Genomic DNA, 72,089 nt, shown 5'->3' with positions numbered 1-72,089 from the left:
TGGTCCATTGAGGAAAGTGCAGTGTTGAAGTCACCCACAATTATTGTGTTAGGTGCAATGTGTGCTTTGAGTTTTAGTAAAGTTTCTTTTACGAAAGAAGGTGCCCTTGCATTTGGAGCATAGATGCTCAGGATTGAGAGTTCTTTTTGTTGTATTTTTCCTTTGACAAGCAAGAAGTCTCCCTCAGAGTCTCTTTTGATGACTTTGGGTTAAAAGTCAATTTTATCTGATATTAAAATGGCTACTCCAGCTTGTTTCCTGAGACCATTTGCTTGTAAAATAGTCTTCCAGATTTTTACTCTAAGATAGTGTTTGTCTTTGACCCTAAGGTGTGTTTCCTGTAAGCAAAAAAATGTAGGGTCCTGTTTACATATCCAGTCAGTTAGTCTATGTCTTTTTATTGGGTCATTGAGTCCATTGATGTTAAGAGATATTAAGGAATAGTGATTGTTACTTCCTGTCATTTTTGACGTTATTTTTTAAATTTGATTGGTTAACTTCTTTTGGGTTTGATGAAAGATTGCTATCTTGCTTTTTCCAGGGTGAAGTTTCCCTCCTTGTATTGGTATTTTCCTCCTATTATCCTTTGTAGGGCTGGTTTTGTGGATAGATATTGGGAAAACTTGGTTTTGTCATGGAATATCTTAGTTTCTCCATCTATGGTGACTGAGAGTTTTGGTGGATATAGTAGTTTCCTCTGGAATTTGTGTTCTCTTAGAGTCTGCATGAGATCTGCCCAGGATCTTCTAACCTTCATAGTCTCAGGTGAAAAGTCTGCTGTGATTCTGATAGGTCTTCCTTTATATGTTACTTGGCCTTTTACTCTTACTGCCTTTAATATTCTTTTTTTTTTGTTTAGTACATTTGTGGTTTTGATTATTATGTGATGGGAAGTATTTCTGTTCTGGTCCAGTCTGCTTGGAGTTCTGTAGGCTTCTTGTATATTCATGGACATCTCTCTCTTTAGGTTAGGGAAATCTTCCATAATTATATTGAAGATATTTGCTGGCCCTTTAAGTTGTAAATCTTCACTCTCATCTATGCCTATAATCCTTAGGTTTGGTCTTCTCATTGTGTCCTGGATTTCCTGGATATTTTGGGTTACAAGTTTTTTCCATTTTGCATTTTCATTAACTGTTGAGTCCACGGTTTCTATGGTATCTTCAGCATCTGAGATTCTTTCTTCTATCTCTTGTATTCTGTTGTTGATATCTGCATCTATGCCCCCTGATTTCTTCCCAAGGCTTTCTAACTCCAAAGTTGTCTCCCTTTGAGTTTTCTTAGTTGTTTCTACTTCTGATTTTAGATCCTGGATGGTTTTGCTTAGCTCTTTCACTTGCTTGTTTTTGCTTTCCTGTAATTCTTTAAGAGATTTTTGTGTTTCCTCTTTCATGACCTCAGCCTGTTGACCAAAGTTCTCCTGTATTTCTTTAAGTGTTTTTTGTGTTTCCTCATTATTGGCTTTTGTATTCTTCTGGATTTCTTCAGTGATTTTTGTGTTTGCCTTGCAAGGGCTTCTAACTTTTGATCCATTTTCTCCTGAATTTCTTCTAGTATGTCCTTCATGTGTTCCTGTACTAGCATCATGACCAGTAATTTTAAATCCAAATCTTGTTTTACTGGTGTGATGGGGTATCCAGGACATGCTGGTAAAGGAGAATTGGGTTCAGATGTTGCCATATTGCCTTGATTTCTGTTAGTGACATTCCTGTGTTTGCCTTTTGCCATCTAGGTCTCACTGGTGTTAGTTGGTCTTGTCAATGCTGGACTCACCAGTGCAAGCTGCCCCTTCCCAGTTGGCCTCTGGTGCACAGCTTACCTCCTGCACTGCCTGGAGACAGGGTGCTGTTGCCTAGGCTGTTCAGATCCTGAAGCAGACACCTGAAGGCTCCTGCTAGGGCCTGCTGGATTCACCGGAGCACACCGACTTCTCCCTGCTGGCCGCCCGGAAGCCCCTCTTGCCTCTTGCAGGACCTGGAGATGTGGTGTTGCTGCCCAGGCTGATCTGGATCCGGAAACAGAGAGATCTAAGGGCTTCTGACGGAGGCCTCAGGACTCTAACCTAAGCTCCCTGCCACAGGAGCAAGCCTTGCTGTGAGCTCCCAGACTGCCTCTGGGTGCACACCAGGTCTCCCGCACTTCCTGGAGACCGAGTGCCTTGGCCCAGGCTGTTCAGTTCCCAAAGCAGGCAACTGAAGGCTCCTGCTGGGGCCCGCTGGATTCACCAGAGCACACGGACTTCTCCCTGCTGGAAACACAGAATCCCCTCTTGCCTCTTTGAGGACCTGGAGATGTGGTGTTGCCGCCCAGGCTGATCACAAGTTTTCTTAAAAAACAAATTATAAATATTATTTCTGATAAAATTGAAGATTTGTGTGGAAAAAATTGGTATTCTATGTCTGTTTATTGGGGAATTGTGTCCATTCATGTTAAGAGGTTTTAAGGAATGATAGTTGGCTCCTCTTACTTTTGATGTAATTTCTGTATTTGTGTGGTTAATCTTCTGTATGCTTTGTTGGAAGATTGCTTTCTTGCTTTTTCTTGGGTATAGTTTCCTTCTTTGTGTTGGCATTTCCCTCCTATTATGATTTGTATTGCTGGACTATTGGAAAGTAAATTGTGTAAATTTTGTTTTATCATGGAATATCTTGGTTTCTCAGTCTGTGGTGATTGAGACTTTTTCTGGGTATAGTAATTTAGGCTGGCATTTGTGGTATCTCTGTGTCTGTATGATTTCTTGCGAGGAACATTGAGCTTCCATAGATTCTTGAGAGAATGCTGAGGTAATACTGATAAATCTGAATTTATATGTTACTTGATCATTTTCGGTTACTGCTCTTAATATTTCTTTGTTTACTGCATTTGATGTTTTGATTATTTTGTGCCAGGAATACATTCTGTACTGGTCCAGTATGTTTGAAGTATATTCATTGTCATCTCTCTCTTTAGGTTAGGGCAGTTTCCGTCTTTAATTTTGTTGAAGGTATTTCCTGTCCAAATAAGGTGTAAATCATCATTCTTTTCTACACCTATAATCTGTAGGTTTGGAATTTTCATTGTATCCTGGATTTGCTGGTTCTTTTGGCTTACAAACTTTTCACATTTTGCATTTTTTGACTGTTGTGACAATGCTTTCTATATATCTTCAACAACTCAGATTCTTTCTTCTATCACTTGTATTCAATTGCTGATGTTTGCATCTATGACTCCTGATTTCTTTCCAAGGGTTTCTATCTCCAATCGTTTTCTCCCTTTCAGTTTGCTTAGTTTTATGTACTGCTGTTTGTAGATCCTCGATGGTTTTGTTCACTTTCTTCCCTTATTTCTGTATTCATGTAATAATTTAACCGGTTTTTTTTTTCATTGCTGTTTGCTGTGTAAGGGCTTCTGCATGTTGACTCATGTTCTCCTGTATTTCTATGAGGGATTATTGGGTTTCCACTTAAAGGGCTTCTACCTGTTGACATATGTTCTCCTGTATTTCTTTAAGTGATTTTGTTTTTCCTCTTTAAGGAATGCTACCTGTTGACCCATGTTGTCCTGTAATAATATAAGGGATTCATATTTGTTTTCTCCTTAAGTGCTTCTTCCTATTGACCCATGTTCTACTTTACTTTTTAATGTGAATTTTGTGTTTCCTTTTTACAGGCTTGTAACTGTTGACTCAGGTTTTCCTGTACTTCTTTAAGGGAGTGATTCATGTACTTATTGAAATCTTCTATCAGCATAATGACATGTGATTGTATATTCAGATCTTGCTTTTTTGGTGTGTTGGGGAATCGAGGACTTGATGTTGTTGGAGAACTTGGTTCAGATAATGGTATGTTTCCTTGTTTTCTGTTGGTAATGTACTTGCATTTGCTCTTTGCCATCTGTTTTTCTCTGGTGTTAACTGGTATTGCTGTCTCTGACTGTGGCTGATGTATCATGTTTCCTCTGTATTATTGCTCTTCAGAACCCTGTTCTCTCTGTGTATACAGGTATTTATATATTCTTGCTACATCAGCTTTCTTGTGGTTGTATTTCTCTATGTAATTCTGTGGACAATCAGGTCTGTGTGCAGATGGAAATGGGAACTCCCCTGGCCAAGGCTGTTCCTAGCTTCTTATATCCTCAGGGCTTCAGTCTATTTTCTCTGATTAGTGGAAGTGATCCTGCCTGTTTTATCAGTCCTCTCTGCCCTCATGAGTGGTTTAATACAACTTTGTACCACTTGGATATGACCCACTTTGGCAAAGGATGTTTCAAAGACAGAGAGAGAAAGAAGAAGCGATGGATCTTGTTTTAAAGGTCTGAAATTGTTAGCCACCAAATAAATTCTCATGCTTCCATACACTGAAATACAATCTTAAGTTGCTGCTGTTTACTGTGTTAAACACAATTTATTTTCCCTCCAGTTTACCCCACCCAATTTCATGTCATATTTCATGGTTGGTAATTTACTAAGGTCAATTCATGCTGCCCATGTGATCTTGGATATGAGTCTATACACTAGAATAGAGAAAAGCTGCTCATTAGTTAGAACAGCCCTCCGAACAGCTTCCAACTGACACTTTATCCTCCTAAGAAGTAGAGCATGAAGAACACATCCCCTTAATTATTTGCATAATTCTGAATGCCTTGTCTTACATGGATAACTACATAAACACAGGTGGTATATGTTCATGACCTAAGTGCCCATATTTGTGTACTGAAGTGTGCATTTCAGAGCAATGCTCATTTTGTGTCCCTTACACTGTACTTCTCTTTTCCATTTTTATCCTGATACTTAGGATTTGCATGGTGGAGACGTGTCATTATTGTATACTTTTGTATTTCACTTTCACTGTCACTTAATCTCTAAACACTGAAAAGGTATACACCTCAAAAGAAACTTTTGGACTAAGGTTCCTAGCAATCTATGTATATAAACATAAACATAAAAGGAAATGCTACACCATCCCCATGATCAAAATTATAGTAGGCTCTATGCTATAACCTATGAACTTCCTATCCAGAAGCCTTTACATCCAATTTCAGTACCAGCTGTTAAAATCCCTCATGTTAACCAGGCCTCAAACCCAGTAAGAGAGTGATGTTTACATCCTATTGGTTGTATAACCATGGCAACATTGGAGTAGCTCATGACTATAAAGGCTTTCTCAGAGCATGCTATTTTCATCAGTGTAAGAACATGGTTAAGATTTTTTCCTCTAAAGCCTAGAAGTAGTCTCCTCTGACTATGGAAATGCTAGCCAGATGGAACAATTTTTTTTATTAACTTTTAGATTGAGTTTTTTTTTTTTTTTTTTTTTTTTTTTTGTCTTTAGTTAAACGGTGTGGTGCTTTTATAATTAGTGTTTTCCATGTGGGTGAGTTAGTTAACCAAGGACAATGGCCAAGTTGTTTATTTTTAGACTACCTGGAACATTAAGGTAAGGTATCTTCTTCTTAACATTGTAACATTCATTAAATACCCCATGGTTCTGTGGGTTCAAGTATTTATTCCTTCCTATTAATACAGTATAGATTTTAAACTATGCGTTTTTTCTTTTTCTTTATACAAAGGAAGTAAAAATCTTTTTATCGTAAAATTGAAGATTTACATTGAAAATATTTCCAGTAATTTTGAAGAGATATATAGAAAAACATGTCCATTGTGAAAATATTTTTAGAGTATTAGTGAGAAAAATGGTAGACAAAAAATCATTGTTTAATTGATTTTAAAAAGAAGTAGCAATATGTTTTGACAAGACTGAAGAATTACATGATAAATACATTTAATACAATTGTAGAAAAATATAGAATAACTTGATAAACTTGAAGATAATCATGGAAAATTTAACAGATTATCTGGTAGGCATAAAAATGTTTCTCTCTTTCTACTAAAATTGATGTTTGCTTGGGAAGTATTTCTGATAAAATTCAGGAATATGAAGAAAAGCATGTTAAATTTGACTATATCATAGAAAAGTATACAAATAGATTGATAGGCATAAACTATTGCCATATTGAGTAAAAGTATAATTACAAACATTTCTGATGTAGATATCTGTCTCTGAATATGGCTAATCAATCATATAACCTCTCTGTCTTTGATCCTGGTAGCCCTGTTCTCTCCATGTAGACAGGTAAGTGCATACACTTGCTAGACCAGATCTGTGGTTTTTCTATTTGCCTATGTAGTTCTATGGCCCTATCAGGTCTGGGTACAGATGGAAATGGTAAGTCTCCTGTCTCAGGCTGCTCCAAGAATGTAATGACCTCAGGGATTCATTCTGTTTCACTGAGTAGTATGGGTGCTAATACATGTTTCATATGGCCTCTCTGCACTCCTGATTGGTTAGCTGCCTCTGTGCACCACTTGGATATGGCCAACTCTGAAAGAGGATATTAACAAGCCAGAGACAGAAAGAAGAAGCAATAGTTCAGGGTTTAAATGATTTAAATTTGCTAGCTCCCATATAAATATTCATGCCTCCATACACTGAAATAAAATCTTAACATACAACTATTTACTCTGTTAAACACCATTTATTTTCGCTTTATTATGCCCCTCCGAATTTCATGTCATCTTTCATATGTGATAATTCCCTAAGGTCAATTACTGCTGCCCATGTGAACTTGGATATGAGTCTATCACCTAGAACACAGAAAAGCTGCTCATTAGTTAAAACACAACAACTTCCAACTGCTACATTATCGTCTTAAGAGGAGAAGAATGGAGAACACATCCCAATATGTATTTGCAAAATTCTAGCAGTCTTGTCCTATATGAATATCTATATAATCAGAGTGGCTGTGAGTTCATGAACTAAGTGCTCATATTCTTGTATGGAAGTAAGCATTTCACACCATTGCTCATTTAGCATCCCTTACATTGTTCTTCCCTTGTCCTCTTTGTGCTTATCTCTATGATTTGGACGGTGTGACAAGTGGCATTGTGGTTTTTTTGGGATTTCACTTTCACTGTCATTGAATCTTGAAACACTTTAAAGTTGATGGTCTTTCCAAAGATTGATGCACCCTTCAAAAGAGACATTTTGTAATAAGTTTCCTAACATTCTTTGTGTATATAAATATAGAAGGAAATGTTGCACCATGTCCATGAGCAAAATAATAGTGGGTTCTGTTCTATAACCTATTATCACCATATCCACGTGACTTTAACAACAATTTCATGATCATACATTAAAATTCCTCATGTTAATCAGGTATCAAACCCACTAAGAGAGTGCATGTTTACCTCATAATAGTTGTACAAGCATGGCAACAGCAGAGAAGCTCTTGAATGTAAAGGCTGTGTCATAGAATGCTCTTTCCATCATAGAATGCATGTTTTCCATGTAAGAACATGTATAAGTTTTTTATTCTATTCTGACTATATAAAAGCTAGTCAGATGAAACATAATTTCTAGAAACTTTGAGATTGAGTTTTCTGTGTCTTTAGTTAAAGGGTGTGGTGCCTTTGTCATTAGGGATTTCAGTGAGGTTGAGTTTCTTAAACAAGGACAATGACCAAGTTGTGTTATTTTGGAAACTACTTGGAAATTCAAAGTGTGGTATCATATTCTTAGCTATGTGATTTTCATTTAATAACACTTGGTTCTGAAGCATGCTTGATAATTCAAAACACACTTTAAACTTTGGGTTTTTTAAACTTCCTTTTCATTATTTCCTTTGAAAAGGGAAGTGAAATATTTTTTGATGAAATTGAAGATTTGCATATGTAATATTTCTGAAAATATTGAACAAATATATAGAAAAACACATCAAATTTGAAAATATTTAATATTTCGAATATTAAAGAGAAAATGGTAGATAAATAATCATTGCTAAATTGATTTAAGAAAGAAGCAAAATGTGTTATGACAGGATTGAAGATTTACATGATATATATTTACAATAAAATTGTAGAAAAATATATAATAACATGACAAACATGAAGATTATCATGGAAAATATACAGTTGAAATGGTAGGCATGAAATAATTCTTTGTTCAATGATGGTGGTAATATATTTTCTGATAAAATTGATGGTTTTAATGGAAAATAATTCTAATAAAAACTCAAGAAATATGTAGAAAAACACGTTTCATTTGACTTTATCTAAGAAAATTATAGACATAGTTTCATAGGAATAAACTATTTCCAAATGACTGAAAGTGGAATATCAAATATTTTTGATATTAAAGTTGAAGATTCTTTTGGAAATTTTACTGACAAATTTCAAAAACTATATAAAAAATCATGTTAAAATGACTATTTCTTGTAAAATTCTACAGATAAAATGTTAGGCTTAAATATTTCCAATTTGATTGAAAGTAAAATTGCAAATATATTTTGATAAATTTGAATATTCTCATGGAAAATTATTCTGATAAAAGTGAAGAAACATGAAGACAACATGTTAAAAGTGAACATTATCATGGAAAATTGTAAGGATAAAGTGGTAGACAAAGAGGTGAGACAGCTTACGGGAATTTAGGGGGGTGGGGCTGGAAAGCCAGCAATAGGGACAACATTAGAAAGGTGAATGAAGAACATATCTAATAAAAAAGAGCACAAAAACACTTTGACATATAATACATTACAAGTTTTCTTAAAAATCAAATTATAAACATTATTTCTGATAAAACCGAAGATTTATCTGGAAAAAAATTTGGTATTCTATGTCTGTTTATTGGGGAATTGTGTCTATTCACATTAAGAGGTTTTAAGTAATGATTGATGGCTCCTCTTACTTTTGATGTAATTTCTACATTTGTGTGTTTAATCTTCTGTTTGCTTTGTTGGAAGATTACTTTCTTGCTTTTTCTTGGGTATAGTTTCCTTCTTTGTGTTGGCATTTCCCTCCTATTATGATTTGTATTGCTGGACTATTGGAAAGTAAATTGTGTAAATTTGGTTTTATCATGGAATATATTGGTTTCTCTGTCTATGGTGATTGAGACTTTTTCTGGGAATAGTAACCTAGGCTGGCATTTGTGTTATCTCTGGGACTGTATGAGATCTTCCCAGGAACTTTGAGCTTTCATAGATTCCTGTGAGAATGCTGAGGTAATACTGATAAGTCTGACTTTTTAGGTTACTTGATCATTCTCGGTTACTGCTCTTAATATTTCTTTGTTTACTGCATTTGATGTTTTGATTATTTTGTGCCAGGAATACTTTCTGTACTGGTCCAGTATGTTTGAAATATTTTCATGGTCACCTCTCTCTTTAGGTTAGGGCAGTTTCCTTCTATAATTTTTTAAAGGTATTTCCTGTCCCCATAAGGTGTAAATCATCATTCTTTTCTACACCTATAATCTTTAGGTTTGGACTTTTCATTGTATCCTTGATTTGCTGGATCTTTTGGCTTACAAACTTTTCACAATTTGCATTTTTTGACTGTTGTGACAATGCTTTCTATATAATCTTCAACACCTCAGATTCTTTCTTCTAACACTTGTATTCTATTGTTTATGTTTGCATGTATGACTCTTATTTTCTTTCCAAGGGTTTCTATCTCCAATAGTATTTTCCCTTTCAGTTTGCTTAGTTATATATATTGCTGTTTTTAGATCCTCGATGGTTTTGTTCATTTTCTTCACTTATTTCTGTATTCATATAATAATTCAACCGTTTTTTTTTTTCTGTTGGTGTTTGCTGTGTAAGTGCTTCTGCATGTTGACCCATGTTCTCCTGTTTTTCTATGACTGATTATTGGTTTCCCCTTAAAGGGCTTCTGCCTGTTGACACATGTTCTCCTGTATTTCTTTAATTGATTTTCTTTTCCCTCTTGAAGGAATGCTTCCTGTTGACCCAGGTTGTCCTGTAATGATTTAAGGGATTCATATTTGTTTTCTCCTTAAGGGCTTCTGCCTGTTGACCCATGTTCTACTTTACATTTTAAAGAGAATTTTGTGTTTCCTTTTTACAGGCTTGTAACTGTTGACTCAGGTTTTCCTGTACTTCTTTAAGGGAGTTCTTTATGTACATATTGAAATCTTCTATCAGCATAATGAGATTTGATTTTATATTCAGATCTTGCTTTTTTGGGGTATTGGGTAATCTAGGACTTGCTGTTGCAGGAGAACTTGGTTCAGATGATGCTATGTTTCCTTGTTTTCTGTTGGTAATGTACTTGCATTTACTCTTTGCCACATGGTTTTCTTTGGTGTTAACTGGTATTGCTGTCTCTGACTGTGGCTAATGTATCATGTTTCCTCTCTATCATTGCTCTTCGGAGCCCTCTTCTCTCTGTGTATACAGGTATTTACATATTCTTGCTAGATAATGGTTGTATAACCATGGCAACATTGGAGTAGCTCTTGATTATAAAGGCATTGACAGAGCATGCTATTTTCATCAGTGTATTAATATGGGTAAGATTTTTTTTTCCTCTAAAGCCTAGAAGTTATCTCCGCTGACTGTGGAAATGCTAGCCAGATGGAACAATTTTTTTTTTATTAACTTTTAGATAGAGATTTTTTTTTTGTCTTTAGTTAAAGGGGGTGGTGCTTTTATAATTAGTGTTTTCCATGTGGGTGAGTTAGTTAACCAAGGACAATGGCCAAGTTGTTTTCTTTTAGAAACTACCTGGAAATTTAAGGTAATGTATCTTCTTCTTAGCATTGGAATTTTCATTAAATAGCCCATGGTTCTGTGGGTTCAAGTATTTATTCCTTCCTGTTAATTCACAACAGACTTTAAACGTTGTGTGTTTTCTTTTTCTTTATACAAAGGAAGTAAAAACATTTTATGGTAAAATTGAATATTTACATTGAAAATATTTCTAGTAATATTGAAGAATTATGTAGAAAAACATGTCCATTGTGAAAATATTTTTAGAATATTAGTGAGAAAAATGGTAGACAAAAAATCAATGCTTAGTTTATTTTAAAAGGAAGTAGCAATATGTTAGAACAAGACTGAAGAATTACATCATAAATACATTTAATACAACTGTAGAAAAATATAGAATAACATGATAAACTTGAAGATTATCATGGAAAATTTTACAGGTAATCTGTTAGGCATAAAAATGTTTCTTTCTTGATGGAAGAATTATATACTTTTTCTAATAAAATTGATGTTTACTTGGGAAGTATTTCTGATAAAAATCAGAAATATGAAGAAAAGCATTTTAAATTTTACTATATTATAGAGAAGTATACAAATAGAAAGATAAGCAAAAACTATTGCCAAATTGATTAAAACTGTAATTACAAACAATTCTGATATAGATAGCTATCTTGGAATATGGCTAATCTATCATATAAACTCTCTGTGATCCTGGGAGCCCTGTTCTCTCCGTGTAGACAGGTATGTGCATGCTCTTGCTAGAGCAGCTCTGTTGTTTTTCTATTAGCATATGTAGTTCTATGGCCCTATCAGGTCTGGGTACAGATGGAAATGGGAAGTATCCTCTCTCAGGCTGCTCCAAGGCTCTTATGAGCTCAGGGATTCATTCTCTTTCACTGAGTAGTATGGGTGGTAATACCTGTTACATCTGGCCTTTCTGCATTCCTGAGTGGTTAGCTTCCTCTGTGCACCACTTTGATATGGCCAACTCTGGAAGAGTATATTAGCAAGCCAGAGATAGAAAGAAGAAGCAAAGTTTCTGGGTTTAAATGATTTCAATTTGCTAGCTCCAATATAAATTTTCAATCCTCCATACACTGAAATAAAATCTTAATGTGCAACTATTTACTCTGTTAAACACCATTTATTTTCACTCTAATATGCCCCTCACAATTTCATGTCATCTTTAATATGTGATAATTCCCTAAGGTCAATTACTCCTACCCATGTGAACTTGGATATGAGTCTATCACCTAGAACACAGAAAAGCTGCTCATTAGTTAAAACAAACCTCCAAACAGCTTCCAACTGCCACTTTATCCTCTTAAGAGGTGAAGCATGGAGAACATATCCCATTAAGTATTTGCAAAATTCTAGCTTTCTTGCCGAGTGGATGAACTAATTGCTCATATTCCGGTATGGAAGTAAGCCTTTCACAGATTGCTCATTTAGCATCCCTAACATTGTACTTCCCTTGTCCTCTTTGGTACTAATCTCTACGATTTGGACGGTGTGACAAGGGGCATTGTGGTTTTCTTTGGGATTTCACTTTCACTGTCATTGAATCTCAAAACACTTGAAAGTTGATGGTCTCTCCAAAGATTGATGTACCCTTCAAAAGAGGCATTTTTTAATAAGGTTCCTAAAATTCTTTGTGTATATAAATATAGAAGGAAATGTTACACCATCTCCATGAGCAAAATTACAGTGGGTTCTGTCCTAGAACCTATTATCACCATATCTACATGACTTTATCAACTATTTCACGATCATACATTAAAATTCCTCATGTTAATCATGTTTCAAACCCACTAGGAGAGTGAATGTATACGTCATAATATTTGTATAACCATGGCAAGTGCAGAGAAGCTCTTGACAGTAAAGGCAGTGTCATAGAATGCTGTTTCCATCATAGAATGCATGTTCAACATGTCAGAAAAAGGATAAGTTTTTTATTCTATTCTGACTATGTAAAAGCTAGCCAGTTGAAACATAAATTCTAGCAACTTTGAGATTGAGATTTCTGTGTCTTTAGTTCAAGAGTGTGGTGCCATTATCATTAGGGCTTCAATGAGGTTGAGTTTGTTAAACAAGGGCAATGACCAAGTTGTGTTATTTTGGAAAATACTTGGAAATTCAAAGTGTGGCATCATATTTTTAGCTTTGTGATTTTCATTTAATAACCATTGTTTCTGATGCATGCTTGTCAATTCAAAACACACTTTAAATGTTGGGGTTTTTAAATTTCCTTTTCATTCTTTCCCTTCAAAACGGAAGGAAAATATTTTATGATGAAATTGAAGATTTGCACGTGTAATATCTCTGAAAATATTAAACAAATATATAGAAAAGCTCATCAAATATGAAAATATACTTCGAATATTAAAGAAAAATGGTAGATAAATAATCATTGCAAAATTGATTTAAAAAAGAAGCAAAAACGTGTTATGACAGGATTGAAGATTTACATGATATATATTTCCAATAAAATTGTAGAAAAATATATAATAACAGGACAAACTTTAAGATTATCATGGAAAAATATACAGTTAAAATGGTAGGCATGAAATAATTCTTTGTTCATTGATGGTGGTAATTTATATTCTGATAAAATTGATGTTTTTCATGGAAAAGAATTCTGATAAAAACTCAAGAAATATGTAGAAAACACGTTTAATTTGACTTTATCTAACAAAATTATACACATAGTTTCATAGAAATAAACTATGTCCAAATGACTGAAAATGTAATATCAAATAATTATTGATATTAAAGTTCAATATTCTTTTGGAAATTTTTCTGACAAATTTCAAAAACTATATAGAAAATCATGTTAAAATGACTATTTCTTGTAAAATTCTACAGATAAAATGTTAGGCTTAAATATTTCCAATTTGAAAGTAGAATTGCAAATATTTTCTGATAAAATTGAATATTCTCATGGAAAATTATTCTGATAAAAGTGAAGAAACTTGGAGACAATCATGTTAAAAGTGAATATTATCATGGAAAATTGTACGGATAAAATGGTAGACAAAGAGGTGGTGAGACCGCTTATGAGAATTTAGGGGGGTGTGGAATACCAGGAATAGGGACAACATTAGAAATGTTTATGAAGAATGTATCTAATAAAAAAGAGCAAAAAATGCTTTGACATATAAAACATTACAATTTTTCTTATAAAACAAATTAGAAACATTATTTCTGATAAAATTGAAAATTTACCTGGAGAAAAAGAGGTATTCTATGTCTCTTTACTGGGGAATTGTGTCCATTCATGTTAAGAGGTTTTAAGGAATGATTGTTGGCTCCTCTTACTTTTGATGTAATTTCTATATTTGTGTGGTTAATCTTCTGTTTGCTTTGTTGGAAGATTACTTTCTTGCTTTTTCTTGGGTATAGTTTCCTTCTTTGTGTTGGCATTTCCCTCCTATTATGATTTGTATTGCTGGACTATTGGAAAGTTAATTGTGTAAATTTTGTTTTATCATGGAATATCTTGGTTTCTCTGCCTATGGTGATTGAGACATTTGCTGGGTATAGTAATCTAGGCTGGCATTTGTGGTATCTCTGGGTCTGTATGAGATCTTTCCAGGAACTTTGAGCTTCCATAGATTCTTGTGAGAATGCTGAGGTAATACTGATAAGTCTGACTTTATATGTTACTTGATCATTCTCGGTTACTACTCTTAATATTTCTTTGTTTACTGCATTTGATGTTTTGATTATTTTTTGCCAGGAATACTTTCTGTACTGGTCCAGTATGTTTGAAGTATATTCATGGCCATCTCTCTCTTTAGGTTAGGTCAGTTTCCTTCTATAATTTTGTTGAAGGTATTTCCTGTCCCAATAAGGTGTAAATCATCATTCTTTTCTACACTTATAATCTTTAGGTTTAGACTTTTCATTGTATCCTGGATTTGCTGGATCTTTTGGCTTATAAACTTTTCACATTTTGTATTTTTTGACTGTTGTGACAATGCTTTCTATATAATCTTCAACACCTCAGATTCTTTCTTCTATCACTTGTATTCTATTGCTGATGTTTGCATCTATGACTCCTGATTTCTTTCCAAGAGTTTCTATCTCCAATAGTTTTCTCCCTTTCAGTTTGCTTAGTTATATGTATTGCTGTTTTTAGATCCTCAATGGTTTTGTTCGCTTTCTTCACTTATTTCTGTATTCATGTAATAATTTAACCGTTTTTTTTTTTTTTCGTTGCTGTTTGCTGTGTAAGGGTTTCTGCATGTTGACCCATGTTCTCCTGTATTTCTATGAGTGATTATTGGGTTTCCCCTTAAAGGGCTTCTACCTGTTGACACTTGTTCTCCTGCATTTCTTTATGTGATTTTGCTATTCCTCTCTAAGAATGCTACCTGTTGACCCATGTTGTCCTGTAATAATTTAAGGGATTCCTATTTGTTTTCTCCTTCTGCCTGTTGACCCATGTTCTACTTTACATTTTACAGTGAATTTTGTGTTTCCTTTTTTCAGGCTTGTAACTGTTGGCTCAAGTTTTCCTGTTCTTCTTTAAGGGAGTGATTTATGAACTTATTGAAATCTTCTATCATCATAATGAGATGTACATTTATATTCAAATCTTGCTTTTTTGGGGTGTTGGGGAATCGAGGACTTGCTGTTGTTGGAGAACTTGGTTCAGATGATGCTATGTTTCCTTGTTTTATGTTGGTAATGTACTTGCATTTGCTCTTTGCAATCTGGTTTTCTGTGGTCTTAACTGGTATTGCCATCTCTGACTGTGGCTGATGTATCACATTTCCTCTGTATCATTGCTCTTCGGAGCCCTGTTTTCTCTGTGTATACAGGTATTTACATACTCCTGCTATATCAGCTTTCTTGTGGTTGTATTTCTCTATGTAATTCTGTGGACAATAAGGTCTGTGTGCAGATGGAAATGGGATTTCTCCTGGCCCAGGCTGTTCCTAGCTTCTTATATACTCAGGGCTTCAGTCTATATTCTCTGATTAGTGGAAGTGGTCCTGCCTGTGTTATCTGTCCTCTCTGCCCTCATGAGTGTTTTACTACCTCTTTGTACGACTTGGATATGACCTACTTTGGCAAAGGATGTTTCAAAGCCAGAGACAGAAAGAAGATGCGATGGTTCTTGTCTTAAAGGTCTGAAATTGTTAGCCACCAAATAAATTCTCATGCTTCCATACAGTGAAATACAATCTTAACTTGCTGCTCTTTCCTGTGTTAAACACCATTTATTTTCCCTCAAATTTACCCCACCCTATTTCATGTCATATTTCATAGTTGGTAATTCTCTAAGATCAATTCGTGCTGCCCATGTGAACTTGGATATGAGTCTATACACTATAATACAGAAAAGCTGCTCATTAGTAAGAACAGCCCTCCAAATAGGTTCCAACTGCCACTTTATCCTCCTAAGAGGTAGAGCATGAAGAACACATACCCTTAATGATTTGCATAATTCTGGATGTCTTGTCTTATATGGATAACTAGATAAACACAGTTGGTATGTGTTCATGAACTAAGTGCCCATATTTCTGTAATGAAGTGCGCATTTCAGAGAATTGCTCATTTTGTATACCTTACACTGTTCTTGCCTTGTCCATTTTTTTCCTGATCCCTGAGATTTGGATGTTGGAAAGGTGTCATTGTGGTATCCTTTTGTATTTCACTTTCACTGTCACATAATCTCTAAACACTGAAAAGGTATATACTTCAAAAGAAAGTTTTTGGACTAAGTATTCTAGCAATCTCTGTGTATAAACATAAACATAAAAGGAAATGCTACACCATCCCCATGAGCAAAATTATAGCAGGCTCTATGCTATAACCTATGAACTTCCTGTCCCCAAGCCTTTACCTCCAATTTCAGTACCAGATGTTAAAATCCCTCATGTTAACCAGGCCTCAAACCCACTAAGATAGTTGATGTTTACATCATAATGTTGTATAACCACGGCAACATTGGAGTAGCTCTTGACTATAAAGGCATTGTCAGAGCATGCTATTTTCATCAGGGTATTAACATGGGTAATATTTTTTCCTCTAAAGCCCAGAAGTAATCTCCACTGACTGTGGAAACGCTAGCCAGATGGAACAATTTTTTTTTATTAACTTTTAGAGAGAGTTTTTTTTTTTTTTTGTCTTTAGTTAAAGGGTGTGGTGCTTTTATAATTAGTGTTTCCATGTCGGTGAGTTAGCTAACCAAGGACAATGGCCAAGTTGTTTTCTTTTAGAAACTACCTGGAACTTTAAGGTAAGGTATCTTCTTCTTAGCATTGTAATTTTCATTAAATAGCCCATGGTCCTGTGGGTTCAAGTATTTATTCCTTCCTGATAATTCAGAACAGACTTTAATCTTTGTGTGTTTTCTTTTTCTTTATACAAAGGAAATAAAACATTTTATTGTAAAATTGAAGATTTACATTGAAAATATTTCCAGTAATATTGAAGAAATATGTAGAAAAACATGTCCACTGTGAAAATATTTTTAGAATATCAATGAAAAAAAAGGTAGAGAAAATCGTTGCTTAATTGATTTTAAAAAGAAGTAGCAATATGTTATGACAAGACTGAAGATTTACATGATAAATCCATCTACTACAATTGTAGAAAAATATAGAATAATGTAGCCGCCCGCGGTCTCATGCGAACCGGAATACCTGGAAGAGAATTCTGGGGGTAACGGGAAGGGGGCGAAAGTGTAATTGAGTGGAGGAGACAGTTGCTGGTCAGGACTGACTTCAATATTATTTTGCCAAGATATATAGTCTTTAGGAAAAAACCCTGCCCCTCCCCAACATCAAAGGGCTGGCCGAGAACACATTGGCTCCATTTTCTCAGTGGGTTGCCTGCTTCCAGTCTGGCGGGATTTTGCTGGCTTCCAGGAGAGACTGCCCTGAGGTCGTCAAGGTGAAAGTGCCTTATTCTTCCAAGGAACAAAGGCTGGAGATAACACCAGAGGAAGAGTGGGAGCTGCCAGCCAGCTCAATGCTGTGGGGGAAGGGACAATTCCCCCTTAATTATTAATTTTTAACTACTCAGTGGATATAAATATATTCGTCCAATTGATTACGGGCCTTTACCAGTGAGGGAAAACAGAGGTCCGACTGCCTGAAACATTAACGACATTTTTTTCAGGGGAGGGGAAATAGACTGCCTTAATAATTTAAGGACAGTCTCTTAATGTCAACCCCCATGCAGCCGGATGTGCTTTTCAGGGAAATTCGGAGACAGGATTTTTTCTTTTTCCCTTGCAGTGCCTCGCCTCGCTCCTCAAACTGATGCCCATGTTTGTTATATTAACAAACATGTATAGTTCCGAATACTATGTAGCCTCATTTTTGAGGATCCACTGGTAAAGTAAATGCTCTGTGGATACGAGCTGGCTGGCTGGCTATTATAACCACCCATCTTCATCCTGGCGGCCATTGCTGGAGAGGCTGATCTTCTGAGTGTTGAATCTGAGAGATACCTGCTACAAAGGGAGATTAAGAGAATAAACCTATTTGGTCAGTATCTGAAGGCCCAAGACATTTAATTTGATTGCAAATTTGTGACTTCAGGCAAGAAGCCTGGCTTGCAACTTAACTGCAAGAACACAAAGGAACCTTTCTTCGCAAGTAAGTGAGAAGGGGCTTAGGGAATGCCTTTGTGAATTAATTATACTTATCAGCAGCTTTAGGGTGTGCTTACCTGTCTCACCAATCTCTCTGGCAGCCAACGTGCCCCATCTTCTCCTTGAGAGAAAATACAGACGGACCCTCTCTCCCAGATTAAAATGGGGTCTGGACCATTCTATGTATTAGGTAAAGGGTCCCGCCACTTAACCATGGCATAGGAATTGGAAGTAACTGGGTGCCAATGTCAGTCTGCTGCAGACTGACCTTTAGCATCAGTTTGCAGAGAATTCAAAACAAATAAGACAAAGGCAAGATGTGCTTTGGGGGACCTGGGGGGGTATAGATTCCCCTTCTTTGTTTTAAGAAGCCAGTTTCTGAGGGTGCGGTGAGCATGCTCTACGAATCCTTGACCCATTGGATTATAAGGAATTCCAGTTTTATGTTTAATATTAAATTCTTTACAAAATGAGATAAAGTTCTTACCAGAATAGGCTGGTCCATTGTCTGTCTTAAAGACCTTGGGTAATCCCATGGTATTAAAGGCTTGTAAACAATGATCGATTATATTTTTAGAGGCTTCTCCTGAAATGCAGGGAGGCAAAAAGGAGTCCTGAGCACGTATCAATGAAAACATGTATAAATTTTAATTTTTCAAATTCTGCATAGTGAGTTACATCCATTTGCCATATTTGATTGGGCATAAGGCCACGTGGATTAACCCCTAAGTGGGGCACTGGTGCTAAAATAAGACAATTAGGGCATTGTTTTACAATCATTCTTGCTTGCTCCTTTGTGATCTTATGACGGAGTCTTAATGTATGGCTAGAAAGATGAAATTTATCATGATCACTTCTAGCCATTTCTACAGGTTCTAAAATTAACGCCTCTCCTATGAGAGCCTTGTCAATGCACTCATTACCATGAGCCAAAGGTCCAGGATGACCTGAGTGAGCTCATATATGGCCAATATAAAAGGGATTTTTCCTAGCAAGAATGATACTTTGCAATTGTGAAAACAAGGATCCAGCTGGCGTATTAAAATTAAAATGTGCCACAGGTTTCTAATTGTGGTATAGAAAATGCAACGTAAGCACTGTCAGTAAAGAGATTAAAAGTTCTATCTATAGATTGAAAGACACACAATACCGCTGTCAGTTCTGATAACTGAGCAGAAAGCCCAGGGGTCTCTATGACCACCTGTTGATTATTAGTAAGATATCCGGCTCTTCCTTTGGAAGAGCTGTCTGTGAAAATTAAAAGAGCATTATGGAACGGCTGTAAAGATGTCATTTTAGGAAATACAACCTAATGCATATTTAAAAACTTTATCAATTTGTCTTGAGGATAATGGTTATCTATAGTCCCTTTAAAGCCTATTTGAGCAAGCAACCAATCTGTGCTATGCTGTTTTAACCAAGCATCTTGATCTACATTATAAGGCTGAATAATAACATATGTTTCTTTGCCAAAATAAGTTAGCACCTGCTTTCTTCCAAGCACAATTACTTGGGCTACTGCCTCATAATATGGCAAGATATTACGCCTTGAAGACACCCTCAAATGAATCCACATCAGAGGATCCTTTTGCCATAATAAACCTGTAGGCGAATGAGTCGTATTTAAAATTAGCAGATGCAAAGGTAAAGAATAATTTATATAGGTAACAAATTGATTTTCAATAACTTTCTCCACTATCTGTAAAGCCGAAAGTCCTTCTGAAGTTAATAATGTAGGGGATGTAGGATCAGCATTCTCCTTTAGAATATCAAATAAAGGTCATAATTCTCCTGTAGTAAGCTTTAAATATGGCCGAAGCCAGTTAATATCACCCAATAACTTCTGAAAATCATTTAAAGTTTTTAAATTGCCCTGCGAATAATTATCTTCTGGCAAAAAATAGCTTGATCTGTAAGTTTAAAACCCAGGTAATTATACAGATCCTGGATTTGAACCTTCTCTGGAGCTATTTGCAATCCTTTAGCGGTAAAGCTTGCTGTAAATTTTTAAAAAATAAAAGCAAAGTCTGAGTATTTTTTCTTGCAATCAGAAAGTCATCTGTGAAATGGATAAAGTAAATATCTGGCCACTTTTGTCTTACAGGCTGAATGGCCTGTGCCACAAACTTCTGACATAAAGCTGGGCTGTTAGCCATGCCCTGAGGAAGAACTGTCAATTGATATGTTTTCATAGGTTCTATGTAGTTAATAGAAGGTACACTGAAAGCAAATCTTTTGCAATCCTCAGGATGCAATGGAATAGTAAAGAAACAATCTTTTAAATCTCTGACTATTTTATGAAATCCTTTAGGAATAGCTACGGGAGATGGAAGACCAGCTTGTAAAGTTCCCATGGGCAACATAGTTTCATTAACCTTTCTTAAATCTTGTAGCAAACTCCATTTACCGGATTTTTTCTTAATAACAAATATTGGGGTATTCCATGGAGATAAAGACTCTCTTAAATGTCCTGCCTTTAATTGCTCCTGCACTAGCAAAGATGCGGCTTCCATTTTTTCTTTAGATGAGGACTACTGATCAACCCACACAGGATTATCATTAAGCCACTGAATTTTATCAGCGGTGGATGCAGGCAAGATAGTGGCCATTACTGAAAATGCCCCAAACTTCTAGAGTTAGGGTTTGGCTGGGGGCTTTTAAACTTTCTACTGCCTTGCCCTTCTTTCCCAAGCCCCTGAGCGGTCAAAGATTCTTGCTCTATCTTTTGCCTAGAGGCAATTTCGTTAGGACTACACATAACCAGATTCATTTGTGACAAAATGTCTCTTCCCCAAAGTGTAGTAGGCAAGTTTTGCATAACATAAGGCTGGATTTGCCCTGACTTTCCCTCTTTATCTTTCCAAATTAGAAGTCTCACGCTCTGTTTTGGATTATTAGCATATCCGATGCCTTGGAGATGCGTAAGTGTCTCCGTCAAGGGCCAGCTACATGGCCAGTCTTGTCCTTTAATAATTGTTACATCAGCTCCCGTATCTACTAATCCTTCAAAACCAAGTCTGATATTGTCTAATCACATTTTCCTGGTCTGCGATTTCAAGGACAGGAAAGGCTAAGAGTTCTGACATATCCTGCCCTTCTCCACAAGCCTGACTTATCGCTCTATCTAGTGGCGATTGGCACATCTCAGGATCATAGTTCTCTCTAGTATTTGATACCCTTTTTAGCTCCTGTAATTCATTAGTCAATTTCTGAAATTTAATTTCAAACTCCAACATTTGTAACTGCATATCTCTCTGGATCTCTCTCCTGCCATCAAAGTCATAGGCGGAGCAGATGGCACAATGGTGGCCCATTCTTCCCCATGAGATTCAGCTGTTCTCTTTTTGGGATGAGCTGCCTTTTTTACAATTAGCTCATCAGAACTATCTCTGCGTTTTTGTAACTTAGAGTGGGGGGAGGTCCTGCTTTGCAGAGGTCCTCTCCGACAGGCTTTCTTCTTGAGATTCCTCAAGTTCTTCAATAATATCTAATTCTTCCAAGCCTCCTTCATCTATAATATCCTTTATAAGTGTCCAGAGGCAGAGGGTAATATTATCTGCCTTGGCTGCATTTAGCGACTTACCAATTCTTTCCCAAGTTCTCTCTTTAATGTTCGATTTTCTTGGAACCAAGGACAGCAAAAATATATTTGGTCCAAGAAATCTTCCAACCTTCCTTCTTCAAACCCTATCCCTTTTGCCTGAAGCAACTCTTGTTACAGGCGCAAATTTCACGCGAACTTTCCTGTCCCATTTTTCCCTATCTATCTATCCCAAGCAGCCACTGTGCCGGGTCAGCACAATTTTGCTTGCTAAACCGTATCCCTGTGCACACACAACAATAGTTTCAAAGGATAAAATTTTAGACTAGTGCTAGCATTTGACTCCTATGGTTGTTTACCGTGCGGATACCATCTTCTTTCCACTTTTTCTGCGAAGCTTGGCCGGATAGGGACACCTCAGGAAATTCTCCCTTGTCAGGTCTGTCCCTGTTCGGGCGCCATTATGTAGCTGCCCATGGCTACATGCGAACCGGAATACCTGGAAGAGAATTCTGGGGGTAACAGGAAGGGGGCGAAAGAGAAATTGAGTCGAGGCGACAGTTGCTGGTCAGGACTGACTTTAATATTATTTTGCCAAGATATATAGTCTTTAGGAAACAACCCTGCCCCCCTCAAAATCAAAAGGCAGGCCGAGAACTCCTTGGCTCCATTTTCTCAGCGGGTCACCTGCTTCCAGTCTGGCAGGTCTTTGCTGGCTTCCAGGAGAGACTTCACTGAGGCAGTCTTGGTCATCAGGGTGAAAGCACCTTATTGTTCCAAGGAACAAAGGCCGGAGATAACACGAGCAGAAGATTGGGGGCTGCCAGCCAGCTCATTGCTGTGGGGGAAGAGAAAGAATAACATGATAAACTTGAAGATTATCATGGAAAATTTTACAGATAATCTGGTACGCATAAAAATGTTTCTTTCTTGATGGAAGAATTATATACATTTTCTAATAAAATTGATGTTTACTTGGGAAGTATTTCTGATAAAATTCAGGAATATGAAGAAAAGCATCTTAAATTTGACTATATCATAGAAAAGTATACAAATAGATTGATAGGCATAAACTATTGCCAAATTGATTAAATGTGTAATTACAAACATTTCTGATATAAATAGCTGTTTCTGAATATGGCTAATTTATCATATAAACTTTCTGTCTGTGATCCTGGGAGCCCTGTTCTCACTGTGTAGACAGGAATGTGCATACTCTTGCTAGACCAGCTCTGTTGTTTTTCTATTTGCCTATGTAGTTCTATGGCCCTATGAGGTCTGGGTACAAATGGAAATGGGAAGTGTCCTGTCTCAGGCTGCTCCAAGACTCTTATGACCTCAGGATTCATTCTGTTTCACTGATTAGTATGGGTGGTAATACCTGTTTCATCTGGCCTCTCTGCACATCTGATTGGTTAGCTACCTCTGTGCACCACTTGGATATGGCCAACTCTGGAAGAGGATATGAACAAGCCAGAGACAGTAAGAAGAAGAAATGGTTCTGGGTTTAAATGATTTCAATTTGCTAGCTCCCATATAAATTTTCATGCCTCCATACACTGAAAGAAAATCTTAACATGCAACTATTTACTCTGTTAAACATCATTTATTTTGCTCTAATATGCCCCTCCCAATTTCATGTCATCATTCATATGTGATAATTCCCTAAGGTCAATTACTGCTACTCATGTGAACTTGGATATGAGTCTATCACCTAGAACACAGAAAAGCTGCTTGCTCATTAGTTAAAACACACCTCCAAACAGCTTCCAACTGCCACTTTATCCTCTTAAGAGGAGAAGTATGGACAACACATCCCATTAAGTATTTGCCAAAATTCTAGCTGTCTTGTCGTATATGAATATCTATATAATCACAGTTGCTGTGAGTTCATGAACTAAGTGCTCATATTTCTCTATGGAAGCAAGCATGTCACAGCATTGCTCATTTAAAAACTCAAGAAATATGTATAAAACCACGTTTAATTTGACTTCATCTAAGAAAATTATACACATAGTTTCACAGGAATAAACTATTTCTAAATAATTGAAAGTGGAATATCAAATATTTTTTGATATTAAAGTTGAAGATTCTTTTGGAAATTTTTTCAAACAAATATCAAAAACTATATAGAAAATCATGTTAAAATGACTATATCTTGTAAAACTCTACAGATAAAATGTTAGGCTTAAATATTTCCAATTTGATTGAAAGTAAAATTGCAAATATTTTCTAATAAATTTGAATATTCTCATGGAAAATTATTCTGATAAAAGTGAAGAAACATGGAGACAATCATGTTAAAAGTGAACATTATCATGAAACATTGTACGGATAAAATGGTAGACAAAGAGGTAAGACAGCTTATGAGAATTTAGGGGGGGGGCTGGAAAACCAGCAACGGGGACAACATTAGAAATGTGAATAAATATATATCTAATAAAAAAGAGCAAAAAACACTTTGACATATAAAACATTACAAGTTTTCTTAAAAAACAAATTATAAGCATTATTTCTGATAAAATTGAAGATTTACCTGAAAAAAATGGTATTCTATGTCTGTTTATTGGGGAATTTTCTCCATTCATGTTAAGAGGTTTTAAGGAATGATTGTTGGCTCCTCTTCCTTTTGATGTAATTTCTATATTTGTGTGGTTAATCTTCTGTTTTCTCTGTTGGAAGATTACGTTCATGCTTTTTCTTGGGTATAGTTTCTTCCTTTGTGTTGACATTCCCTCCTATTATGATTTGTATTGCTGGACTATTGGAAAGTTAATTGTGTAAATTTGGTTTTATCATGGTATATCTTGGTTTCTCCATCTCTGGTGATTGAGACTTTTGCTGGGTATAGTAATCTAGGCTGGCATTTGTGGTATCTCTGGGTCTGTATGAGATATTCCCAGGAACTTTGAGCTTTCATAGATTCTTGTGAGAATGCTGGGGTAATACTGATAAGTCTGGCTTTATGTTACCTGATAACTCTCGGTTAATGCTCTAAATATTTCTTTGTTTACTCTATTTGCAGTTTTGATTATTTTGTCCCAGGAATACTTTCATATTCATTTCACAGCATTGCTCATTTAGCATCCCTTACATTGTTCTTCCCTTGTCCTCTTTGGTGCTTATCTCTATGGTTTGGACTCTGTGACAAGTGGCATTGTGGTTTCCTATGTGATTTCATTTTCACTGTAATTGAATCTCAAAACACTTGAAAGTTGATGGTATGTCCAAAGATTGATGTAGCCTTCAAAAGAGGCATTTTGTAATAAGGCTCCTAACATTCTTTGTGTGTGTGTGTGTGTGTGTGTGTGTATATATATATATATATATATATATATATATATATATATATGTATATATATATATATAAATGTTACACCATCTCCATGATGAAAATTATAGTGGGTTCTGTCCTATAACCTATTATCACCATATCCACGTGACTTTAACAACAGTTTCAGGATCGTACATTAAAATTCCTCATGTTAATCAGGTCTCAAACCCACTAGGAGATTGCATGTTTACCTCATAATAGTTGTATAACCATGGCAACAGCAGAGAAGATCTTGACTGTAAAGGCAGTGTCATAGAATGCTGTTTCCATTATAGAATGCATGTTTTCTATTTAGAACATGGATACGTTTTTTATTCTATTCTGACTATGTAATAGCTAGCCAGATGAAATATAATTTCTAGAAACTTTGAGATTGAGTTTTCTGTGTCTTTAGTTAAAGGGTATGGTGCCATTATCATTAGGGCTTTCAATGAGGTTGAGTTTGTTAAACAAGGACAATGACCAAGTTGTGTTATTTTGGAAAATACTTGGAAATTCAAAGTGCAGAATTATATCCTTAGCTTTGTGATTTTCATTTAATAACCCTTGGTTCTGATGCATGCTTGATAATTCAAAACACACTTTAAACTTTGGGTTTTTTTAAATTTCCTTTTCATTCTTTCCCTTGAAAATGGAAATAAAATATTTTATGATGAAATTGAAGATTTGCATGTGTAATATTTCTGAAAATATTGAACAAATATGTAGAAAAACTCATCAAATATGAAAATATTCTTTGAATATTAAAGAGAAAATTGTAGATAAATAATCATTGCTAAATTGATTTAAAAAAGAAGCAAAAACATGTTATGACAGGATTGAAGTTTTATATGATATATATTTCCAATAAAATTGTAGAAAAATATATGATAACTTGAAGATTATCATGGAAAAATATACAGTTAAAATGCTAGGCATGAAATAATTTTTTGTTCATTGATGTTGGTAATATATTTTCTGATAAAATTGATGGTTTTCATAAAAAATAATTCTGACAAAACCTCCAGAAATATGTAGAAAAAACATGTTTAATTTGACTTTATCTAAGAAAATTATACACATAGTTTCATTGGAATAAAGTATTTCCAAATGATTGAAAGTGTAATATCAAATATTTTTGATATTAAAGTTGAAGATTAAGTTTCCTATGTGATTTCACTTTCATTGTCATTGAATCTCGAAACACTTGAAAATTGATGGTCTTTCCAAAGATTGTTGTACCCTTCTAAAGAGGCATTTTGTAATATGGTTCCTCACACTCTTTGTGTATATAAATATAGAAGGAAATGTTACACCATCTCCATGAGCAAAATTATAGTGGTTTCTGTCCTATAACCTATTATCACTATGTCCACATGATTTTAACAACAATTTCAGGATCATACATTAAAATTCCTCATGTTAATCAGGTCTCAAACCCACTAGAAGAGTGCATGTTTACCTCATAATAGTTGTATAACCATGGCAACAGCAGAGAAGCTCTTGACTTCTAGGGGAGGGGGGGGTACAAAACCAGAAATAGAGACAACATTAGAAAGGTGAATGAAGAATATATATTATAAAAAGAGCAAAAAAGCACTTTGACATATAGAACATTACAAGTTTTCTTACAAAACAAATTATAAACATTATTTCTGATAAAATTGAAGAATTACTTGGAAAAAAATTGATATTCTATGTCTGTTTATTGGGGAATTGTGTCCATTCATGTTAAAGGTTTTAAGGAATGATTGTTGGCTCCTCTTACTTTTGATGTAATTTCTATATTTGTGTGGTTAATCTTCTTCTTTTTTTGTTCTTTTTTTCTATTTTTTTAATTTATTGATATATTTATTTACATTTCAAATGGTTTCCTCTTTTCTAGACCCCCCACTCCCCGAAAGTCCCATCAGTCCCCTTCCCTCCCCCTTTTTTACCACAAAACCATTCCCACTTCCCTGTTCTGGTTTGTTCTATACTGCTTCACTGAGTCTTTTCAGAACAAGGGACCACTCCTTGGTTCTTCTTGTACCTCATTTGATTTGTGGATTATGTTTTGGGTATTCCAGTTTTCTTGGTTAATACCCACTTATTAGTGAGTGCATACAATGATTCATCTTTTGACTCTGGGTTACCTCACTCAGTAGGATATTCTCCAGCTCCATCCATTGCCTAAGAATTTCAAGAATTCATTGTTTCTAATGGCTGAATAGTACTCCATTGTGTAGATATACCACATTTTTTGCATCCACTCTTCTGTTGATGGATACCTGGGTTCTTTACAACTTCTGGCAATTATAAATAGGGCTGCTATGAACATAGTGGAACATGTATCCTTATTACATGCTGGGGAATCTTTTGGGTATATGCCCAGGAGTGGTATAGCAGGATCTTCTGGAAGTGAGGTGCCCAGTTTTCAAAGGAACCACCAGACTGATTTCCAGAGTGGTTGTACCAATTTGCAACCGCACCAGTAGTGGAGGAGTGTTCCTCTTTCTCCACATCCTGGCCAACACCTGCTGTCTCCTGAATTTTTAATCTTAGCCATTCTGACTGGTGTAAGGTGAAATCTCAGGGTTGTTTTGATTTGAATTTTCCTAATGACTAATGAAGGTGAGCATGTTTTAAGGTGTTTCTCTGCCATCCGAAGTTCTTCAGGTGAGAATTCTTTGTTTAACTCTGTACCCCATTTTTTAATAGGTTTGTTTGGTTTTCTAGAGTCTAACTTCTTGGGTTCTTTATATATATTGGATATTAGCCCTCTATCTGATGTAGGATTGGTGAAGATCTTTTCCCAATTTTTTGGTTGCTGATTTGTCCTTTTGATGGTGTCCTTTGCCGTACAGAAACTTTGTAATTTTATGAGGTCCCATTTGTCAATTCTTGATCTTAGAGCATATGCTATTGGTGTTCTGTTCAGAAACTTTCTCCCTATACCGATGTCCTCAAGGGTCTTCCCCAGTTTCTTTTCTATTAGCTTCAGAGTGTCTGGCTTTAAGTGGAGGTCCTTGATCCTTTTCCATTTGAGCTTAGTACAAGGAGACAAGGATGGATCAATTCGCATTCTTCTGCATGCTGACCTCGAGTTGAACCAGCACCATTTGTTGAAAAGGCTATCTTTTTTCCATTGGATGTTTTCAGCCCCTTTGTCGAGGATCAAGTGGCCATAGGTGTGTGGGTTCATTTCTGGAACTTCAATCCTGTTCCATTGATCTGCCTGCCTGTCATTGTACCAAAACCATGCAGTTTTTATCACTATTGCTATGTAGAATTGCTTGAGATCAGGGATACTGATTCCCCCAGAATTTCTTTTGTTGCTGAGTATAGTTTTAGCTATTCTGTTTTTTTGTTTTTTTTTTTTTTTGTTATTCCAGATGAATTTGATAATTGCTCTTTCTAACTCTGTGAAGAATTGAGTTGGGATTTTGATGGGTATTGCATTGAATCTGTATATTGCTTTTGGAAGAATGGCCATTTTAACTATATTGATACTGCAGATCCATGAGCATGGGAGGTTTTCCCATTTTTTGAAGTCTTCTTCCATTTCCTTCTTCAGAGTCTTGAAGTTCTTGTCATGCAGATATTACACATGGTTGGTAAGAGTCACCCCAAGGTACTTTATACTGTTTGTGGCTATGGTGAAGGGGGTCATTTCCCTAATTTCTTTCTCAGCCTGCTTATCCTTTGTGTATAGGAAGGCCACTGATTTGTTTGAGTTGATTTTATAACCTGCCACTTTGCTGAAGTTGTTTATCAGCTGTAGGAGCTCTCTAGTGGAGTTTTTTGGGTCACTTAGGTAGACTATCATGTCATCTGCAAATAATGATAGTTTGACTTCTTCCTTTCCAATTTGTATTCCTTTGACCTCCTTATGTTGTCGAATTGCCCGAGCTAGTACCTCAAGTACAATATTGAAAGGATAAGGAGAAAGGGGGCAGCCCTGTCTAGTCCCTGATTTTAGTGGGATTGCTTCAATATTCTCTCCATTTAGTTTGATGCTGACTACCGGTTTGCTGGATATTGCTTTTACTATATTGAACCATCCTTGCATTCCTGGGATGAAGCCTACTTGATCATGGTGGATGATCATTTTGATGTGTTCTTGGATTCGGTTGGCAAGAATTTTATTGAATATTTTTGCATCGATGTTCATAAGGGAATTTGGTCTGAAGTTCTCTTTGTTGGATCTTTGTGTGGTTTTGGTATCAGTGTAATTGTGGCTTCATAGAAGGAATTGGGTAGGGTTCCTTCTGTTTCTATTTTGTGGAATAGTTTGAAGAGTATTGGTGTTAACTCTTCTTTGAAGGTCTGATAGAATTCTGCACTGAATCCATCTCGTCCTGTGCTTTTTTTTTTTGTTGGAAGACTTTCTATGACTCCTTCTATTTCTTTAGGCATTATAGGACTGTTTAGATTATCTATTTCGTCCGGATTTAAGATTCGTATTTGGTATTCTATGTCTATTTATTGGGGAATTGTGTCCATTCATGTTAAGAGGTTTTAAGGAATGATTATTGGCTCCTATTACTTTTGATGTAATGTCTATATTTGTGTGGTTAATCTTCTGTTTGCTTTGTTGAAAGATTACTTTCTTGTTCATTCTTGGGTATAGTTTTTTTCTTTGTGCTGGCTTTTCCCTTCTCTTATGATTTGTATTGCTGGATTATTGGAAAGATAATTGTGTAAATTTGTAAAATTTATATATATCATATAAATCCTGTAATAATTTAAGGGATTCATATTTGTTTTCTCCTTAAGGGCTTCTGCCTTTTGACCCATATTCTACTTTACTTTTTAAAGTGAATTTTGTGTTTCCTTTTTACAGGCTTGTAACCGTTGACACATATTTTCCTGTACTTCTTGAAGGGAGTTATTTACGTACTTATTGATGATTTCTATCTGCATAAAGAGATGTGATTTTATATTCAGATCTTGCTTTTTTGGGGTGTTGGTGAATCTAAGACTTGCTGTTGTTGGAGAACTTGGTTCAGATGATGCTATTATTCCTTGTTTTCTGTTGGTTATGTACTTGCATTTGCTCTTTGCCATCTGGTTTCCTCTAGTGTCAACTGGTAATGCTCTCTCTGACTGTGGATAATATATCATGTTTCCTCTGTATGATTGCTCTTCAGAGCCCTGTTCTCTCTGTGTATACAGATATTTACATATTCATGCTAGATGAGCATTCTTGTGGTTGTATTTGTCTATGTAATACTGTTGACAATCGTTTCTGTGTGCAGATGGAAATGGGAATACTCCTGGCCCAGGCAGTTCCTAGCCTTTTATGTCCTCAGCTCTTCAGTCTATTTTCTCTGATTAGTGGAAGTGGTCCTGCCTGTGTTATCTGTGCACTCTGCCCTCATGAGTGTTTTGCTACCTCTTTGTTCCACTTGGATTTGACCCACTTTGGAAAAGGATGTTTCAAAGCCAGAGAATGAACGAAGTAGCAATGGTTCTTGTTTTTTAAGGTCTGAAATTATTAACCACTAAGTAAATTCTCTTGATTCCTGAAATACAATCTTATCTTGCTGCTATTTACTGTGTTAAACACCATTTATTTTCCCTCACATTTACCCCACCCAATTTCATGTCATACTTCATAGTTGGTAATTCACTAATGTCAATTTAAGTACAAGATATTAAAATCCCTCATGTTAACAAGGCCTCATACCCACTAAGAGAGTGGATGTTTACATCATAATGGTTGTATAACCATGGCAACATTGGAGTAGCTCTTGACTGTAAAGGCATTGTCGGATCATGCTATTTTCATCAGAATGTAAGAACATGGGTAAGATTTTTTCTCTTAAGCCCAGAATTAGTCTCTTCTGACTAAGAAAATGCAAGCCTCATGGAACAAATATTTTTATTAACTTTTAGAGGGTTTTTTTGTCTTTAGTTAAAGGGTTTGGTGCTTTTATCATTATTGTTTTCCATGTGGTTGAGTTAGTTAACCATGGACAATGGCCAAGTTGTTTTCTTTTAGAAACAACCTGGAACTTAAGGTGTAGTATCTTCTTCTTAGCTTTGTAATTTTCATTATATAGCCACTGATTCTGTGGGTGGAAGTATTTATTCCTTCCTGCTAATTCAGAATAGACTTTAAACGTTGTGTGTTTTCCTTTACTTTAGACAAAAGAAGTAAAAACATTTTATGGTAAAATTGAAGATTTACTTTGAAAATATTTCCGATAATATTGAAGAAATATATAGAAAAACTTGTCCATTGTGAAAATATTTTTTGAATATTTGTGGTAGACATAAAAATCGTTGCTTAATTGATTTTAAAAGGAAGTAGCAATATGTTATGACACGACTGAAGATTTACATGCTAAATCCATCTAATACAATTGTAGAAAAATATAGAATAAAATGATAAACTTGAAGATTATCATGGAAAATTTTACAGATAATCTGGTAGGCATAAAAATGTTTCTCTCTTCCTTGATGGTGGAATTATATACCTTTTCTAATAAAAGTGAAGTTTCCTTGGGAAGTATTTCTGATAAAATTCAGGAAATATGAAGAAAAGCATGTTAAATTTGACTATATCATAGAAAAGAATGTAAACTTGGATATGATTCTATCACCTAGAACACAGAAAAGCTGCTCATCACTTAGAACAAACCTCCAAACAGCTTCCAATGGCCACTTTATCCTCTTAAGAGGAGAAGGATGGAGAACACATCCCATTAAGTAGTTGCAAAATTAGGGGGGGTGTCTGGTCTTATACGAATATCTATATAATCACAGTTGCTGTGAGTTCATGAACTAAGTGCTCATATTCCTGTATGGAAGTAAGCATTCCACAGCATTGCTCATTTAGCATCCCTTACATTGTGCTTCCCTTGTCCTCTTTTGTGCATATCTCTGTGATTTGGACAGTGTGAAAAGTGGCATTGTGGTTTCCTTTGGGATTTCACTTCAACTGTCATTGAAACTCTAAACACTTGAAAGTAGATGGTCTTTCCAAAGATTGATGTAACCTTCAAAACAGGCATTTTGTAACAAGGCTCCTAACATTCTTTGTGTCTATAAATATAGAAGGAAATGTTACACCAACACCATGAGCAAAATAATAGTGGGTTCTGTCCTATAACCTATTATCACCATATCCAACGTGACGTTACCAACAATTTCAGAATCAGACATTAAAATTCCTCATGTTAATCAGGACTCAAACCCATGAGGAGTGTGCATGTTTACCTCATAATAGTTGTATAACCATGGCAACAGCAGAGAATCTCTTGACTGTAAAGGCAATTGTCAAGAATGCTGTTTCCATCATAGAATGCATGTTTTCCATGTAAGAACATGGATAAATTTTTTATTCTATTCTGACTATGTAAAAGCTAGCCAGATGAAACATAATTTCTAGAAACTTTGAGATTGAGTTTTCTGTGTCTTTAGTTAAAGGGTGTGGTGACTTTATCATTAGGGCTTTCAATGAGGTTGAGTTTGTTAAACAAGGACAATGATCAAGTTGTGTTATTTTGGAAAATACTTGGAAATTCAAAGTGTGGTATCTTATTCTTAGCTTTGTGATTTTCATTTAATATCCCTTGGTTCTAATGCTTGCTTGATAATTCAAAACACACTTTAAACTTTGGGTTTTTTAAATTTCCTTTTCAATCTTTCCCTTGAAAATCGAAGTAGAATATTATATGATGAAATTGAAGATTTACATTTGTAATATTTCTGAAAATATTGAAAAATATATAGAAAAACACATCAAATATGAAAATATTCTTCGAATATTAAAGATAAAATGGTAGATAATCATTGCTAAATTGATTTAAAAAAGAAGTAAAAATGTGTTATGACAGGTTTGAAGATTGACATGATATATATTTCCAATAAAATTGTAGAAAAATATATAATAACATGACAAACTTGAAGATTATCATGGAAAATATACAGTTAAAATGGTAGGCATGAAATAATTCTTTGTTCATTGATGGTGGTAATATATTTTCTGATAAAATTGATGGTTTTCATGGAAAATAGTGTTGATAAAAACTCAAGAAATATGTAGAAAAACACGTTCAATTTGATTTTATCGAAGAAAATTATATACATATTTTCATAGGAATAAACAATTTCCAAATGATTGAAAGTGGAATATCAAATATTTTTTGATATTAAAGTTGAATATTCTTTTGGAAATTTTTCTGAAAAAATTCAAAAACTATATAGAAAATCAGGTCAAAAATGACTATTTCTTGTAAAATCTACAGATAAAATGTTAGGCTTAAATATTTCCAATTTGATTGAAAGTAGAATTGCAAATATTTTCTGATACATTTGAATATTCTCATGGAAAATGATTCTGATAAAAGTGAAGAAACATGGAGACAATCATGTTAAAAGTGAATATTATCATGGAAATTGTATGGATAAAATGGTAGCAAAGAGGTGAGACAACTTATGGGAATTTAGGGGCGGGGGGGGGGCTGGAAAACCAGCAATAGGAACAACATTAGAAAGGTGAATGAAGAATAAATCTAATAAAAAATACCAAAAACCACTTTGACATATAAAACATTCCAAGTTTTCTTATAAAACAAATTATAAACATTATTTCTGTTAAAATTGATGATTTACCTGGAAAAATAGTTATTCTATGTCTGTTTATTGGGGAATTGTGTCCATTCATGTTAAGAGGTTTTAAGGAATGATTGTTGGCTCCTCTTACTTTTGATGTATTTTTTCTATATTTGTGTGGATAATCATCTGTTTGCTTTGTTGGAAGATTACTTTCTTGCTTTTTCTTGGGTATAGTTTCCTTCTTTGTGTTGGCATTTCCCTCCTATTATGATTTGTATTGCTGGACTATTGGAAAGTTAATTGTGTAAATTTGGTTTTACCATGGAATATCTAGGTTTCTCCGTCTATGGTGATTGAGTCTTTTGCTGGGTATAGTAATCTAGGCAGGCATTTGTCTTATCTCTGGGTCGGTAAGAGACCTTGCCCGGAACTTTTAGCTTTCATATATTCATGTGAGAATGCTGATGTAATACTGATAAGTCTGACTTTATATGTTACTTGATCATTCTCAGTTACTGCTCTTAATATTTCTTTGTTTACTGCATTTGATGTTTTGATTATTTTGTTCCAGGAATACTTTCTGTACTGGTCCAGTATGTTTGAACTATATTCACTTGCATCTCTCCCTTGTGTTAGGGCAGTTTCCTTCTATAATTTTGTTGAAGGTATTTCCTGTCCCAGTAAGGTGTAGATCATCATTCTTTTCTACACCTATAATCTGTAGGTTTGGATTTTCAATGTATCCTGGATTTGCTGGATCATTTGGCTAACAAACTTTTCACATTTTGCATTTTTTGACTGTTGTGACAATGCTTTCTATATAATCATCAACACATCAGATTCTTTTTTCTATCACTTGTACTCTATTGCTGATGTTTGCATCTATGACTCCTGATTTCTTTCCAAGGTTTTCTATCCCCAATAGTTTTCTCCCTTTCAGTTTTCTTAGTTGTATGTATTGCTGTTTGTAGATCCTCGATGGTTTTGTACAATTTCTTCACTAATTTCGGTATTCATGTAATAATTTAAGGCTTTTTTTTGGTAGTTTTTTTTTTTTTTTTTTTTTTTTTTTTTTTTTTTTTTGCTGTTTGCTGTGTAAGGGCTTCTGCATGTTGACCCACGTTATCCTGTATTTGTAGGAGTGATTATTGTGTTTCCCCTTAAAGTGCTTCTACATGTTGACACATGTTCTCCTGTATTTCTTTAAGTGATTTTGTTTTTCCTCTTTAAGGAATGCTACCTGTTGAGCCATGTTCTCCTGTAATAATTTAAGGGATTCATATTTGTTTTCTCGTTAATGGCTTCTGCCTGTTGACCCATGTTCTACTTTACTTTTTAAAGTCAATTTTGTGTTTCCTTTTTACAGGCTTGTATCTGTTGACTCAGGCTTTCATATACTTCTTTCAGGGAGTGATTTACGTACTTATTGAAATCTTCTATCAGCATAATGAGATGTGATTTTATATTCAGATCTTGCTTTTTTGGGGTGTTGGGGAATCTAGGACTTGTTGTTGTTGGAGACCTTGGTTCAGATGATGCTATGTTTCCTTGTTTTCTGTTGGTAATGTACTTGCATTTGCTATTTGCCATCTGGTTTTCTCTGGAGTTAACTGGTATTGCTGTCTCTTACTGTGGCTAATGTATAATGTTTCCTCTGTATCATTGCTCTTCAAAGCCCTCTTCTCTCTGTGTATACAGATTCTGTGTTTACATATTCTTGCTAGATCAGCTTTGTTGTGTTTGTATTTCTCTACGTAATTCTTTGGACAATCAGGTCTGTGTGCAGATGGAAATGGGAATTCTCCTGGCCTATGCTATTCCTAGCTTCTTATGTCCTCAGGGATTCAGTCTATTTTCTCTGATTAGTGAAAGTGGTCCTGCCTGTGTTATCTGTCTTCTCAGCCCTCCTGAGTTGTTTACTATCTCTTTGTACCACTTGGATATGACCCACTTTGGCAAAGGATGGTTCAAACCAGAGACAAAAAATAGAAGCAATGGTTCTTGTTTTAAAGGTCTGAAATTGTTAGCCACCAAATAAATTCTCATGCTTCCATACACTGAAATACAATCTTAACTTGCTGCTGTTTACTGTGTTAAACACCATTTATTTTCCCTCAAATTTACCCCACCGAATTTCATGTCATATTTCATAGTTGGTAATTCACTAAGGTCAATTGGTGCTGCCCATGTGAACTTGGATATGAGTCTATACTCTAGAATATAGAAAAGCTGCTCATTAGTTAGAACAGTTCTCCAAACAGCTTCCCACTGACATTTTACCCTCCTAAGAGGTAGAGCATGAAGAACACATCCCCTTAATTATTTGCATAATTCTGGATGTCTTGTCTTATATGGATATCTAGAACAAAACACAGTTGGTATGTGTTCATGAACTAAGTGCCCATATTTCTGTATTGAAGTGTTAATTTCAGAGCATTGCTCTTTTTTTGTCCCTTTCACTATCCTTCCCTTGTCCATTTTTTTTCCTGATCCCTGAGATTTGGATGGAGGATACGTGTCATTGTGGTATCCTTTTGTATTTCCCTTTCACTATCACTTAATCTCTAAATACTGAAAAGGTATATACTTCAAAATCAACTTTTTGGACTAAGGTTCCTAGCAATCTATGTGTATAAACATAAGCATAAAAGCCAATGCTACACCATCCCCATGAGCCAAATTATATTAGGCTCTATGCTATAACCTATGAATTTCCTATCCACAAGCCTTTACCTCCAATTTCAGTACCAGATGTTAAAATCCCTCATGTTAACCAGGCCTCAAACCCACTAAGAGAGTTGATGTTTACATCATAATTGTTGTATAACCATGGGAACATTGGAGTAGCTCTTGACTATAAAGGCATTGTCAGAGCATGCTATTTTCATCAGTGTAAGAACATGGGTAAGATTATTTTCCTCTAAAGCCTAGAAGTAGTCTCCTCTTTATCTGGAAACGCTAGCCAGATAGAACATTTTTTTTATTAACTTTTAGATAGAGTTTTACATTTTTGTCTTTAATTAAAGTGTGTGGTGCTTTTATAATTAGTGTTTTCCATGTGGGTGAGTTAGTTAACCAAGGACAATGGCTAATTTGTTTTCTTTTAGAAACTACCTGGAACATTAAGGTAAGGTATATTCTTCTTAGCACTGTAATTTTCATTAAATAGCCATGGTTCTGTGAGCTCAAGTATTTATTCCTTCCTGCTAATTCATAACATACTTTAAACTTTGTGTGTGTTCTTTTTTTTTATACAAAGGAAGTAAAAACATTTTATGGTAAAATTGAAGATTTACATTCAAAATATTTCCAGTAATATTGAAGAAATATGTAGAAAAACATGTCCATTGTGAAAATATTTTTAGAATATTAGTGAGAAAATGGTAGACAAAAAATCGTTGCTTAAATGATTTTAAAAGGAAGTAGCAATATGTTATGACAAGATTGAAGATTTACATGATAAATACATTTAATACAATTGTAGAAAAATATAGAATAACATGATAAACTTGGAGATTATCATGGAACATTTTACAGATAATCTGGTAGGCATAAAAATGTTTCTCTCTTTCTTGATGGAAGAATTATATACAATTTCTAATAAAATTGATGTTTACTTGGGAATTATTTCTGATAAAATTCAGGAAAATGAAGAAAAGCATGTTAAATTTGACTATATCATAGAAAAGTATACAAATAGACTGATAGGCATAAACTATTGCCAAATTGATTAAAAGTGTAATTACAAACATTTCTGATATAGATAGCTGTCTCTGAATATGGCTAATCTATCATATAACCTCTCTGTTTGTGATCCTGGGAGCCCTGTTCTCTCCGTGTAGACAGGTATGTGCATATTCTTACTAGACCAGCTTTGTTATTTTTCTATTTGCCTATGAAGTTCTATGGCCCTATCAGGTCTGGGTACAGATGGAAATGGGAAGTCTCCTGTCTCAGGCTACTCCAAGACTCTTATGACCTCAAGGATTCATTTTGTTTCACTGATTAGTATGTGTGGTAATAACTGTTTCATCTGGCTTCTCTGCACTCCTGAGTGGTTAGCTACCTCTGTGCAACACATGGATGTGGACAACTCTGGAAGAGGATATTAAAAAGCCAGAGACAATAAGAAGAAGCAATGGTTCTGTGTTTAAATTATTTCAATTTGCTAGCTCCCATATAAATTTTCCTGCCTCCATACAGTGAAATAAAATCTTAACATGCAACTATTTATTCTGTTAAACACCATTTGTTTTTGCTCTAAAATGCCCCTCCCAATTTCATGTCATCTTTCACATGTTATAATTTCCTAAGGTCAATTACTGCTGCACATGTGAACTTAGATATGAGTCTACCACCTAAAACACAGAAAAGCTGCTTGCTCATTAGTTAAAACACACCTCCAAACAGCTTCCTACTGCCACTTTATCCTCTTAAGAGGAGAAGCATGGAGAACACATCCCATTAGGTATTTGCAAAATTCTAGCTCTCTTCTCCTTTATGAATATCTATATAATCACAGTTGCTGTGAGTTCATGAAGTAAGTGCACATATTCCTGTATGGAAGTAAGCATTTCACAGCATTGTTCATTTAGCATCCCTTACATTGTTCTTCCCTTGGCCTCCTTGGTGCTTATCTCTATGATTTCGACGGTGTGACAAGTGCCATTGTGGTTTCCTTTGGGATTTCACTTTCACTGTCATTGAAATTCGAAACACTTGAAAGTTGATGGTCTTTCCAAAGATTGATGTACCCTTCAAAAGAGGCATTTTGTAATAAGGTTCCTAGCATTCCTTGTGTATATAAACATAGAAGCATAGAAGGAAATGTTATACTATCTCCATGAGCAAAAATAGAGTGTGTTCTGTCCTATAACCTATTATCCCCTTATCCATGTGACTTTATCAACTATTTCAGGATCATACATTAAAATTTCTCATGTTAATCAGGTCTCAAACCCACTAGGAGATTGAATGTTTACCTCATAATACTTGTATAACCATGGGAAGAGCAGAGAAGCTCTTGACTGTAAAGGCAGTGTCATAGAATGCTGTTTCCATCATAGAATACATTTTTAACATGTCAGAACAAGGATACGTTTTTTATTCTATACTGACTATGTAAAAGCTAGCCAGATGAAACATAATTTCTAGAAAATTTGAGATTGAGTATTCTGTGTCTTTAGTTAAATGTTGTGGTGCCATTATCATTAGGACTTTCAATGAGGTTGAGTTTGTTACCCAAGGACAATGACCAAGTTGTGTTATTTTGGAAAATACTTGGAAATTCAAAGTGTGGTATCATAATCTTAGCTTTGTGATTTTCAGTTAATAACCCTTGGTTCTGATGCATGCTTAATAATTAAAAACACACTTTAAACTTTGGATTTTTTAAATTTCCTTTTCATTCTTTCCCATGAAAATGGAAGTAAAATATTATATGAAGAAATTGAAGATTTACATTTGTAATATTTCTGAAAATATTGAACAAATATATAGATAAACACATCAAATAGGAAAATATTCTTCGACTATTAAAGATAAAATGGTAGATAATCATGGCTAAATTGATATTTTATGATGAAATTTAAGATTTGCACGTGTAATATTTCTGAAAATATTGAACAAATATATAGAAAAACACATCAAATATGAAAATATTCTTCGAATATTAAAAGAAAATGGTAGATAAATAATCATTGCTAAATTAATTTAAAAAAGAAGCAAAAACCTGTTATGACAGTATTGAAGATTTACATGATATTTATTTCCAATAAAATTGTAGAAAAATATATAATAACATAACAAACTTGAAGATTATCATGGAAAAATATACAGTTAAAATGGTAGGCATGAAATAATTCTTTGTTCATTGATGGTGGTAATATATTTTCTGATAAAATTGATGGTTTTCATGGAAAATAATTCTGATAACTCAAGAAATATGTAGAAAAACACGTTTAATTTGACTTTATCTAAGAAAAGTATACACATAGTTTCTTAGGAATAAACTATTTCCAAAGGATTGAAAGTAAAATATCAAATATATTTTCATATTAAAGTTGAAGATTCTTTTGGAATTTTTTCTGATAAATTTCAAAAGCTATATAGAAAATCATGTCAAAAATGACTATTACTTGTAAAATTCTATAGATAAATTGTTAGCCTTAAAGATGTCCAATTTGATTGAAAGTAGAATTGCAAATATTTTCTGATAAATTTGAATACAATCATGGAAAATTATTCTGATAAAAGTGAATTATCATGGAGACAATCATGTTAAAAGTGAACATTATCATGGAAAATGGTACGGATAAAATGGTAGAGAAAGAGGTGAGACAGCTTATGAGCATTTAGGTGTGGGGGCTGGAAAACCAGCAAAAGGGAAAACATTAGAAAGGAAAAATATTAGATTAAAGAATATTTGTAATAAAAAAGAGCAAAACACATTTTGCCATATGAAACATTACACGTTTTTTTAAAAAACAATTTATAAACATTATTTCTGAAAAAATTGAAGATTTACCTGGAGAAAAAAATGGTATTCTATGTCTGTTTATTGGGGAATTGTGCCCATTCATGTTAAGAGGTTTTAAGGAATGATTTTTGGCTCCTCTTACTTTTGATGTAATTTCTATATTTGTGTGGTTAAACTTCTGTTGGCTTTGTTGGAAGATTACTTTCCTGCTTTTTTTGGGTATAGTTTCCTTCTTAGTGTTGGCATTTCCCTCCTATTATGATTTGTATTGCTGGAGTATTGGAAAGTTAATTGTGTAAATTTGGTTTTATCATGGAATATCTTGGTTTCTCCGTCTATGGTGACTGAGACTTTTGATAGGTATAGCAATCTAGGCTGGCATTTGTGGTATCTCTGGGTCTGTAGGAGATCTTTCAGGGAACTTTGAGCTTTCATAGATTCTTGTGAGAATGCTGAGGTAATACTGATAAGTCTGACTTCATATGTTACTTGATCATTCTCAGTTACTGCTCTTAATATTTCTTTGTTTACTGCATTTGATGTTTTGATTATTTTGTGCCAGGAATACTTTCTTTACTGGTCCAGTATGTTTGAAGTATATTCATGGCCATCACTCTCTTTAGGTTGGGGTAGTTTCCTTCTATAATTTTGTTGAAGGTATTTCCTTTCCCAATATGTTGTAAATCATCATTCTTTTCTACACCTATAATCCTTAGGTTTCGACTTTTCATTGTATCGTGGACTTGCTGGATCTTTTGGCTTACAAACTTTTTACATTTTGCATTTTTTGACTGTTGTGACAATGCTTTCTATATAATCTTTAACACCTCAGATTCTTTCTTCTATCACTTGTATTCTATTGCTGATGTTTGTATCTTTGACTCCTGATTTCTTTCCAAGGGTTTCTATCTCCAATAGTTTTCTCCCTTTCACTTTGCTTAGTTGTATGTATTGCTGTTTTTAGATCCTCAATGGTTTTGTTCAATTTCTTCATTTATTTCTGTATTCATGTAATAATTTAACCGTTTTTTTGTTGTTGTTGTTGTTGTTGCTGTTTGCTGTGTAAGGCTTCTGCATGTTGACCCATGTTCTCCAGTATTTCTATGAGAGATTATTGAGTTTCCCCTTAAAGGGCTTCTACCTGTTGACACATGTACTCCTGGATTTCTTTAAGTGATTTTGTTTTTCCTCTTTAAGGAATGCTACCTGTTGACCCATGTTGTCCTGTAATAATTTAAGGGATTCATATTTCTTTTCTCACTAAGGGGTTCTGCCTGTTGACCCATGTTATACTTTAATTTTTTAAAGTGAATTTTGTGTTTCCTTTTTACAGGCTTGTAACTTTTGACTCAGGTTTTCCTGTACTTCTGTAAGGGAATGATTTATGCACTTATTGAAATCTTCTATCAGCATAATGAGATGTGATTTTATATTCAGATCTTGCTTTTTTGGGGTGTTGGGGAAGCTAGGACTTGCCGTTGTTGGAGAACTTGGTTCAGATGATGCTATGTTTCCTTGTTTTCTGTTGGTAATGTACTTGCATTTGCTCTTTGCCATCTGGTTTTCTCTGGAGTTAACTGGTATTGCTGTCTCTGACTGTAGATATTTTATCATGTTTCCTCTGTATCATTGCTCTTCAGAGCCCTGTTCTCTCCTTTGTATAGAGGTATTTACATATTCTTGCTAGATCAGCTTTCTTTTGGTTGTATTTCTCTATGTAATTCTGTGGACAATTAGGTCTGTGTGCAGATGGAAATGGGAATTCTCCTGGCCAAGGCCCATCCTAGCTTCTTATATCCTCAGGGCTTCAGTCTATTTTCTCTGATTAGTTGAAGTGGTCCTGCCTGTGTTATATGTCCTCTCTGCCCTCATGAGTGGTTTACTACTACTTTGTACCACTTGGATATGACCCACTTTGGCAAAGGATGTTTCAAAGCTGGAGACAGAAAGAAGAAGTGATGGTTATGTTTCAAAAGAGGCATTTTGTAATAAGGTTCCTAACATTCTTTGTGTATATAAATATAGAAGCAAATGTTACAACATCTCCATGATCAAGATTATAGTGGGTTCTGTTCTATTACCTATTATAACCATATCCACGTGACTTTAACAACAATTTCAGGATCATACATTAAAATTCCTCATGTTAATCAGTTCTCAAATCCACTAGTTGAGTGCATGTTTACCTCATAATAGTTGTAAAACCATGGCAACAGCAGAGAAGTTCTTGATTGTAAAGGCAGTGTCATAGAAGGCTGTTTCTATATAAGAATGCATGTTGTCCATGTAAGAACATGGATATGTTTTGTATTCTTTTCTGACTATGTAAAAGGTAGCCAGAGGAAGCATAATTTTCTAGTCATTTTGAGAATGTGTTTTCTGTGTCTTTAGTTAAAGGGTGTGGTGCCATTATCATTAGGGCTTTCAGTGATGTTGAGTTGGTTAAACAATGATAATGACGAAGTTGTGTTATTTTGGAAAATACTTGGAAATTCAAAATGTGGTATTTTATTCCTGGCTTTGTGATTTTCATTTACTAACCCTTGATTCTGAGGCATGATTGGTAATTCAAAACACACTTTAAACTTTGGGTTTTTTTTTTAATTTCCTTTTCATTCTTTCCATTGATAACGGAAGTAAAATATTTTATGAAGTAATTGATGATTTACATTTGTAACATTTCTGAAAATATTGAACAAATATATAGAAAAACACATCAAATATGAAAATATGCTTCGAATATTAAAGAGATAATGGTAGATAAATAATCATTGCTAAATTGATTTTAAAAAAGAAGTAAAAAACATGTTATGACATGATTGAAGATTTACATGATATATATTTGCAATAAAATTGTAGAAAAATATATAATAACATGACAAACTTGAAGATTATCATGTAAAAATATACAATTAAATTTGTAGGCATAAACTATTTCTTTGTTCATTGATGGTGGTTATATATTTTCTCATAAAATTGATGGTTTTCATGGAAAATAATTCTGATAAGAACTCAAGAAATATGTCGAAAAACAGGTTTGATTTGACTTTATCTAAGAAAATTATACACATAGTATCATAGGAATGATCTATTTCCAAAGGATTGAAAGTGTAATATCAAATATTTTTTGATATTAAAGTTCAAGATCCTTTTGGAAATTTTTCTGATAATTATCAAATACTATATAGAAAATAATGTTACAAATAACGATTTCTTGTTAAATTCTAAAGATAATATTGTAGGCTTTAATATTTCCAATTTGATTGAAAGTAGAATTTCAAATATTTTCTGATAAATTTGAATATTCTCATGGAAAATTATTCTGATAAAAGTGAAGAAACCTGGAGAGAATCATGTTAAAAGTGAACATTATCATGGAAAATTATACAGATAAAATGGTAGACAAAGAGGTGAGACAGCTTATGAGAATTTGTGGGGGGCTGGAAACCCAGGAATAGGGAAAACATTAGAAAGGTGAATGAAGTATATATCTAATAAACAAGAGCAAAAAACACTTTGATATATAAAACATTACAACTTTTCTTAAAAAACAAATTATAAACATTATTTTTGATAAAATTGAAGATTTACATGGAAAAATTGTTATTCTATATCTGTTTATAGGGGAATTGTGTCCATCATGTTAAAAGGTTTTAAGGAATGATTGTTGGTTCCTCTTACTTTTATGTAATTTCTATATTTGTGTGGTTAATCTTCTGTTTGCTTTGTTGGAAGATTACGTTCTTGCTTTATCTTTTGTACAATTTCCTTCTTTGTGTTGGCATTTCCTTCCTATTATGATTTGTATTGCTGGACTATTGGAAATATAATTGTGTAAATTTGGTTTTATCATGGAATATCTTGTTTTCTCCGTGTATGGGGATTGAGACTTTTGCTGGGTATAGTAATCTAAGCTGGCATTTGTGGTATCTCTGGGTCTGTATGAGATCTTCCCAAGAACTTTCAGCTTTCATAGATTCTTGTGAGAATGCTGAGGTAATACTGCTAAGTCTGACTTTATATGTTACTTGATCAATCTTGGTTACTGCTCTTAATATTTCTTTGTTTAGTGCATTTGATGTTTATCTCTTCTTTTCTCTATCGCTTTTTTTTAGCAGTCATTGCTTTTATTTTATTTTTTATTTACATTGCAAATGATTTCCCCATTTCTGTGTCCCCACTCCCCGCAAGTCCCATAGGCCCTTTTCCGTCCCCCTGTTCTTCCATCCACCCCTTCCCATTTCCCTGTTCTGGAATTCCCTTATACTCTTGCACTGAGTCTTTCCAGAACCAGTGGCTACTCCTCCATTCTTTTTGGACATCATTTAATTTGTGGATTATGTCCTCCAGTATTTAAAATTTCTATGCTAATATCCACTTATAAGTGAGTGCATACCATGATTGATCTTTTGAGACTGGATTACCTCAATTAGTATGATGTTCTCCAGCTCCATTCATTTGTCTAAGAATTTCATGAATTCATTGTTTATAATGGCTGAATAGTACTCCATTGTATAAATATACCACATTTTTTATATCCATTCCTCCGTTGAAGAACATCTAGATTCTTTCCAGCTCCTGGCTACTACAAATAGGACTGCTATGAACATAGTGGAGCATGTGTCCTTATTGCATGCTGAAGAATCCTCTGGATATATGCCCAGTAGTGGTATAACAGGGTCCTCAGGAAGTGACATGCCCAGTTTTCTGAGGAACTGCCAGACTGATTTCCAAAGTGGCTGCACCATCTTGCAATCCCACCAGCACCGGAGGAGTGTTCCTCTTTCTCCACATCCTTGCCAAAACCTGCTGTCTCCTGAGTTTTTGACCTTAGCCATTCTGACTGGTGTGAGGTGAAATCTCAGGGTTGTTTTGATTTGCATTTCCCTAATGATTAATGATGTTGAACATTTCTTAAGGTGTTTCTCAGCTCTCTGAAGTTCTTCATGTGAAAATTCTTTGTTTAGCTCCATACCCCACTTTTTAATGGGGTTATTTGGATCTCTGGGTTCTACTTTCTTGAGTTCTTTGTATATATTAGATATTAGCCTTCTGTCGGATTTAGGGTAGGTGAAGATCCTTTCCCAGTCTGTCAGTTCACGTTTTATCCTTTTGATGGTGTCCTTTGCCTTATAGAAACTTTGTAGTTTTATGAGGTCCCATTTGTCAATTCTTGATCTTAGAGCGTAAGCTATTGGTGCTCTATTCAGGAACTTTTCCCCTGTGTCCATGTCCTCCAGGGTCTTCCCCAGTTTTTTTTTTTTTTCAATTAGTTTCAGTGTGTCAGGTTTTATGTGGAGGTCCTTGATCCATTTGGAGTTGAGCTTGGTACAAGGAGATAAGAATGGATCGATGCACATTCTTCTGCATGCTGACCTCCAAATGAAGCAGAACCATTTGTTAAAAAGACTATCTTTTTTCCACTGGATGCTTTCAGCCCCTTTGTCAAAGACCAAGTGACCATAGGTGTGTTGGTTCATTTCTGGGTCTTCAATCCTATTACATTGATCTGCTTGCCCGATATTGTGCCAATACCATGACGTTTTTATCACTATTACTCTGTAGTAGCGTTTAAAGTCTGGGATATTGAATCCCCCTGAAGTTCTTTTACTGTTGAGAGTAGTTTTAGCTGTCCTGGGTTTTTTGTTATTCCAGATGAATTTGAGAATTGCTCTTTCTAGCCCTATGAAGAGCTGGGTGGGGATTTTTATGGGGATAGCACTGAATCTGTAGATTGCCTTTGGCAAGATGGCCATTTTAACTATATTAATCCTGCCAATCCATGAGCATGGAAGGTTTTTCCATTTTCTGAGATCTTCTTCGATTTCCTTCTTCAGATATCTGAAGTTCTTGTCATATAGTTCTTTCACTGTTTGGTTAGAGTCACCCCAAGATACTTTATGCTGTTTGTAGCTATTATGAAGGGGGTCATTTCCCTAATTTCTTTATCAGTCTGCTTATCCTTTGAATATATAAAGGCTACTGATTTGCTTTCATTGATTTTGTAGCCAGCCACTTTGCTGAAGCTGTTTATCAGCTGTAGGAGTTCTCTAGTAGAGTTTTTAGGGTCACTTAACTATACAATCATATCATCTGCAAATAGTGATAAGTTGACTTCTTCCTTTCCAATTTGTATCCCTTTGACGTCCTTCTGTTGTCTAATTGCTCTAGCTAGGAATTCAATAACTATATTGGAAAGATATGGAGAGAGGCGGCAGCCTTGTCTAGTCCCTGATTTTAGTGGGATTGCTTCAAGTTTCTCTCCATTTAGTTTAACGTTGGCTACCGGTTTGCTGTATATTGCTTTTACTATGTTTAGATTTGGGCCTTGATTTCCTGTCCTTTCCAAGACTTTTAGCATTAAAAGATGCTGAATTTTGCAAAATGCTTTTTCAGCATCTAATGAAATGATCATGTGGTTTTTTTCTTTGAGTTTGTTTATATAGTGGATAGCATTTATGGATTTCCTTATATTGAACCATCCCTGCATCCCTGGGATGAAGCCTACTTGATCATGGTGGATGATCGTTTTGATGTGTTCTTGGATTCAGTGGGCAAGAATTTTATTTAGTATTTTTGCATCGATATTCATAAGGGAAATTAGCCTGAAATTCTCTTTCTTAGTTGGATCTTTGTGTGCTTTTTGTATCAGCGTAATAGTGGCTTCCAAGAAGGAGTTGGGTAGTGTTCCTTCTGTTTCTATTTGGTGGAAAAGTTTGAAGAGTATTGGTGTTAAGTCTTCTTTGAAAGTCTGATAGAATTCTGCACTGAAACCATCTGGCCCTGTGCTTTTTATTGGTTGGAAGCCTATCTATGAACCCTTCTATTTCTTTAGGGGTTATGGGTCTGTTTAGATGGTCTATTTGATCCTGGTTTAATTTTGGTAATTGGTATCTGTCTAAGAAGCTGTCCATTTCCTCCAGATTCTCCAGTTATGTTGAGTACGGTTTTTTCTAGTAGGATATGATGATTTTTTGAATTTCTTCGGTTTCTGTTGTAATATCTCCCTTTTCATTTCTAAGTTTTTTAATTTGGATACTTTCTCTGTGCCCTCTGGTTAGTCTGGCTAAGGGTTTATCTATCTTGTTGACTTTTTCAAAGAACCAGCTTTTGGTTTTGTTGATTCTTTGTATGGTTCTTTTTGTTTCTACTTGATTGATTTCAGCCCTGAGTTTGATGATTTCCTGTCTTCTTCTCCTCCTGTGTGAATTAGCTTCTTTTTGTTCCAGGGCTTTCAGTTGTTCCATTAATCTTCTAGTGTATGCTCTCTCCAATTTCGTTTTGGAGGCACTCAAATCTATGAGTTTTACTCTTAGCACTGCTTACATTGTGTTCCATAGATTTGTGTATGTTGTGCCTTCATTTTCGTTAAATTCTAAGAAATCTTTGATTTCTTTCTTTATTTCTTCCTTGACCAAGGTATCATTGAGTAGAGTATTATTCAGTTTCCATGTGTATGTGGGCTTTCTTCTGTTTTTAATGTTACTAAAGTCCACTTTTACTCCATAGTGACCATATAGGATGCATGGGATTATTTCAATCTTCTTATATTTGTTGAGGTCTGTCTTGTGACCAACTATATGATCTATGATCTTTGATGTTTTGATTATTTTGTGGCAGGAATACTTTCTGTACTGGTCCAGTACGTTTGAGTTTCTGTAGTCTTCTTGTATATTCATGGGCATCTCTCTCTTTATGTTAGGGCAGTTTTTTTCTATAATTTTGTTGAAGGTATTTCCTGTCCCTATAAGGTGTAAATCATCATTCTATTCTACACCCATAATCTTTAGGTTTGAACTTTTCATTGTATCCTGGGTTTGCTGGATCCTTTGGATTACAAACTTTTCACATTTTCCATTTTTTGACTGTTGTGACAATGCTTTCTATATAATCTTCAACACCTCAGATTCTTTCTTCTATCACTTGTATTCTATTGCTGATGTTTGCATCTATGACTCCTGATTCCTTTCCAAGGGTTTCTATCTCCAATATTTTTCTCCCTTTCAGTTTGCTTAGTTGTATGTATTGCTGTTTTTAGATCCTTGATGGTTTTGTTCACTTTCTTCACTTATTTCTATATTCAAGTAATAATTTAACAATTTTTTTGTTGCTGTTTGCTGTGTAAGGGATTCTGCATGTTGACACATGTTCTCCTGTATTTCTATGAGTGATTATTGGGTTTCCCCTTAAAGGGCTTCTACCTGTTGACACATGTTCTCCTGTATTTCTTTAAGTGATTTTGTTTTTCCACTTTAAGGAATACTACCTGTTGACCCAAGATGTCCTGTAATAATTTAAGGGATTCATATTTGTTTTCTCCTTAAGGGCTTCTGCCTGTTGACCCATGTTCTACTTTCCTTTTTAAGTGAATTTTGTGTTTCCTTTTTGCAGTCTTGTAACTTTTGACTCATGTTTTCCTGTACTTCTTTAAGGGAGTTGTTTATATATTTATTGAAATCCTCTATCAGCACAATGAGATGTGATTTTATATTCAGATCCTGCTTTTTTGGGGTGTTGGGGAATTTAGGACTTGCTGCTGTTGGAGAACATGGTTCAGATGATGCTATGTTTCCTTATTTTCTGTTCATAATATACTTGCATTGGCTTTTGCCATCTGGTTTCCTCTGCTGTTAACTGGTATTGCTGTCTCTGACTGTGGCTAATGTAACATGTGTCCTCTGTATAATTGCTCTTCGGACCCTTGTTCTCTAAGTGTATACAGGTATTTATATATTCTTGCTAGATCAGCTTTTTTGTGGTTGTATTTGTCTGTGAAATTCTGTGGACAATCAGGTCTGTGTGCAGATGGAAATGGGAATTCTCCTGGCCCAGTCTGTTTCTAGCCTCTTATAGCCTCAGGACTTCAGTCTATTTTCTCTGATTTGTGGAATTGGTCCTGCCTGTGTTATCTGTACTCTCTGTCCTCATGAGTGGTTTGCTACCTCTTTGCACCAGGTGGACATGACCCACTTTGTCAATGGATAATTCAAAGCCAGAGACAGAAAGAAGAAGTGATGGTTCTTGTTTTAAAGGTATGAACTTGTTAGTCACCAAATAAATTCTCATGCTTCCATACAATGAAATACAATCTTAACTTGCTGCTGTTTACTGTACTAAACACCATTTATTTTCCCTCCAACTTACCCCACCCAATTTCATGTCATATTTCATAGTTGGTAATTCACTAAGGTCAATTCGTTCTGCCCATGTGAACTTGGCTATGAGTCTATACACTAGAATATAGAAAAGCTGCTCATTAGTTAGAACAGCCCTCCAAACATCGTCCAACTTACACTTTATCCTCCTAAGAGGTAGAGCGTGGAGAACACATCCCCTTAATTATTTGCATAATTCTGGATGTCTTGTCTTATATGGATGAATAGATAAACACAGTTGGTGTGTGTTCATGAACTAAGTGCCCATATTTCTATACTGAAGTGCGCATATCAGAGCATTGTTCATATTGTGTCTCTTACATTGATCTTGCCTTGTCCATTTTTTTGCTGATCCCTGAGATTTGGATGGTGGAAAGGTGTCATTGTGGTATCCTTTGGTATTTCACTTTCACTCTCACTTAATCTCTAAACTCTGGAAAGTTATACACTTCAAAAGAAACTTTTTGGAAAGGTTCCTAGCAATCTAAGTGTACAAACATAAACGTAAAAGGAAATGCTACACTATCCCCGTAGAGCAAAATTATAGTCGGCTCTATGCTATAACCTATGAACTTCCTATCCACTAGCCTTTACCTCCAACTGTCCTCATGAGTGGTTTGCTACCTCTTTGCACCAGGTGGACATGACCCACTTTGTTTTAACATCAGTACCAGATGTTAAAATCCCTCATGTGAACCAGGCCTCAAACTCACTAAGAGAGTGGATGTTTACATCAAAATGGTTGTATAACCATGGCAACATTGGAGTAGCTCTGTACTGTAAAGGCATTGTCAGAGCATGCTATGTTCATCACAGTGTAAGAACATGGGTAAGATTTTTTCCTCTAGAGTGCAGAAGTAGTCTCTTCTGAATGTGGAAACTCTAGCCAGATGAAACAATTTTTTTTTGTTAATTTTAGTTAGAGGTCTTTGTTGTTGTTGTTGTTGTCCTTAGTTTAAGGGTGTGGTGCTTTTATCATGAGTGATTTCCATTTGGTTGAGTTAGTTAACCAAGGACAATGGCCAAGTTGTTTTCTTTTAGAAACTACCTGGAACTTTCAAGGTGGGATATCTCCTTCTTAGCATTGTAATTTTCATTAAATAGCCAATGATTCTATGGGTGGAAATATTTATTCCTTCCTGGTAATTCAAAAAATACTTTAAATTTGTGTGTTTACCTTTTCTTTATAATAAGGAAGATAAAACATTTTATGGTAAAATTGAAGATTTACATTGAAAATATTTAAGATAATATTGAAGAAATATATATAAAAACGTATCCATTGTGAAAATGTTTTTAGAATATTAGTGAGAAAATTGATAGACATAAAAACATAAACATACTTTCATAGCAATAAACTATTTCCAAACTGATTAAAAATGGAATATCAAATATATTTGATATGAAAGTTGAAGATTCTTTTGGAAATTTTTCTGATAAATTTCAAAAAGCATATAGAAAATCATGTTAAAAAATGACTATTTCTTGTAAAATTCCGCAGATAAAATGGTAGGCTTATATACTTCTAATTTGATTGAGAGTAGAATTGCAAATATTTTATGATAAATTTATATATTCTCATGGAAAATTATTCTGATAAAAGTGAAGAAACATGGAGATAATCATATTAAAAGTGAACATTATCACAGAAAATTATACGGATAAAATGGTAGACAAAGTGGTGAGTCAGCTTTTGAGAATTTGTGGGGGGCTGGAAACCCAGGAATAGGGACAACATGAGAAAAGTGAATGATGAAAATATCTAATTAAAAAGAGCAAAAAAACACTTTAAAATATAAAACATTACAACTTTTCTTAAAAAACAAATTACAAACATTATTTCTGATAAAATTAAAGATTTACAAGGTAAAAATGTTATTCTATGTCTGTTTATTGGGGAATTTTGTCCATTCATGTTAAGGGGTTTTAAGGAATGATTGTTGGCTCCTATTACTTTTTTTTATTCAATATATTTTTAATTTACATTTCAAATGATTTCCCCTTTTCTAGCCCCCCACTCCCCAAAAGTCCCGCAAGACCCCTTCTCTCCCCCTGTCCTCCCACCCAACCCTTCCCACTTCCCCATTCTGGTTTTGCTGAATACTGCTTCACTGAGTCTTTCCAGAACAGGAAGCCACTCTTCCTTTCTTCTTGTACCTCATTTGATGTGTGGATGATGTTTTGGGTATTCCCGTTTTCTAGGTTAATATCCACTTATTAGTGAGTGCATACCATGATTCACCTTTTGAGTCAGGGTTACCTCATTTAGTATGATGTTCTCTAGCTCCATGCATTTGCCTAAGAATTTCATGAATTCATTGTTTCTAATGGCTGAATAGTACTCCATTGTGTAGATATACCACATTTTTTGCATCTGCTCTTCTGTTGAGGGATACCTGGCTTCTTTCCAGCACCTGGCAATTATAAATAGGGCTGTTATGAACATAGTAGAGCATGTATCCTTATTGCATGGTGGGGAATCCTCTGGGTATATGCCCAGGAGTGGTATAGCAGGATCTTCTGGAAGTGAGGTGCCCAGGTTTCGGAGGAACCGCCAGTCTGATTTCCAGAGCGATTGTACCAATTTGCAACCCCACCAGCAGTGGAGGAGTGTTCCTCTTTCTCCACACCCTCTCCAACAGCTGTTGTCTCCTGAATTTTTAATCTTAGCCATTCTGACTGGTGTAAGGTGAAATCTCAGGGTTATTTTGATTTGCATTTCCCTAATAACTGATGAAGTTGGGCATTTTTTAAAATGCTTCTCCGCCATCTGAAGTTCTTCAGGTGAGAATTCTTTGTTTAACTCTGTACCCCATTTTTTAATAGGGTTGTTCGGTTTTCTGGAGTCTAACTTCTTGAGTTCTTTATATATATTGGACATTAGCCCTCTATCTGATGTAGGATTGTTGAAGATCCATTCCCATTTTTTGCTTGCCGATTTGTCCTCTTCATGGTGTCCTTTGCCTACAGAAACTTTGTAATTTTATGAGGTCCCATTTGTCAATTCTTGATCTTAGAGCATACGCTATTGGTGTTCTGTTCAGAAACTTTCTCCCTGTACCAATGTCCTCAAGGGTCTTCCCCAGTTTCTTTTCTATTAGGTTCAGAATATCTGGCTTTATGTGGAGGTCCTTGATCCATTTGGATTTGAGTTTAGTACAAGGAGACAAGGATGGATCAATTCTCATTCTTCTGCATGCTGACCTCCAGTTGAACCAGCACCATTTGTTGAAAAGGTTATCTTTTTTCCATTGGATGTTTTCAGCTTCTTTGTCGAGGATCAAGTGGCCATAGGTGTGTGGGTTCATTTCTGGATCTTCAATCCTGTTCCATTGATCCTCCTGCCTGCCACTGTACCAATATCATGCAGATTTTAACACTATTGCTCTGTAGTATTACTTGAGGTCAGGGATACTGATTTCCCCAGACTTTCTTTTGCTGCTGAGAATAGTTTTAGCTATCCTGGGTTTTTTGTTATTCCAGATGAATTTGATAATTGCTCTTTCTAACTCTGTGACGAATTGAGTTGGGATTTTGATGGGTATTGCATGGATTCTGTATATTGCTTTTGGCAAAATGGCCTTTTTAACTATATTGATTCTACCGATCCATGAGCATGGGAGGTTTTCCAATTTTTTGAGGTCCACTTCCATTTCCTTCTTCAGAGTCTTGAAGTTCTTGTCTATATAGATGTTTCACATGTTTGGTAAGAGTCACCCCAAGATACTTTATACTGTTTGTGGCTATTGTGAAGAGGGTCATTTCCCTAATTTCTTTCTCAGCCTGCTTATCCTTTGAGTATAGGAAGTCCACTGATTTGCTTGAGTTGATTTTATAACCTGCCACTTTGCTGAAGTTGTTTATCAGCTGTAGGAGCTCTCTAGTGGAGTTTTTTGGGTCACTTAGGTACAACACTTTTATTGGTGTTTTCCTCCTATTATCCTTTGTAGGGCTGGGTTTGTGGATAGATATTGGGAAAACTTGGTTTTGTCGTGGAATATCTTAGTTTCTCCATCTACGGTGATTGAGAGTTTTGCTGGATATAGTAGTTTTGGCTGAATTTCTGTTCTCTTAGAGTCTGTATGAGATCTGCCCAGGATCTTCTAGCCTTCATAGTCTCAGGTGAAAAGTCTGCTGTGATTCTGATAGGTCTTCCTTTATATGTTACTTGGCCTTTTTCTCTTACTGCCTTTAATAATCTTTCTTTGTTTAGTATATTTGGTGTTTTGATTATTATGTGACAGGAGGTATTTCTGTTCTGGTCCAGACTGTTTGGAGTTCTGTAGGCTTCTTTTATATCCATGGGAATCTCTCTCTTTAGGTTAGGGAAATCTTCTTCCATAATTTTATTGAAGATATTTGCTGGCCCTTTAACTTGTAAATCTTCACTCTCATCTATGCCTATAATCCTTAGGTTTGGTCTTCTCATTGTGTCCTGGATTTCCTGGATATTTTAGGTTACAAGATTTTTGCATTTTGCATTTTCATTAACTGTTGAGTCCATGGTTTCTATGCTATGTTCAGCATCTGAGATTCTTTCTTCTATCTCTTGTATTCTGTTGTTGATATTTGCATCTCTGTCCCCTGATTTCTTCCCAAGGCTTTCTATCTCCAAAGTTGTCTCCCTTTGAGTTTTCTTAGTTGTTTCTACTTCTGATTTTAGATCCTGGATGGTTTTGCTTAGCTCCTTCACTTGCTTGTTTGTGATTTCCTGTAATTCTTTAAGAATTCTTTAATTTCCTGTAATTCTTTAAGAATGTTTCCTCTTTCATGACCTCAGCCTGTTGACCAAAGTTCTCCTGTATTTCTTTAAGTGTTTTTTGCGGTTCCTCATTATTGGCTTTTGTATTCTCCTGGATTTCTTTCAGTGATTTTTGTGTTTCCCTTGCAAGGGCTTCTAACTTTTGTTCCATTTTCTCCTGAATTTCTTCAAGTATGTTCATCATGTGTTCCTGTACCAGCATCATGACCATTGATTTTAAATCCAAATCTTGTTTTACTGGTGTGATGGGGTATCTAGGACATGCTGGTAAAGGAGAATTGGGTTCAGATGTTGCCATATTGCCTTGATTTCTGTTAGTGATGTTCCTGCGTTTGCCTTTTGCGATCTAGTTCTCACTGGTGTTAGTTGGTCTTGTCAATGCTGGACTCACCAGTGCAAGCTGCCTCTTCCCAGGTGGCCTCTGGTGCATAGCTTCCCTCCTGGACTGCCTGGAGACAGGGTGCTGTTGCCCAGGCTGTTCAGATCCCGTAGCAGACACCTGTAGGCTCCCGCTGGGGCCCCTGGATTCACCTGAGCACATAGACTTCTCCCTGCTGGCTTCCCGGAATCCCCTCTTGCCTCTTGCAGGACCTGGAGATGTGGTGTTGCCGCCCAGGCTGATCTGGATCCGGAAGTGGAGAGATCTGAGGGCTTCTGACAGAAGCCTCAGGACTCGAACCTAAGCTCCCTGCCACAGGAGGAAGCCTTGCTGTGAGCTCCCAGACTGCCTCTGGGTGCACACCAGGTCTCCTGCACTTCCTGGAGACCGAGTGCCTTGGCCCAGGCTGTTCAGATCCCAAAGCAGGCAACTGAAGGCTCCTGCTGGGGCCCGCTGGATTCACCAGAGCACACTGACTTCTTCCCTCTGGCCACACAGAATCCCCTCTTGCCTCTTTTAGGACCTGGAGATGTGGTGTTGCCGCCCAGGCTGATCACAAGTTTTCTTAAAAAACAAATTATAAACATTATTTCTGATAAAATTGAAGATTTGCCTGGAAAAAAAATTGGTATTCTATGTCTGTTTATTGGGGAAATGTGTCCATTCATGTTAAGAGGTTTTAGGAATGATTGTTGGCTCCTCTTACTTTTGATATAATTTCTATATTTGTGTGGTTAATCTTCTGTATGCTTTGTTGAAAGATTGCTTTCTTGCTTTTTCTTGGGTATAGATTCCTTCTTTGTGTTGGCATTTCCCTCCTATAATGATTTGTATCTGGAATATTGGAAAGTTAATTGTGTAATTTTGGTTTTATCATGGAATATCTTGTTTTCTACCTCTGTGGTGATTGAGAATTTTGCTGGGTATAGTAATCTAGGCTGGCATTTGTGGTATCTCTGGGTCTGTATGAGATCTTCCCGGGAACTTTGAGCATTCATAGATTCTTGTGAGAATGCTGAGGTAATACAGATAAGTCTGACTTTATATGTTACTTAATCATTCTCGGTTACAGCTCTTAATATTTCTTTGTTTACTGCATTTGATGTTTTGATTATTTTGTGCCAGGAATACTTTCTGTAATGGTCCAGTATGTTTGAAGTATATTCATGGTCATCTCCCTCTTTACGTTAGGGCAGTTTCCTTCTATAATTTTGTTGAAAGTATATTTTGTCCCAATAAGGTGTAAATCATAATTCTTTTCTACACCTATAATCTTTAGGTTTGGACTTTTCATTGTATCCTGGATTTGCTGGATCTTTTGGAATACAAACTTTTCACATTTTGCATTTTTTGACTGTTGTGACAATGCTTTCTATATAATCTTCAACACCTCAGATTCTTTCTTCTATCACTTGTATTCTATTGCTGATGTTTGCATCTATGACTCCTGATTTTTTCCCAAGGGTTTCTATTTCCAATAGTTTTCTCCCTTTCAATTTGCTTAGTTGTATGTATTGCTGTTTTTAGATCCTCGATGATTTTGTTCACTTCTTCACTTATTTTTGTATTCATGTAATAATTTAACCGTTTTTTTTTTTCATTGCTGTTTGCTGTGTAAGGGCTTCTGCATGTTGACTCATGTTCTCCTGTATTTCTATGAGTGATTATTTGGTTTCCACTTAAAGGGCTTCTAACTGTTGACACATGTTCTCCTGTATTTCTTTAAGTGATTTTGATTTTCCTCTTTAAGGAATGCTACTTGTTGATGGATGTTGTCCTGTAATAATATAAGGGATTCATATTTGTTTTCTCCTTAAGGGCTTCTTCCTGTTGACCCATTTTCTACTTTACTTTTTAATGTGAATTTTGTGTTTCCTTTTTACAGGCTTGTAACTGTTGACTCAGGTTTTCCTGTACTTCTTTAAGGGAGTGATTTATGTACTTATTGAAATCTTCTATCAGCATAATGAAATGTGATTTTATATTCAGATCTTGCTTTTTTGGTGTGTTGGGGAATCTAGGACTAGCTGTTGTTGAAGTACTTGGTGCTGATGATGCTATGTTTCCTTATTTTCTGTTGGTAATGTCCTTGCATTTGCTCTTTGCCATCTGGATTTCTCTGGTGTTAACTGGTATTGCTGTCTCTGACTGTGGCTAATATATCATGTTTCCTCTGTATTGTTGCTTTTCAGAGCCGTGTTCTCTCTGTGTATACAGGTATTTATATATTCTTGCGATATTAGATTTCTTGCGGTTGTGTTTCTCTATGTAATTCTGTGGACAATCAGGTCTGTATGCAGATGGAAATGGGTATTCTCCTGGCCCAGGCTGTTCCTAGCTTCTTATATCCTCGGGGCTTCAGTCTATTTTCTCTGATTAGTGGAAGTGGTGTTGCCTGTGTTATCTGTCCTCACTGCCCTCATGAGTGGTTTACTACCTCTTTGTACCACTTGGATATGACCCACTTTGGCAAAGTATGATTCAAATCCAGAGACAGAAAGGAGAAGCAATGGTTCTTTTTTTAATGGTCTTAAATTGTTAGCCAACAAATAAATTCTCATGCTTCCAAACACTGAAATGCAATCTTAACTTGCTGTTGTTTACTGTGTTAAACACCATTTATTTTCCCTCCAATTTACCCCACCCCATTTCATGTCATATTTCAGATTTGGTAATTCACTAAGGTCAATTCGTCCTGCCCTTGTGAACTTGGATATGAATCTATACACTAGAATACAGAAAAGCTGCTCATTAGTTAGAACAGCCCTCCAAACAGCTTCCAACTGACACTTCATCCTCCTAATAGGTAGAACAGGAAGAACACATACCCTTAATTATTTGCATAATTCGGGATGTCTTGTCTCATATGGATAACTAGATGAACACAGTTGGTATGTGTTCATGAACTAAGTTCCCATATTTCTGTACTGAAGTGTGCATTTCAGGGCATTGCTCATTTTGTGTCCCTTACACTGTTCTTCTCTTGTACATTTTTTCCTGATCCCTTAGATTTAAATGGTGGAAAGGTGTCATTGTGGTATACTTTTTATTTAACTTTCACTGTCACTTAATCTCTAAACATTGAAAATTTATAAACTTCAAAAGAATCTTTTTGGACTAAGGTTCCTTGCAATCTATGTGTATAAACATAAACATAGTAGGAAATGCTGTACCATCTTCATGAGCAAAATTATAGTAGGCTCTATGCTATAACCTATGAACTTCCTATCTACAAGCCTTTACCTCCAATTTCAGTGCCAATGTTAAATCCCTCATGTTAACCAGACCTCAAACCCACTAAGAGAGTTGATGTTTACATCATAATGATTGTATAACCATGGCAACATTGGGGTAGCACTTGACTGTAAAGACCTTGTCAGAGCATGCTATTTTCATCAGTGTAAGTACATGGGTAAGATTTTTTTCCTCTTAAGCCCAGAATTAGTCTCTTCTGACTGTGAAAACGCAAGCCTGATGGAACAAATATTTTTTTTATTTACTTTTAGAGGGTTTTTTTTGTCTTCAGTTAAAGGGTATGGTGCTTTTATCATTAGTGTTTTCCATGTGATTGAGTTAGATAACCATGGACAATGGTCAAGTTGTTTTCAAGTATGTATTCCTTCCTGCTAATTCAGAACAGACATTAAATTTTGTGTGTTTTCCCTTTCTTTATACAAAGGAAGTAAAAACATTTTATGGTAAAATTGAAGATTTCCATTGAAAATATTTCCGATAATATTGAAGAAATATATAGAAAAACATGTCCATTATGAAAATATATTTAGAATATTAGTGAGAAAAATGGTATACATAAATATCATTGCTTAATTAATTTGAAAAGAAGTAGCAATATGTTATGACCAGACTGAAGATTTACATGATAAATCCATCTAATACAATTGTAGAAAAATATAGAACAAAATGATAAACTTGAAGATTATCATGGAAAATTTTTCAGATAATCTGGTAGGCATAAAAATGTTTCTCTCTTCCTTAATGGTGGAATTATGTACATTTTCTAATGAAAATGAAGTTTTTCTGATAAAATTCAGGAAATATAAAGAAGAGCATGTTAAATTTGACTATATCATAGAAAAGAATACAAATAGATTGATAGGCTTACACTATTGCCAAATTGATTAAAAGTGTAATTACAAATATTTCTGATATTGATAGCTGTCTCTGAATATGGCTAATCTATCATATATCCTCTTTGTGATCCTGGGAGCCCTGTTCTCTCCGTGTAGACAGATATGTGCATACTCTTGTTAGAACAGTTCTGTTGTTCTATTTGCCTATGTAGTTCTATGGCCCTTTCAGGTCTGGGTACAGATGTAAATGGGAAGTCTCATGTCTCATGCTGCTACAAGACTTTTATGACCTCAGAGATTCATAATGTTTCACTGAGTAGTATGGATGGCAACACATGTTTTATCTGGCCTCTCTGCACTCCTGAGTGGTTAGTTACCTTTGTGCACCATTTGGATATGGCCAAAACTGGAAGAGGATATTAACAATCCAGAGACAGAAAGAAGAAGCAATGGTTCTGGGTTTGAATGATTTCAATTTGCCATCTCCCATATACATTTTCATGCCTCCATACACTGAAATAAAATCTTAACATGCAACTATTTACTATGTTAAACACCATTTATTTTTGCTCTAATATGTCCCTCCCAATTTCATGTCATCTTTCATATGTAATAATTCCCTAAGTTCAATTACTGCTGCCCATGTGAACTTGGATATGAGTCTATCCACTGCAACACAGAAAAGCTGCTCATTATTTAGAACTCACCTCCAAACAGCTTCCAACGGCCACTTTATCCTCTTAAGAGGAGAAGTATGGAGAATACACCCCATTAAGTATTTGCAAAATTCTGGCTGTCTGGTATTATATGAATATCTATATTATCACAGTTGCTGTGAGTTCATGAACTACGTGCTCATATTCCTGTATGGAAGTAAGCATTTCACAGCATTGCTCATTTAGCATCCCTTATATTGTGCTTCCCTTGTCCTCTTTTGTGCATATCTCTATGATTTGGACAGTGTGACAAGTGGCATTGTGGTTTCCTTTGGGAATTCACTTCCACTGTCATTGAATCTCTAAACACTTGAAAGTTGATGGTCTTTCCAAAGATTGATGTACCCTTCAAAACAGGCAATTTGTAATAAGGTTCTTAACATTCTTTGTGTATATAAATATAGAACTAAATGTTACACCATCACCATGAGCAAAATTATAGTGGCTTCTGTCCTATAATCTATTATCACCATATCCACGTGACTTTAACAGCAATTTCAGGATCAGACATTAAAATTCCTTATGTTAATCAGGTCTCACACCCACTAGGAGTGTCCATGCTTATGTCATAATAGTTGTATAGCCATGGCAACAGCAGAGAAGCTCTTGACTGTAAAGGCAGTGTCATAGAATGTTGTTTCCATCATAGAATGCATGTTTTCCATGTACGAACATGGATACGTTTTTTTATTCTATTATGAGTATGTAAAGGCTAGCCAGATGAAACATAATTTCTAGAAACTTTGAGATTGAGTTTCCTGTGTCTTTAGTTACAGGGTGTGGTGATTTTATAATTAGGGCTTTCAATGAGGTTGCCTTTGATAAACAAGGACAATGACCAAGTTGTGTTATTTTCAAAACTACTTGGAAATTCAAAGTGTGGTATCTTATTCTTAGCTTTGTGATTTTCATTTAGTAACCCTTGGTTTTGGTGCATGCTTGATAATTCAAAACACACATTAAACTTTGGGGTTTTTTTAATTTGTTTATCATTCTTTCTATTGAAAACAGAAGTAAAATATTATATGATGAAATTGAAGATTTACATTTGTAATATTTCTGAAAATATTGAACAAATATATAGATAAACACATCAAATATGAAAATATTCTTCGACTATTAAAGAGAAAATGGTAGATAATCATTGCTAAATTGATTTAAAAAAGAAGTAAAAATGTTTTATGACAGGATTGAAGATTTATATGATATATATTTCGAATAAAATTGTAGAAAAATATGTAATAACATGACAAAATTCAAGATTATCATTGAAAATTATACAGTTAAAATGTTAGTGATACATAATTCTTTGTTCATTGTTGGTGGTAACATGTTTTCTGATAAAATTGATATTTTTCATGGAAAATAATTCTGATAAAAACTCAAGAAATATGTCGAAAAACGGGGTTGATTTGACTTTATCTAAGAAAATTATACACATACTTTCATAGGAATAAATTATTTCCAAGCAGATTGAAAATGGAATATCAAATATTTTTTGATATTAATGTTGAAAATTCTTTTGGTAATTTTCCTGATAAATTTCAAAATCTATATAGGAAATCGTGTTAAAAATGACTATTTCTTATAAAAGTCTACAGAAAAAATGGTAAGCTGAAATATTTCTAATTTGATTGAGAGAAGAATTGCAAATATTTTCTGACAAATTTGAATATTTTCATGGAAAACTATTCTGATAAAAATGAAGAAACATGGAGACAATCATGTTAAAAGTGAACATTATCATGGAAAATTATACGGATAAAATGGTAGACAAAGAGGTGAGACAACTTATGAGAATTTGGGGACGGAGCTGGAAAACCAGGAATAGGGACATTAGAAAGGTGACTGAAGAATATATCTAATTAAAAAAAGCAAAAAACACTTTGAAATATAAAACATTACCAATTTTTTTTAAAAAAATTATAAACACTATTTCTGATAAAATTGAAGGTTTACCTGGAAAAGTTGTTATTCTCTGTCTGTTTATTGGGGAATTGTTTCCATTCATGTTAAGAGGTTTTAAGGAATGACTGTTGGTTCCTCTTACTTTTAATGTAATTTCTATTTTTGTGTGGTTAATCTTCTGTTTGCTTTGTTGAAAGATTACTTTTTTGCTTTTTCTTTGGTATAGTTACCTTCTTTGTATTGGCATTTCCCTCCTATTATGATTTGTATTGCTGGACTATTGGAAAGATAATTGTGGAAATTTGGTTTTATCATGGAATATCTTGGTTTCTCCATGTACAGTGATTGAGACTTTTGCTGGGTATAGTAATCTAGGCTGGCATTTGTGGTATCTCTTGGTCTGTATGAGATCTTCCCAGGAACTTTGAGCTTTCATAGATTCTTGTGTGAATGCTGAGGTAATGCTGATAAGTCTGACTTTATATGTTACTTGATCATTCTCGGTTACTGCTCTTAATATTTCTTTGTTTACTGCATTTAATATTTGTGGAAAGCCGTGGCAGTATTCGCCATTACAAGATGGCACTGGCTTCCACTGTGCCATCTCCACTTTCTTAGTAAACAAGCTCTATGTGCATGTACAAGAGTATTTTCGCGCCAAATCTCTGCCCAACCTGGGGCATTCTAATGAGGTGATGAGTGAACAGCCAATTAAGTGCATACACGCTTAGAGAACAACAGGCTGGGAAACTAAAAGAGGGTACGATGCCTCTTTGGAAGCTTGTGAAATCATGTCTTGAGGATGAGTGCCACGAAAACAATCGGGAAGGCTTCAATCACCCCCGCTAATTGAGGAGAGAGGTGGGAGAGATCAAGGCCAAGGCCAAACATGCCTCTTAGAGCCTTACCGTAAATCACTGCAGTTCTGAATCCACCCCATGACCATGACCGAGGAGTCTCCTCGGTGCCAGCGATGATAAGGCTTTTAGTTTCCCAGCCTGTTGTTCTCTAATTAGGACTTTCTCCAGCTTCTCCCATGAAAAAAGTGTTAGCGACCCGGAACATGCGTACCATGGTGCCACACATCCACCTCCCTGACAAAACAATTTAGAGTTTTTGTTGCGACCTTCAGATTGCGCTGTCTCAGAAGGGACCACAGCGCCAAGACCACTGAATGTGAAGCCCCCATACTGCTCCTTTATCTACAGGAGAGACGTATGTATCGGGCCGGCACTGTGACTTATCTACATCCGTCTGACTGTGCCCAATGATGATGATTTAACACCACTGCCAGTGGAAGCAATATGAAACCAAAAGAAAAAGGATGAGTGCCATGAAAACAATCTTTATTTCTAATTGGTCTTTAAGGTACAAATGTTTTACATGCCTTGATTATAGAGTATTGACTCATAAGCCATTGGACATGATTTATAAGAAAATATAATAGTGGTAACAAAAGGTAAGTTTAAAAATGATAATTTAGGGTTAAAGCTATCTTAAGCAACACGTGGCATGACAGAAGCCAAGAAATACAGGTTTCTAAGATTGTGCCTAGAGGATGAGAATTGCCGTCCATCAGTAAAGGCAGGGCAAGGAGCATTGGAAGAGATTCAGGACAGCATGTCAGAAATAGAGCGGTGTAAAAGGACCGGTGTGGTCAAAAAGAAAAGAGGTGCACCTAAGAAAAAAGGCCCTTCCAAGGACTCTGGATCCACGGAAGTGAGAGATCGGGAAAAGTACGCCCTGGCGGAGAGTAGTGAAGGAGAAATAAAGAGAAGCAGGCAAGAAAACCTGTATCCGTTCAAAGACCTGGAAGCTCTAAATCGAGACAACTCAGACTTAGATGATCCTGACACGGATGAGCTAGGTCCCTCTGAAGAGGAGGAATTGGAGGATACTTTATATCCATTAAAAGCAGTCGTGCCCCAGGGGATCAAGTACAAGTCACCCGGAGAAAATACTTTGTATCCGTTTAAAGAATATAAATAGCCTTAGATCTGGCTAGCAGTGACTCTGAGCAGGAGTTGTCAGAGTCGGGAGGAGGAAGAGTTAAAAGAGGAAGCAGCTAAATATGAAAAAGTTATGGGCCTGGGTGGATAGCCACCAGCACCACCCCCCACCCCCGCCTTATACAGACAAAGGAGAGTGTGGCTAGTTAGCCTCTCCCTGCAGATTAAGGCAGAGGGGGGGAGGAAGTTCATGGTGGAACAGAGGAAAGAGGATTTACATAGTAATAAACTAAAAATAAACTTCACAGTTAAGTGAGAACTATAAGAAGAGTGCATGTTTACCTCATAATAATTGTATAACCATGGCAACAGCAGAGAAGCTATTGACTTCTGGGGGTGGGTGAAAAACCAGAAATAGGGACAACATTAGAAAGGTGAATGAAGAATATATATGTAATAAAAAGAGCAAAAAACACTTTGACATATAGAACTTTACAAGTTTTCTTACAAAACTGTAGGCCGCCAGCGGCCACATACCAACCGGGTTACCTGGAAGAGAATTCTGAGGTTAACGGGAAGGGGGCGAAAGAGAAATGAGTCAAGAGGACAGTTGCCCATAGAGACCGACTTTACTATCATTAAGCCAATATTTATAATATAAGGAAAAACCACCCTGCCCCCCAAATTGCCGCGAGTTCATAGATCTTATCAGCAGGTTGTCTGCTTTAGTCACGCAGTTTTCCTTTGGTCTCTGGGTGGAGCTGTGCTGAGGTGAAATTGGCTGTATTGTTATCTTGAATAGGCCAGAGATAACGCCTGAGGAAGGGTGGGGGTTGCCAGCCAGGAAGGTCACAGCTAAATGCTGTGGGGGGGAAAGGGACAATTCCCCCTTAATTATTAATTTTTAACAACTCAGTGGATATAAGTATATTCATCCAATGGATGATGGGCTTTCACCAGTGAGTGAAAGCAGAGGTCCAACCCCCTTAAACGTTAAGGACATCTTTTTCGGGGGGGGGGGGGGTAGACTACCTTAATAATTTAAGGAGAGTCTCTCAATGTCAACCCCCATGCAGCTGGACGTGCTTTTCAGGGAAATTCAGAGACAGGATTTTTTCCTTTTCCCTTGCAGTGCCTCGTCTCGCACCTCAAACTGATGCCCATATTTGTTATATTAACAAATATGCATAGTTCCGAATACTATGCAGCCTCCTTTTTGAGGAATCCACTGGTAAAGTAAATGCTCTGTGGATGAGAGCTGGCTGGCTATAATAACCACCCATCCTCAACCTGGCGGCCATTTGCTGGAGGAGATTATCTTCTGAGTGTTATCTGCTTGAAATATAAAAGGAGATTAAGAGAAAAAACCTGTTTGGTCAGTATCAGAAGGCCCAAGATGTTTAGTTTGTTGAAGATTAGTGTCTTCAGGCAAGAAGCCTGGCTTGCAACTTAATTTGCAAGAACACAAAGGAACCTTACTTCTGAAGTAAGTGGGAAGTGGCTTAGGGAAAGCCTTTTGAATTAATTATACTTACCAGCAGTTTTAGGGCGTGTTTACCTGTCATTACCAATCTCTCTGGCAGCCAGCGTGCACTATCTTCTTCCTGAGAGAAAATGCAGACTGACCCTCTCCCCCAGATTAAAACGGGGTAAGGACCATTGCATGTATTATTTAAAGGGTCCCGCCACTTAACCACTGCATAGGAATTGGAAGTAGCCGGGTGCCAGTGTTGGTCTGCTGCAGACTGACCTTTAGCATCCGTTTGGAGAAAATTTAAAACAAATAAAACAAAGGCAAGATGTGATTTAGGGGACCTAGGAGGATATAGGTTCCCCTTTTAGTTTTAAGAAGCCAGATTTTAAGGGTGCGGTGAGCATGCTCTACGATTCCTTGCCCCATTGGATTATAAGGAATTCCAGTTTTAAGTTTTATATTAAATTCCTTGCAAAATGGGATAAAGTTCTTACCAGTATAGGCTGGTCCATTGTCTGTCTTAATGACTTTGGGCAATCCCATGGTATTAAAAGCTTGTAAGCAATGATCAATTACATTTTTAGAGGCTTCTCCCGAATGCAGGGAGGCAAAAATGAGTCCCGAGCACTTATCAATGCAAACATGTATAAATTTTAATTTCCCAAATTCTGCATAGTGAGTTACATCCATTTGCCAAATTTGATTGGGCATAAGGCCAGGTGGATTAACCCCCAAGTGGGGCACTGGTGCTAAAGTAAGACAATTAGGGCATTGTTTTACAATCATTCTTGCTTGCTCCTTTGTGATCTTATGAAGGAGTCTCAACGTATGGCTAGAAAGATGAAATTTATCATGATCACGTCTCACTAATTCTATAGGTGTAAGAACCAAAGCTTGTCCAATGAGAGCTTTGTCAATGCACTCATTACCCTGAGCCAAAGGTCCAGAAAGTCCTGAGTGGGCTCGTATATGGCCAATATGAAAGGAATTTTTCCTAGCAAGAATGATACTTTGCAATTGTGAAAACAAGGATCCAGCTGGCGTTTTAAACTTAAATGTGCCACAAGTTTCTAATTGTGGTATAGAAAATGCAACATAAGCACTGTCAGTAAAGAGATTAAACGTACTATTTATCGATTGAAAGACACACAACACCGCTGTCAGTTCTGATAACTGAGCAGAAAGCCCAGGGGTCTCTATGACCACCTGTTGATCATTAATACGATTCCTTTGGAAGAGCCGTCTGTGAAAATTAAGAGAGCATTATGCAACGGCTGTAAAGATGTCATTTTAGGAAATACAACCTCATGCATATTTAAAAACTTTATTAATTTGTCTTGAGGATAATTGTTATCTATAGTCCCTTCAAAGCCTATTTGTGCAAGCAACCAATCTGTGCTATGCTGTTTTAACCAATCATCCTGATTTACACTGTAGTGCTGTATAATAACATCTGGTTCTTTGCCAAAATAAGTTAGCGCCTGCTTTCTTCCAAGCACAATTACTTGGGCTACTGCCTCATAATATGGCAAGATATTACGCCTTGAAGACACCCTCAAATGAATCCACATCAGAGGAGCCTTTAGCCATAATAAACTTGTAGGCGAATGAGTCATATTAAAATTAGCAGATGTAAAGGTAAAGAGTAATCTATATAGGTAACAAATTGATTTTCAATAGCTTTCTCCACTGTCTGTAAAGCCAAGAGTCCTTCTGAAGTCAATAACCTAGGGGATGTAGGATCAGCATTCCCCTTTAGAATATCAAATAAATGTTGTAATTCTCCTGAAGTAATCTTTAAATATGGCCGAAGCCAGTTAATATCACCCGATAACTTCTGAAAATCATTTAAAGTTTTTAAATTGTCCCTGCGGATAATTATCTTCTGGGAAAAAAAATTGCTTGGTCTATAAGTTTTAAACCCAGATAATTATACGGCTCCTGGGTCTGCACCTTCTCTGGTGCTATTTGCAATCCTTTAGTGGCTAAAGCTTGTTGTAAATCTTTAAACCGTAAAAGCAAGGTCTGAGGATTTTTTCCTGCAATTAGAAAATCATCTGTGAAATGGATAAAGTAAATATCTGGCCATTTTTGTCTTACAGGCTAAATGGCCTGTGCTACAAATTTCTGGCACAAAGCCGGGCTGTTAGCCATGCCCTGAGGAAGAACTGTCCATTGGTATCTTTTCATAGGTTCTATGAAGTTAATAGAAGGAACACTGAACGCGAATCTTTTGCAATCCTCAGGATGCAATGGAATAGTAAAGAAACAATCTTTTAAATCTATGACTATTTTATGAAATCCTTTAGGAATAGCCACGGGGGATGGAAGACCAGCTTGTAAAGTTCCCATGGGCAACATAGTTTCATTAACCTTTCTTAAATCTTGTAACAATCTCCATTTACTGGATTTTTTTTATTAACAAATATTGGCGTGTTCCATGGAGATAGAGACTCTTTTAAATGTGCCGCCTTCAATTGTTCCTGCACTAGCAAAGAGGCGGCTTCCATTTTTTCTTTAGATAAAGACCACTGATCAACCCACACAGGATTATCATTAAGCCATTGAATTTTATCAGCGTGGGATGCAGGCAAGATAGTGGCCATTACTGAAAATGCCCCAGACTTCTAGAGTTAGGTTTTGGCTGGGGGCCTTTCCCAAGCCCCTGAGTGGGCAAAGATTCTTGGTCTAACTCTTGCCTAGAGACAATTTCATTAGGACTGCACATAATCAGATTCATTTGTGACAGAAGGTCTCTTCCCCAAAGGGTAGTAGGCAAGTTTTGCATAAAATAAGGCCGGATTTGCCCTGAATTTCCCTCTTTATCTTTCCAAGTTAGAAGTCTCGCGCTCTGTTTTGGTTTATTAGCATATCTGATGCCTTGGAAATGCGTAAGTGTCTCCCTCAATGGCCAGCTACACAGCCAATCTTGTCCTTTAATAATTGTTACATCAGTTCCCGTATCTAGTAATCCTACAAAACTCTTTCCTTCAATAGTCAATTTAAGGTTAGGTCTCTTATCGGTGATAGATTGAACCCAATACACTCCGGAGGAGCCAAAGCTTTCTTTTCCTCTTTTATCTTTAACGAATTTGGAAGGCAGTGGGTGTAAAGGAACCAAGACAAGCTGAGCAATTCTTTGGTTAGCAGGTATAGTTATGACACCATGAGGGGAAGCAGCCATAATTTTTATTTCTCCCTCATAGTCATTGTCTATGACACGTGGATAAATCTGCAGTCCCTTTATGATAGAACTGCATCGTCCTAGCAGTAATCCCCAAGTTCCTTTAGGTAATGGTCCAAAAACTCCTGTAGGCAGGATCTGGACACCCATTTCTGGGGTTAATAAGACATGGAAGATACTGCAGAGGTCCAGCCAAGTCTGTCTTCCCCCTATGAGGTCTGATCACCTCCCGGCAGGCCGCATTAGCATTTTTGTAGGTTAGTTGAGTAACCAACGGATTTTCTGCCTGAGAATTTCCAAAAATTCTATAAGTTGTTTTTAGCAATCTATCCACAAAATCCTGAAAAAGCTCATCAGGAGCCAGTTTGACACCTGTTAAGTTTCCACTAAGATCTCCCTTTGATGGTAAAAGATTTCAAGCACGGCAGGCAGCCATCGCAATCTGCGCATACACTGCGATGGGAAACCCAATCTGGTTAGTATTTCCTTCATATACACCTTCTCCCAGTAACATATCAGTATTCCATTCTGGATGGCCTGCCTGAGTATTTGTGGTGGCAGTTCTTTTGCTAGCCTCACGCCATTCAGAACTCCAAAGCAAGAAATCTCCTCCTGACAAGGTAGCCTTACACAGGATTCTCCAATCCTGTGGAGTTAAATTTGACTCTCTCACAGTATCCAATAACGCTTGGGTAAAAGGAGCTGTAGGGCCATACTGGGCTACAGCTAGCTTTAATTCTTTTATCACTTTAAATTCCAAAGTCTGATATTGTCTAATCACATTTTCCTGGTCTTCTATCTCAAGGACCGGAAAAGCTAAGATTTCTGATGTATCCTGCCCATCTCCACGAGCCTAGCTTATCACTCTTTCTAGTGGCAATTGGCGGGTCTCAGAATTATTGTTCTCTCTAGTATTTGACACCCTTCTTAGCTCCTGTAATTCATTAGTCAATTTCTGCAATTTAATTTCAAACTCCAACTTTTGTAACTGCATATCTCTCTGGATCTCGTCTCCTGCCATCAAAGTCATAGGCGGAGCAGATGGCACGATCGGGGCCCATTCTTCCCCATGAGATTCAGTTGCTCTCTCTTTGGGATGAGCTGTCTTTTTTACAATTAGCCCATCAGCACAATCTCTGCGTTTTTGTAACTTAGGGTGGGGAGGGTCCTCCTTTGCAGAGGTCCTCTCCGGCAGGCGTTCTTCTTGAGATTCCTCAAGTTCTTGAATAATATCTAATTCCTCCAAGCCTCCTTCATCTATGATATCCTTTATAAGTGTCCAGAGGCAGAGGGTAATATTATCTGCCTTGGCTGCCTTTAGCGAATTACCAATTCTTTCCCAAGTTCTCTCGTTTAACGTTCGTTTTTCTTGGAACCAAGGACAGCAAGAATATATCTGGTCCAAGAAATCCCCCAATCTTCCTTCTTCAAACCCTATCCCTTTTGCGTGAAGCAACTCTTGAATATTGGGGGCGCAAATTTCACGCGAACTTTCCTGTCCCATTTTTCCCTATCACTCAACCCCAAGCAGCCACTGTGCCGGGTCAGCACAATTTTGCTTGCTAAACCGTATACCTCTGCACTCACAACAATAATTTCAAGGAATAAAATTTTACAGTAGTGCTAGCATTTGACTTCTATGTTGCTTACCGTGCGGATACCATCTTCTTTCCACTTTTTCTGCGAAGCTTTGCCAGATAGGGTCACCTCAGGAAATTCTCCCATATCAGGTCTGTCCGTGTTCAGGCGCCAATATGTTGGCCGCCAGCGGCCACATACAAACCGGATTACCTGGCAGAGAATTCTGAGGGTAATGGGAAGGGGGCGAAAAGAGAGACTGAGTCAAGGCGACAATGCCGGTCAAGACTAACTTTAATATTTCTAAGTCAAGATATATAGTCTTAGGGAATAACCCAACCCCTCCAAGAAGCGGGTCACATCAAAGGGCAGGCCGAGAACTCCTTGGCGCCAAATCTCAGCGGGTCACCTGCTTCCAGTCTGGCAGGGTCTCTGCTGGGTCCCAGGTGAAACCGCCTTAGTGGTGGTAGTCAAGGTGAAGGCGCCTTATTGTTCCAAGGAACAAAGGCTGGAGATAACACATCAGAAGAGTGGGGGTTGCCAGCCAGCTTAATGTTGTGGGGGAAGGGACAAGAACCCACTATTATTTTGCTTATGATGATGGTTTAACATTTCCTTCTATATTTATATACACAAAGAATGTTAGGAACCTCGTTACAAAATGCCTGTTTTGAAGGGTATATCAATCTTTGTAAAGACTGTCAACTTTCAAGTGTTTCGAGATTCAATGACAGTGAAAGTGCAATCCCAAAGGAAACCACAATGCCTCTTGTCACACCATCCAAATCATAGATATAAGCAACAAATAGGACAAGGGAAGAACAATGTAAGGGATGCTAAATAAGCAATGCTGTGAAATGCTTACTTCCATACAGGAATATGTGCACTTAGTTTATGAACTCACAGCAACTGTAATTATATAGATATTCATATATGACAAGACAGCTAGAATTTTGCAAATACTTAATGGGATGTGTTCTCCATGCTTCTCCTCTTAAGAAGATAAAGTGGCAGTTGGAAGCTGTTTGGAGGTGTGTTTTAACTAATGAGTGAGCAGCTTTTCTGTGTTCTAGGTGATAGACTCATATCCAAGTTCACATGGGCAGCAGTAATTGACCTTAGGGAATTATCACTTATGAAAGAGGACATGAAATTGGGAGGGACATATTAGAGCGAAAATAAATGGTGTTTAACAGTAAATTGTTGCATGTTAAGATTTTATTTCAGTGTATGGAGGCATTAAAATTTATATTGGAGCTAGCAAATTGAAATCATTTAAACCTTAACCATTGCTTCTTCTTTCTGTCTCTGTCTTGTTAATATCTTCTTCCAGAGTTGGCCATATCCAAGTTGTGCACAGAGGCAGCTAACCACTCAGGAGTGCAGAGAGGCCAGATGAAACAGGTATTACCACCCATACTACTCAGTGAAACAGAATGAATCCCTGAGGTCATAAGAGTCTTGGAGCAGCCTGAGACAGTAGACTTCCCATTTTCATCTGTACCCAGACCTGATAGGGCCATAGAACTACATAGGCAAATAGAAAAACAACAGAGCTGCTCTATCAAGAGTATGCACATACCTGTCGACACGGAGAGAACAGGGCTCCCAGGATCACAGACAGAGAGGTTTTATGATCGATTAGCCATATTCAGAGACAGCTATCTATATCAGAAATGTTTGTAATTACACTTTTAATCAATTGGCAATAGTTTATGCCTATCAATCTATCTGTATATTTTTCTATGATATAGTCAAATTTAACATGGACTTCTTCATATTCCTGAATTTTATCAGAAATACTTCCCAAGTAAACATCAATTTTATTAGAAAATGTATATAATTCTTCCATCAAGAAAGAGAGAAACATTTTTATGCCTACCAGATTATCTGTAAAATTTTCCATGATAATCTTCAAGTTTATCATGTTTTTCTATATTTTTCTACAATTTTATTAAATGTATTTATCATGTAAACCTTCTGCCTTGTCCTAAGATATTGCTACTTGCTTTTAAAATCAATTAAACAACGATTTTTTGTCTACCATTTTTCTCACTAATATTCTAAAAATATTTTCACAATGGACATGTTGTTCTACATATTTCTTCAATATTATTGGAAATATTTTCAATGTAAATCTTCAATTTTACCATAAAATGTTTTTACTTCCTTCGTATAAAGGAAATAAAGGAAAAATAAAACAAGCAAAGTTTAAAATCTGTTCTGAGTTGTCAGGAAGGAATAAATACTTGAACCCACAGAACCATGGGCTATTTAATGAAAATTACAATTCTAAGAAGAAGATACCTTACCTTAAAGTTCCAGGTAGTTTCTTTTTTTTTTTAATATTTTTATTTTCTCTATTCTTTGTTTACATTCCAAATGATTTCCCCTTTCCCGGGTCCCCTCTCCCCATATGTCCCATAAACTTTCTTCACTCCATCCCTTCTCCAATTACCTCCCTCCTTTTTCTCTGTCCTTATATACCACATTTTCTGTATCCATTCCTCCTTTGAGGGCATCTGAATTCTTTGAAGCTTCTGGCTATTATAAATAAGGCTGCTATGAACATAATGGAGCATGTGTCTTTATTGCATGCCGGGGAATCCTTTGGGTATATGCCCAGGAGAGGTATAGCAGGGTCCTCTGGAAGTCTCATGTCCAGTTTTCTGAGGAACCTCCAGACTGATTTCCACAGTGGTTGTACCATATTACAGCCACACCAGCAGTGGAGGAGTGTTCCTCTTTCTCTGCATCCTCGCCAATACCTGCTGTCTCCTGAGTTTTTGTCCTTAGCCATTCTGACTGGTGTAAGGTGAAATCCCAGGGTTGTTTTGATCTTCATTTCCCTAAT

The sequence above is a fragment of the Apodemus sylvaticus genome, chromosome X (genome assembly GCF_947179515.1).
Source record: "Apodemus sylvaticus chromosome X, mApoSyl1.1, whole genome shotgun sequence".
NCBI classification, from domain to species: Eukaryota; Metazoa; Chordata; class Mammalia; order Rodentia; family Muridae; genus Apodemus; species Apodemus sylvaticus.
This window is presented reverse-complemented; position numbering follows the sequence as displayed.